This window comes from Ostrea edulis, chromosome 3 (assembly GCF_947568905.1).
Source record: "Ostrea edulis chromosome 3, xbOstEdul1.1, whole genome shotgun sequence".
Classification (NCBI taxonomy): Eukaryota; Metazoa; Mollusca; class Bivalvia; order Ostreida; family Ostreidae; genus Ostrea; species Ostrea edulis.
The window spans coordinates 10,947,964-11,008,911 of NC_079166.1; the positions used below are offsets into that span (position 1 = coordinate 10,947,964).

Consider the following 60,948-nt stretch of genomic DNA (forward strand, 5'->3'; position numbering starts at 1 on the left):
AATCTATCACTTGTGATCGTCATTAAGACTGCATGCTATAAGTAAAACTTAGCATAAAATGTCAGAGACAAATAATCATGGGAAGTCTATTCATTAATATAAAAAAAAAAAAATAGATATGAAAAATTGGTATTCGAACCACAGATATACAATCTGGGCTTGTCCAAAACTTCAGTGAGACTGCCGCTATACCACCTCGGCTATCCATTCTATGAGGAATTTCCGAATTTCAAGCTATCTAGTCACCCGTCATGGACATAGAAATTTTCTTGATAGTACTACAAAAGTTATATACAAGAATTAAGTTTTTTTCATAGAGTTGGTCAAGTCTCCATACTTTTATTTACAAAACATATTACACCTGAACATGTACTAACATATTTTACTTAGTTCCCAATGGAGACTTGGAAAAGTCGAATTTAATGTTATTTTGTGCGTTTTTCGTGTATAGGTTTTTTAAATGTTCCTTTGAAATGGGCACATCGAAAAAGCATTTTTGGAAACTATGGATTGATTGTTTTAACTAGAATGCAATTTTTTCTTTTTCTGGATAGTTTCAATTTTAACTTTGATGTTTGTCCCTCTGTAAAGTCACCCATCTTCATTACAGTGTTCGTTAATTGTGATCTTAGTCGTAAGATATTTTGTGAATAAGGATCCATATAATTTGTCGGTTTTAATCCGACAGACAAGCGTTAATACCGAGCACTGTTAATGTGACAACAAAGAACAGCTGGATAAAGTTACTAGTAGAATTTGCTCTATGCCATTCCCCAACTAGAAGATCCAATTCGACACAATTCTTATTTTAGAAGTTAACTGCAGTAGTAATGATAAACCTCCTGTACATTTTGTACTTGACCTGGGATGTTTATATCAGTCACCCCTGCATTCCTCTGTACATGGGTATGTATGTGATACAATGTAAATAAAGATGTTATCTAAATAGGAGTTGCTGACCTCGATTCGTAAACGGGAGGTTGTGAGGTCGAGCCCCTCAAGTGCCATGACCGCGTCAAACACTTAAGTACATTTAGTCATTGATCTTAAGACTAATGATCGGCATTCACGAATCTTTCGGGTACTACATTAAAATCGGAGGTCCCTTGTCGCGACAGTTCTTGGCACGTTAGAGATCCTCCACCGTGACGGCCCTGAACATCTAGGTCTAAATTTGTGGTACTTCACCTACAGCTTTTATAGATCACAGTTTTATCTGTTTTAAAAAGAAGTTATTATTTCTGTTGATAATCTGTACACCCATTTACTGTTTATGATTGTAATTAGAATTATTGATATGTTTGGCAGTGATCTAATCTGGCAATAAATTGGAGATTACTTTTAAAGAACGTTGTACATGATTCAACATAAAACCCTGAGAGAGAACTACAGGAGGATGTTACTGAATCCCACCCGATCACGTGGACTCTGTGCAGACGAACTCTGGTGGAAGTTTGGCATTACATGCAGGTGGATGGTTAATATGAATTAAAATCCTGAGCTATATGTACGCGTGGCTGCTCTCGCTCTAGAAACGGCAGCACCGTCAGGTGAACATACATGTATTAATCATTAGTTTATATCGGAGAATATTTTCTTCTGATCTGAGAAAATTGCGCAGGACGTGTTGTACCATCCTAAATGATTTGATTAATTCAACGAGGGACGTAACATCATTACATATGCATGTAAACAGCCCATCGTCAATTCATCAACCGGGTGAATCGCTTCTCTTTACATTGGGTCGTCTTATTTTCATTTGTACAAAAAGTCGCAAAAATGCGAGCTCTACCTATCCAGATAGAAAGTCAAGAGGTACATATATTTCATCTACCGGCCACCAGGAGGCGCTCGATTATATGATGTGAAAGTTTGTGTGTGATTAATATGTTATTATATGTACATGCATATACAAAATAATACAAACATATCTTTTATAATTTTTAATACTAAGTATGAATGATTCTTAACGAAGAATTCTGGTTATTTTTGACTATGGAAACAAGGTTTAAAGTATTGTTTCATTCATTATACTTATCATATGTTCATCCTTTATACTTATCATATGTTCATCCCAGATTACATTTTGCCTAAGGTGTTCGGCATCAAATCCTTATATATTTTCTATATTTTCATAGATATTTGTTTCAAATTTTCAAGAAATTATGTATGTTATCCTTTCTGAGGTAAAATCTAAAATACGTGGTTGTATGAGATAACTCCTTCAGCAAACATTCAGTCCTAAGTCGCACTTTGCATTACACCAAGACATATTTAAACAGAAGGGTCATATTGATTTAACAAGCAACCTCAGGTTGTGCAGATTCAAAATGATGGCCCGGCGGAATCACAATTCGGGAAAAAGGTTTTGTATTTAAATACAAAAGGGAAAATCTTTTTCTTCAGAGCAACGGTGCCATGATTAGTCATATTAATATACAAGTACCCACAGGTAGTGTAGATTCCAATTTGTTCAAATCATGACTCCGGAATGTAAAATATTTTTGAAATACCACTCCTCCTTAATTATGTGCTATTACTACATCATACCTCTCAATTAACAGAACTACGGCGACATATTTCCAAAAATGTCCTCTGACCTCGGCTGGAGACTTGTGTGTATGGGTTATAGTTTTATGTCAATGAAATAAACAAATACCAAAAAAAAAACCGTTTTATACATGGAACATTACGGATCATTATGATACAAGATATGGTTTGGGGTGGGGTGGGGAGAGACAAAGGAAATCCTGCCCATGCCAACATCACTTCCGGTTAACGAGCATCACTTCCGGTTATAAAAGAAGTGTTTTGAAACATACAAACAAAATCTACAAAAAAGGTGTCACTGTCACTGAAGTGAAAAACATATTTTGAAATAAAGTACTGGAAAATTGATACAAAAGGGTAAATAAGTAAAGGTTTCTTTGCCTTGAAATTGCGCAGGACTGAGACATATATATGACGATTTCACAATTTAACGTTCAGGAGAAAAGTGACCGAACGATTCGAGAGAGCGTCCACTGCTTAAACATCATGTAAAATTATTTTTTTGTTTGTTTGTTGTTGTTTGTTTTGGTCTGTTTATGTAAACAATCATTTGTCTGGATAACAATCCCGCATAGCTAAGTGAATTTTTAATTAATTAATTGTATTCAATAATTTGAAAAAGTAAAAAATTGTGTATAAAAGTTAACAAAATATAACTGATGCATATACTTATAATTTTCAAACAATACTTTCATGGTTAAATTAACGAAATAAGTGATTCAGAGTTAAAGATCATGCGTGGAACGATTTTAAAATCTAAATATGTTGTTGCTTTTCTTATATATAATACCACAGGAATCTGAAGTTTTAGTTTTATCAATTAAATCAAAATAAAAATCCGGAAAAAAATATCAAACCCGAAAAAAAAAATACCCACTGTCTTCTATTACAAAACAATTCCGATCATTAACCATAGTAGTTGCCTAGTTGACTTCCGAAACTGAAGTGCGCATGCCTAGCTTGCTTCCGGACCTTCAATGCACGTGTCTGGTTACTAAAATTTAACCCTTCTTTATTAAGCATAGGTTGCTGTGTAGTAGACCAGACATGCGCAGTAGCACCTCTTCCGTTTATAATTGATGACCGAACTAGTTCAATAGATGACGGTTGATAAATTGTTTTCAGGATTGGATATTTTTTTCCGGATTTTGATTTTGATTTAATTGATGAAAGGTGAATATAACGAACAGTGATCAATCTCATAACTCTGATAAAACTTCAGACTTCTGTGATCATACGTAGTGACTTCAGCTATCTATAAACTTTGATGGGAAAAAAACCTTTTGCTTTCACACTTACTTTGAAAATATCAAGGAGCAGAGTGTTTCCATTGAAAAAAAGAGATAACCCAAGGTATTACCCGTGATTCAATATACTATCAATCTTCAAATATCACGAATTAGGAAATTACCTACTCATACCTTTGCAGCGATATTGTTTCTAAATTTCAACTTTTCTATGAGAAATCTTAAGTAACAAGTGTATGCATTATATACATATTTAATTCAGACCCCCATAGATGTCAATCGTAAAGAAATGAGCTACTTATATATACATACACCATGTGAAGGAACGTACCCGTAAATTTCAAGTTTTTCATGAAAACCTTAAGGAAATGCGAGTTTGAATATCATACACACTCGACTTTGTCAGAACTGTTTTATTATATGATTGAATAATTCAAAAGATCGACACTGGCCACTAGAGCCTACGAAACGATACCTGGTCGGCCATCTTTGTATACGGTTAGAGTGCAGCACACAGTAAAACAGTATCAGAGACGCCAAAATGTTTGCATTAGACTAAAAAAAAAGAAACATGACACCTTGTCAGAATGGATAAAAAGTATAAGATATAATTATATTACAATCTCATATTAAAACAGGTGCGTACCATCCACCATTCTGTGTTTAGTAAATCAGAAGTGATGAAAGAGCAGACAAATCTTTGTTTGTAATGCTCATCATTACAACAGTATTATAAACTTAGTTTTAATTCCACATTTGGTAATCAAACTTATACTCCAAGTACCCTTTCCAAAGACGAAATTCTTCACAATCATGTTTCAGTTTTGAACACATTTGTTATCACAGCCAATGGCAAAAACCATTCCTATTCTGGATTCCAAAACTGCATAGTAGTCCTTACGAACAGAGATAATTCATATGTTGATTCAATATATCCCAGTGAACTCGAAATAAAAGACACCACAGGATCGTCCACATCTGCTTAGTCCTGACATATACGTTGACGTTACAAAGGTTTCAAAAATTTCGTTTAAAGTTAACATTTCGAAAATTTTACGGTTGTTATAACGATCTAATTTACCAATTCAACTTGTCATTGAGCTAAATGCTAACGTGTTTCATACCAATTGTTAGACAGGTCTTTACACATTGATTTTGACTACGGATTACTCCGTTTACTTCATGTGACCGGTGGACAGTGGATGTTTACTCCCCCTAGGCACCTGTTTCCACCTCTTGTATGTCCAGGGGTCCGTGTTTGACCTATTCTTAATTTTCAGACATGATTTTTCTCCACTTTTCGGACTGGAAAAAGCAGTTCTCTATATAACGCTTCCGCTTCCAAAAATTTCTAGGTTGTTCAATACATATTTCATCGTTTACGAATCTTATTTTCCGGAATATCCTGTTTTAACTTTGGATTTTACATAGCGGTCAGTATTTCCTCATTGTATTCTTCTTGTTGATTGGTTGAATCATTACGATATCATCCAATAAGCAATTTTGGCGTCTCTGATACTGTTTTAATATTGATTCCTTGAAGGTTCACTGCAATCACTTTCTTTCTTTCCAATCTTACACCCTATAAATCTATTTTTATTTCTTTATATCTGCTCTTTCTTTCTCTTTCTCTCTTAAAAAAATAGAGCTACGATGAAATAGGAAATATTAAGCAAATAATCAATTTGTGCTGACTGTGAATATACTTAGATATGTATTTATTATATGTATACTTGTACTTTTGAAATAAGATATCAATTGTGTGCCTCTTCATAATAATAAATAAATTATTTTAAAAAAACTTACCGGTACTATCACTGGAATTTGTATAAACACAGGCGCTTGTATTATAAATTTCCCAAGCTGTACTATTTGATAACGTTATTATATAGCATAGTTTTCAAAGTTTATGAAACAAACACCTGTGAGTTTAAACCTCAAAATTGGTTTACAGAATTCATTTTCTGAAAAAAATCAAAACAATTTTTTCAGCCGGGGGTATTCTGTCCCCTAAACTCCCTGATCTAGGGGGAGCTGCCCCTAGATACCCCGCTGGGGGAGGACCCCCAGACCCTTTTCTGCTTTTTCTACCTCTGTAGAATCATGTCTTCTTTGTAGGAGTTATGAGATTAATAAACGTGCGTTACCCTCACCTCCAGTAAATGTTCTACCAATCCCCCATCTTCATTCCTCACCAAAATATCAACTGCTGTAAAGAAGAAACATCAGACGTATTGCGCCATAACATATGTAAAACGTGTGGACTCTAAAAAATTCCAATTTTTTTTAAAAAGAAATCACTGAACATTTCCCAAAACGTACGACTTTTTAACACTGTACACGATCATTCCTCACGATAAATTAAAGACCAGACTTTTCGACAGCATTGACAGCTGTTTCTTCAGTAGATTTTGGAACATATCCATGTTATCTGTTCAGTCGTCTATGAATTGCTTTGTTAAACACCACTCTGATTCTACGCACAAATACTATGAAGTTAATATATAGAAGCTGCTGGAATTCCTCATTGACAATATTTCCGTAGTTTATGTTGATAAAGTCTTCCAAAAGTCTGTTAGAATTTCCATGGGCACAAATTGTGCTCCATTATTGACTGAGCTGTTTTGTATTTTTATGAGACAGAATTTATTCTCACGGCGGGTGTGACAGGTCGGCAGGGAATGCTTACTCTTCCTAGGCACCTGGTCCCACCTTTGGTGTGTCCAGGGATCCGTGTCTGTCCAACTCTCTAATTTGCATTGCTTATAAGAGTTACGAGATTGATCACTGTTCGTTATCTTCACATTTGATTCAAAACTTTCTACATGAAAAGAAAAAATCTCTTTCTGTGGCCTTCAACTCGGCATTTACATATCTATTTTGTATTGGTTATAGGAGTTATGAGATTGTTTGTTATCTTCACCTTTCATATATCGACGACGATTTCATTTATAGGCATCCCAGTGAACTCGAAATAAAAGATACCACAGTATTCCATATCTGCTTCATGTTTTGATATAGTAATGAACTTAAATTCCAACAGTAAACTAAGAGCACAGCTTTATGACAAACGAGATGACTTCAGCATCTTCAGCGTCAACTTCCCATATTTGTATAACAATATTTTTTTATTACCTGCATATATTTTTTATGTCTCTCAACTTATTCGATATGTGTGAGCATATTCTGCATATGATCAATTTTAATGAGACAGACTACTTACAAATAAGTTGATTTACATGGGTTTCAACAGGTTCATTTAAAGTCAGCATTTCGCAAAGAGGGTGTTGCACCAAAGCGGGAACTTTCCCTAATCGGAGCTCTGTGCCAGCACTCGTGACGTAGAACTGGCCTTCATCCTTCATCCATATCTATATTTCTATTGCGTATTTGCTATTTAGATATATGTAGGATTCCCCAGTACTAAGGACAAGCCTAATACATTTTATGTGCCAATACATTATACATGTAGTCAAAACATAATTTTTGAAATGGTGAAAATTAAATTGTTTGTCTTTTCTTCTTACTATCAAATACAATGTATACGGTTACATGTTACGAGTGTATCAAATATTTAATATTCTATACTACTACAGTCTAAAAGTTCTTATACTCGTACAGTATGTAGTATTTTTTTTTTTTTTTTACAACCAACAGTTGGCAACTGTAAATGACTCTGACCACAAAACAAAACATGGGAAGTTTAATTGATTAAGTTCAACATAGTTCGAAGTACATGTACCAGTAAAATTTGATTCACCATAGCAATTTGCTACTGGAATACATATCATCTTCCCCACGCAACTGTTTAACGATTATTTACCTTGTTTGGCCTTAAAGTTTTTCTTCCAAAGGTTTGCAAAGTTCACAACGGTTTTTCGTAAAAGGCGCCTTGCCTTTGTCAAAAACTTTCACTCAGAAAAACATCCAAGTTCTCTTTAGCAACATTGACTATTAAAACACAGGTATCGCATGCTGTATTCAGCGTGTTTGTTGCGAGTCCTATTCACAAACTAAACAGTGTCCAGGTTGGAAGGTTATTTTTAAGGGAAAAAAATCTAGATGGAAAACGTGATATGAAAATAAAAACATTGCGTTCGTGAGGGATTCGAACCCGGTCGTTTTAAAAAAGAAAATATCTGTACATATAAAAGTGGACGACCTTGCCTACTGAACCACGCAGTAGACCTTACATTGCTAAGGAAAGTTAACGTACAGGTGAAATTGAAAATAATATCAGTGAAGTCGTTTCGGTTTTTTGAAATTTACAACAACAAAATATGTCCTGGTGAAACAAATTTCAAAGCGACATTTTTTTTAGAGGAAAACTCGAAGAACATGTTCATGCTAAATTTATTTTGTTTCACGGAGGCAGTTTTTCTGAAATTCGGCGATACCCATCCATATAAACGCTAAATATCATATAAATCGCTTATTGTTTAAACTCGAAATAATTTGGCCAATTTTTGTCAATACACGTCTTTTAAACTTATTTTCAAAATTGTTTGAATGAAGACACACGTTCCAATTGGTTTTATCGTATATTTGAATAACTTCATTTTATCTATCTTTCATGCAACACCTTTAGGGAAATTAACATGAGACGTGCAACACCTTCTTTTGATAATTTTCTGACGTTGATATGTGATTTTGTGTATGTATGTATCGCATTTTAAAAAGTTTGATTACCCATCCATTCATATGTTAATTTATTAGTTTTAAATTCTTTTGATTAATTGAAATAAATACACATTTCATACTTTTATCAAATAACAATGCGAGTATGTTAGCTCCTGAGCATTGAGCACAACTACGAAGTATGCTACAACTAAGTATTCACTGGTTCAATACTGATTCCATTGGTGCAAACATATTACACGTCTATTACGGAACCCTATCCAGTTGACAAAATTGTGTCAATTCAAATTTTGAAAGCGTTTTGCAGGGACTATATTTTGTGGAGGGAGGAGCGTTCTAAATCTGCGTGATATTACAGTTTCTGGTTCATCTAATATATCTTCTATTTTTATACTCCTATACCTGTATTTCAATTTTATGATTTATGATATAAGTAGTTGAGACTTGGAACTAGAGCAAATGTTGTAATTTATTAATTTGGTTGATATATTTTTTCGAAATAGAACAACGATTCTTTAAAAAAGTTTAAATTATTTTACTCGAAATTTTGTATAAAAATTCAATATTTTCGCCAATAAATTAAACATTTGGTCTCCAACTCCCACTTTTTTTCAGTTCCATTTTAAATTTTAAGACAAGACCTTGAAAATTATGTGAAATTTTAGAAACTGACATTACTCCTATATATATATCAAATAAAGTCAGGTCGTTTGAAATTCTATTGACATATCTCTATGAATATTGTGTTGTACTCCAAAAATCATATTACTCTATTCACTCTATTTTTTACCTTTTGTTATGCATACCGTTCGTGTACTGACATCTTTGTGTGATAAACATTGGTATATAAAAATACCCTGTTTGTCTAATCGAAATGTAAACGCTAAAGTATAATACATTCAAGTGAAAGGAAAGTGGAAAGAAAAATAAAAGGGCACATTTTAATTACACCCCCCCCCCAAATGTAGATATTCTGCACACCTTAGACGTAATTACTTTCACAAAATAAGTACAAGAAAATAGGCAATCCTACCAACAATGTTAACAGCAGGTATGATTTCGATATGTCACGTGGTAGCAATGTTATCAAACCATTGGCGATTTCCACTTCCTCATGCAAATTGTTTACGCTGTACATGGTGATATTTGATCACGTGCTTTTTCTCTCAGATGTATTTATACCCCTAACGAAAAACCACGAAGCAGTCTGAAATTCGACTCTTCTTGCTTTGACACCGTATTTGACTATTGATTGCTCGGTAACAATGCGCGCTCATCAAATATTCGTTGTTGCCATTGCTATTTGTATGCAGATCCATCTTTCATTTGGTGCTGGGCCCGTATTTAATACTGATTGTAATGATGCAACTGACCCATGTCCCGATGGAGCAACCTGCTCTACAACTCCTCCAACTGGTTGTACCTGTGACGATGAGTTATTTCCAGTAGATTCTGGCGTAACGCTGGAAGGCATCGAACTCGTGATTTGCCATGGTGATTTATCGCTTTTAAATTTTATCTTGAAGGAACACAATGCAAAAAAATCAATCTTAAATAATGACATTCGGATCTTCACCGTCCTTTTCCCCCCTTGATCTATGAGCGATATATAAATGAATTCTTTGGGGGGGGGGGGTGGAATTTTATCTGATAAATTTTATCAAAAGAATCAATCAAGAAAAAGTTTATAAGAACAATCGAATTCTACTTGCAATATTGATTTCAAATGAAGACCTATTGTTATAGTGTACGCTGATTCCTTTCGCTGGGTTTTACTTTTGCCATTCTGAATTACAAATCTGTATTATCAAACTTGTAGCGATCAGAACAAAGTCTTTACATGATATGAAAATAAAACCGTTAATCTTTACTACATTCAAGAAATGTGAAAATAATCAGTATTTCATTTAAAACAATGTACACTATATCAATATATGTAAATCACTTGCGTTTTGTTCCTGATTTGTTACCAAACAATGATAATTCTACATCATTTCAAGGGTTTTTTTTTTTACTTGGTTTTATTTATTTATTTATTTTTGTAAAGCACCACATGGTATTGACTTTCAATTTTTTTATTTTGTTTAGCGCCTTGCAACCCGTCAGATGGCGCTGCTGGTGACTGCAATGGTAAAGGGGCTTGTATACCGTATTATGGAACTTTCATGTGTGACTGCGACGAAGGCTATGAAGGAGATTTCTGCGAAAGTAAGTATAATTGTTGAAACCCTAACATATCTAATCATGCATGATGACTGCCCGGTCAATGGGACATCATCCAGTGAATGCAATATATAAATTACATGCTACTGAACTTATCCGCTGTTGAAATATATATAAATATGCTATCAAATTTCTAGTATACATGTAGGTGAAAGGCAGAATGATAACTAACTTACATTAGTATGGTGAAATTAATATGATAATTTAACTTTGCACTCTTTCTTTGAAAATGACACCCCAATATTATGAATGCAGTACATATATATATATATATCTGTTTAGCCGAAGGTAATCCTTTTCTCGAATGCGATATATTCAATGCAAAAGGGGTTAGATATTCAATACTTTATTAAAATTCCTCTCTATAAATGTAGAGCCTGGTTATCTGACACCTGAAAACCTTTTACAATAAGCAGAATTTTTAGCGAGGATTTAATTTTGGCATTATTAGCGAGAATTATGAGGTTGCTAAAATTTTGATATTGCTATCAATTTGTTCCATATAGGAGGTAATAGCTACCTTTCCTAGAATTATAAGTCGCTAAAATTAGCTCTCGCTAAATGTATATACCCATTTTTATAGAAAAATCACATAATTTGTTTCTCGCTAAAAATTCCCAACAAATTTAATGTAACTACTGATACAAACAGTGATAGTGTAACCTAGTGCTACTGAAATGAGTTTTATATAAATCGCAAGAATTTGCAATCGCAGAAAAAAACTTTAACATTGATAGCATGTTGATAAATATTTTGGTTGATCAATACTTAATGTCATTTCTTTGCTTTCAATCTATAAAATTAAATTTTTTCAGCAATGCTATGACCACCACCAAAGTCAGTTCAAGCGATTCATATTCTCTGATATCTCCTGAATTCAATTTAGACACTCAAACTAATGAAATGCAAGAACTACGGAATTTTCATCGATAGCTTTACAAGATAAAGCATATATATTAGAATAATGCTTTTATTTAAATGATTTTTCTAAAATTGTCATCTTCAAATACAATAAAATACACAGGAAAGACTATTTCAAATTTAAAATCATTATGATATATTAGAAAATATTCTATCATGTCAGATGGCTGTTTATCTATATAACAAATCTACCCTTCTAACTTCGTACTTAGATACAGAAATCCTGTCTCCGTTGAGACTGTCTCCGTCGACAAAATACGTTTCAAAGTGCATGCCCTTTGCATACGCCTCTCTTTTTATTAATTCATACTTGTTTCTGACTTTAAGTGACTACTGAATGAGTACATTGCGACGGAATTCTGCACACTGAAAGGAAATTGTTTTTAGCATGCGTTGTCTGTATAGTATACACAAACTACGTTTAAAAAGACGAATACAGGCAGGAATTGTGAGAACATTCAACATTCAAAGGAAATCCCAATGCACACTTCAAAACTGATATAATACTGTTTATATAATTATTACAGAAAATGAGTTTGTATATATCTCGTCGATTTGATTGCAGCTGAGACGACAACCACCACATCCACAACAACCACCACCACCACCACCACAACTCCCACCACTACCACAACCGTCACCACCACCACCACCAAGAAAAAGACTGGCATACTTGCGTTATTAGCTGCTGGACTCGGTGGTCTTGTTCTGCTGGGTGCCGTTGGGGCTGCAGCTGCGTCATCCTCCGGTTAACCGGTTACGCACCTCCCTGAGCACCTTCTCACACAAATGACACAGATCGCACCTTTTATTTGCTAGTCAATGTGAGGAATGGAGAAAAGAATAAATAATCTGCATCATTTTGTGTTTTACACTTCTTCTAAATTTAGCTGCACAGAGTCCATAATTTGGGCATTGAGTGTGGAATTAAGTTGTCAATATGCATACAGCATTAGTACGGATATGACATACGCGGTATTTTATGTTAAAGATAAGTTGATGTCTACAAAATCTAACAGACGTTTGTTAAGTTCCATGGTGTTATGACGAATGATCTATGATGAGCCTAACGAATGTCATTGTGAGGGTGGTTTTTTTTTTGTCCTACGCGGATTCGCTATAACAAACTAAATAGTATGACTTCTTGCTGCTATTTACATAGCACATAAACCATGCAGATTGTATATCTAATTCCGTGCTCTGTCATGTATACATGTACATATACCAATGTTCAACTTGAGATTCAAGGAACGTTTATAAACAGCATGTCTAAAAAAAAATATATGATAAAACTGTGCAGGTAAGAATATAGCAAGGGTTCATCCGAATTCCTCGTCAATTTACTTCAGGAGGCCTACTGCAGAATATATGATAAGTGACATTATCAGTGGCGTATTTAAGAGGGGGGGGGGGCGCAGCCCTTTTTTAAAATTTTCAAATTAAAGGTAAATCATGGTATCTTGTTAAGAAATATGTACTAATTTAAACGATAAAAGAAGCAATAGTTTCTTCCACTCCTGGAGAAATAAATGACAAAATCTTTTGATTTCTTGAATTACTAATTATTGGGAGAACTTAATTTTTTTCAAAAACCCTTGATGTCACTTATTACAAATGATAGAAAATAGTACAAATCATCTTCACAAATCAAGGGCTATTGATTCGTTACCTCGCACAACGAATCAATAACCCTTGACTTGTGAAGATGAGTGCAAATGACTAAACAGGAGACGTATTTCAAGCCCTATAAAATTTGTAAAATCCAGGAGCTTTCGGGGGCGTAGCCACCTGAGCCCAATCAGGGCTTAGCCCTGGACCCACTGGGGGGCCTCAAGGCGGCCCCCAGACCCCATGTCTCATAAAGTGGCGCCCCCGTAACCGCAATTCCTGGATACGCCCCTGATTATTAATCATGACTTCATGGAGAGGAATCTAGGCCTAGGCTATTTCAATATTGCTTCTGGATGGAGAGGTTTATTCACATATATTAGGCCTAATGCAAATTGTTTCAAATTGTGCAGTACGAATTTATAGCCAGAGGTACATACCTAATGGATTCTCAGAGTGACGCAGACTCGTATATCAATGAGAAATTAAAACATTCCTCGTCTCCATTTTCACACCGATACGCCAAGATTGGGTTTCAGAATCAATTTTTTTTTTAGTTTCGTAGCACGTCACCCACATTGACTGAAGGGCAGAGTCGTTTTCAAATTGGCAGCTTTATCAGTCAATAGGGTAGGGTATAGCACATGGAATCCTGATGTATCCGGTGTCATCTCACTCTTAAGCTGTTCGAGAATGGAGTCCCTCCGAGATGAATACACGTATTTCACTCTGATTTGTGTATTCCTTATACAGTATATCCAGGGGTCCATTTTTACCCAACTCCGAGTCTTGTTTTCCCGACACGAGGAGAGCGATAACTTTTCGTTATCTTCACCTTTCATGAAAGTGTTTTATTGTTATATACTTTCTGCGAGTCATCGCTCGTATATTTGTATGTATGTATCGTATTTCATTTTAGTGCACATATATGTTACAATTGTTTGCCCATACATTTAAGTCATGTGAAAGTTTTGTCCAATGTCAAGAACTTTTACAGACGCAACCAACAGCTCATTAATTCTGCCAAAAAGATCGAAATTATTCAAATACTTAGAACTGGGTTTGACCACCCGTGTTATATCAATAATTGAAATTTACACAAAACTCTGTGTTTGAATATTACATATTTCCACTTTACGATGCTGGGACGTATTATAACGATTTTGTATTTGTCTAAATGAAGTCATCGTACCAGAGACGATATCAATTTCTACATGTACACTGATCATAAAATAAGTATACACAATGGAAAAAGAATTGAATTCACTGTTAACTTTCAATTTATCTCAGTAAAATAATCAGTTAAGGGTACAAATTCAATATAATTATGTAAATCAATGGACATTCAATATTTTTGCATAGTCTACTAAATTGTGATATGGATCAGGTGCCCAGGAGGAGTAAATATCCCCTGTCGACCGGTCACACCCGCTGTGAGCATTATACCTTGATCAGGTAAACGGAGTTATCCGTAGTCAAAACTTTGTACTTTTTTAAAATAGCCAACGGGTGTTTACCTGGTAATCAAATGGACTCTTTCAGTATATTGTTACACGCGAGTAATCACTTCTGTGCAATTTTAGGGGTTCACAAAATTTGGTGAAAATCAGCAGCGTGTAATGACATCCTTTATACGGAATTTCGTTGTCAAGGGTCAGCAGCATGTAATGATATCCTTTATACGGAATTTCGTTGTCAAGGGTCAGCAGCGTGTAATGACATCCTTTATACGGAATTTCGTTGTCATGGGTCAGCAGCATGTAATGATATCCTTTATACGCATATGAGTGAAATATTATCGAGAGGGACGTTAAACAATATTTAATCAATCAATCAATATGTAGGGAAATCTTCTCCAGAAACCAATAGGCCAATTTTAATCAAACTTGGTACAAATCATCTTTGGGTGAAGGGGATTAAAGTTTGTTTAAATAAAGGGTCGTTCTTTTTTCAAAGGGGAAATAATTACGAAAAGGCAAACATACGGGGGGGGGGGGGATTTAAACATCTTCTTCTCAAAAATCACTGGTCCAAAAACGATGAAATTTAGCCGAAAGCTTTCTGGCACACATGCACATATATATCGGAAAAATCTTTGGAAATATCTCTTGAACTATATACGCTAGGGCTTTCATATTTTGTCTATACATTTTTAAAGCAATACCTTTCCTGTGATGTTATAGTGTGTGATCTTGTGACCTTGACCTGGAAGTTTGACCTTTTAATCTAACACATTTACCTATTCAATATTTCCTGAACTATTTCAGGTAGATCTTTCATAATTTATATTTATACTTCATATGACAAAACCTTTCATTTCATGGATTTTGAATTTGTGACCTTGAACTCTATGTTTGACCCACTTTTAAGAAAACATAACCTACTGGAACTATTCTTGGTAGGGATTTCATATTTTGTAAATACATTTTATTATGGCGAAACCTTATTATTCATTGTGAAGTTGGAACTTGTGATATTGACCTTGAAATTTGGCCTAAATTTAAAAAAAAAAATGACGTATTCAATACCTACTGAATATTTAAGGTTGGGCTTTCATATTTTGTGTATCGATTCTTTATGGCAAGACCTTGTTATTCCGAGGAGTTTGAATTTGTGACCTTGACTTTGGAGTTGGGCCTCCTGTTTACAAAAATTGACCTATTCAATATCTCCTGAACTATTTAAGGTACATCTTTCAAATTTTGTACATAGATTTCTTATGGCAAGATCTGTCATTTCACATTATGAACTTTGACCTTATGACCTTATAGCTTAACCTACTAGTTAAAAATGTAACCTATTAAATATCTTCGGAACTATTCAAAGTACGGCTTTCACATTTCTTATATAGATTCTTCAGGACATGACCTTTTGATACAATCATGTTTGATCTTGTGACCTCGACCTACTTCTTAATTCTTAATGTTTCATTTCATACCATGATAAAGATGTATGACTTTGTGACCTTTGTCTTAACCAAAACATCAAGGCCATGTTAGTCATATTAGTGTTGAGGCATATCAGTGTTATATGAATTAATTTTCAGTTATGTTATGATCTGTGGAGGCTAGTTTTGGGCACAATATGTTGTCAATAAAGATCAATAAAAATTCTTCTGAAATTCACAACTGCAGAACAACGGCGGAGTGAAGGTCACCCAAGTGAGTAATGTGGTCCATGGACCTCTTGTTTTATGGGGCTTTTTATCTAGAGATTACCCTTGCATGCACGTGTTAAGTAAGATATGAAAGGTGAAGATAATGGACAGTGATCAGTCTCCTAACTCGAATAAGCAATACAAAATAGATAGTTGGGCAAACACGGACCCCTGAACACACCAGAGGTGGGATCAGGTGTCTAGGAGGAATAAGCATCCCCTGTCGACCGGTCACACCCGCCATGAGCCCTGTATCCTGATCAGGTAAAAGGAGTTATTCGTAGTCAAAATCAGTTAATTGCCAAGAACGGCTTAACAATCGGTATGAAACACATCAGACAACGTTTGACCCAATGATATGTTGTATTGACGAACTAGATCGTTACAACGACTATAGAATTTGCGAAATGCTGACTTCAATCGAGACTGTTGAAACCCCTGTACCATCAACTTGTTTGTCAGTAACCTGCCTCGATTTATAAACTAACCACACACAGAACAAACTTAAATGTTGAGATATGTAAACACCATATGCAAGTGATAACGGAATATTGCTACATAAATATGGGAAGTTGACGATGGGGAAGCTGAAATCATACCGTTTGTCATACAGTTGAGTTGTCAATTTGCCGTTAATGTCTACTTTCAATAAAATATCTAAGTATGAAGCAGAAGTGGACGTATCTGTGGTGTCTTTTAGTTCGAACTCACATGGAAAAATGGAATTGGAAAGGGAATAAATTTTATTTTTGTAAATCTATGTACGTGTTTTACTTCATTGTTTGTACGGCGAGGATTTAGAACAAAGTGTATAGGGAGATGTGAGCAAATGCGGAACTATGGTTGGAACGCACCCAGCGAGTGATACTTTAAAATATCATATTTAAGATAAATTCTATTATGTTCATCATTAATCATGCATAACTAGAAGAAATGGTCAAAATGTCAATTTAAAGGACTTCATTCTTGCCTTACAAAATCATTAGAATCCAAGAGCTTCCGGGGACTTCACCCCTGACCGCCAGTGCCACAAGGACTTTCTTTACATAAAGTAGATTTTCCAGAGCGGAGTCTACTCTATAACATCAAAGGCTTCATCCCATTCCCTATCAGGGCTTAGTCATGCACACACTGAAGGCATAACGGCGGACTCTTTAGACCCATTACTTCTGAGGATTGGTCCACGCCCAGTCCCGTCCCCCGCCCCTCTTAAACTGAACCTGATTGCGCGCCAGGATAGAACACCAGATTCCGTTGATTAACTTATGAACATACATATTGCTTATATTGTAACACTTCATATTGATAATGTCCTTCAAAAGAGTCATTGACAAATACAAATATGAGAATATTTATTGGAATCCTGTTAGCAGCCGTTTACATTCATATGTTATACTGCTTTGTTCATTCAAGAGGGCCCTGGAAAATATATTATATCATATTTTGACGACCTTGGTTAACTCTAAATTAATTTTTAAATGAAATCTTAGATATATATATATATATATACATTTTGTATATATATATATATATTTATATTTATATATATATATATATATATATATATATATATATATATATATATATATTTGTACCATATTCCGTTTTCATATTGATGACTCAAATTTCACCTGTGCGATTAGATCTAGTCTGTAAGGAGGGGGGGGAGGGGGGGGGGTATTCGAGTCATAGAATTATAAGATCATTGATGACTGTATCACTAAGAATTATTAAAATTTCAGCACAATACATTTATGTAGAAAATTCCGATCTACAGAGCAAATGTTTAACCCACCCTAAATACTTTTTACTGCAACAAAGTCGGTATCTGTGAAGTCGTACTGAAGACAGAGGTGTTTCTGGCTCACGACGCTGCGTGGAAAATGAAACGATCGTTGTCTCTGTTATATTTATGACAATGAACCACTGTTTTTTGGTTTTTTGGTTTTTTTTTTCTGAAAAGCTGCATTTCTCGGGAAGCCTACCCCCGCCCCCTATGTGCACAAGAGAAAAAAGCTTACACCCTGACTCTCATAATCTTATGTACACCGGAGGTCAACAAGAACGTAAACGAGTCTTGCGCCACCTATGTTTGAAATAGGGGAGAGAACTGACAAATATTGGCAATTCTCCTTCAATGTAGAAATCAAAAATACACTTCCCAAAAAAAAGGACATTATCCAAATCTCAGGTGTGAACCTCTTTAAGAGATCTCATAAAATAATTCCACCCTTATTTGACATCATAAGGTTTTCCAATTTCAATTATTTGTTTTGATTTATGCATGACAGAAAGATAATATTTTATAGAGTCTTTTCCGAAAGTTATTGTAAAAATTTTGTCAAATACAAAGTATTTCAAAAGTCGAAGATATCATTTTTTTTTTTTTAGCATTATAATCATTTAAGTAATGACTTTAATTCTGCGAAGCAGATTATAAAAAAGCGTTAACTGACTCAAACCAGGTTATACTCGTATAATTTGCCCCAGAATTAAAGTCATTCCTTATAATTTAATGCAAGGGACAAAGATATGTACTAACCTTCCTTTATCAAAATGTACATAAACTCAGAAAAATACAAGTCAACTGAGCCGCGCAATGATTCACTTAGCAACAACGACGAAACGCTTAGCTGTGAAGGTCGCCATCATAATCTTAGTTTATTAAGATGTTGTATCGAAGGTGAAGTTTGTCATGATAGAAAATATGTGTTGATTATGCATACAATGCGTATTTAGCTGCCCTATAGAAATCGACTTTGAAGTCGCTCATCTCCGACAAATTGAGAAAATACGGGAAATTGCATTGTTTAGGCCTACCCAAAGTAACAGTCGGATCACGCGCTCGTCCTTTTCCGTAATTTGTGGTTACGGAAATAGCCGAGTAGTTAAGATTGCCAAAATAAGTCTTCAAATATCAGAAAATGCAATAATTTGCGGCTTTTAACTCTGTGTAAATTTCTAGTACATGAAAATTTACCCTTGCATGCAACGTTGTCGCTAATAGTAAATCCGACACAAGAAAATATGTAAGCAAGTGACAAATCGCCATCCACATGTCAATGTGTCTGACGTCATGTGATAAAATGTGACGCATGATTTTTTGTTTGCTTTGTTGGAAGGCGGATCAAGCAATGAAACAATCCCCCCTCCTTTACCCAGTGAGAAATGTATCTCAAAATAAACAGGGCAATGCTTACCTGGTAAATCATTAATTCGATACGATATTTTTGTTTTAATCTATTCGACCATCATACAGAGAAAGATGTTTTACAACAGTGATTTGCGTACAAGTAGATGCTAACTGACAACGAAAAAACAATGTGTATAAAACCGAAGTATCTTATTGTGCACGTTGACGTTCTATTCCAAAGAAGGCTGAAAATAGTGCTGCGATGTAAATTCAGAGAGAGAAAAAAAATAGTTCCGGCATATAGTAGTAAAGGGGGTGTGTCCCCATACCAAACCAGGTTATACAAAATTAACCTGCGTTCCTCAATTGGAATTTGACCGATCAGAGACAAGGATACAATAAGAGTTAGATTATATGAGTATAACCTGGTTTGCGTCAATTTACGCTTCGCGGATTATAAAGCGTAAACTGACCCAAACCAGATTATACTCGTATATTATTCGCCATAATTAAAGTCATTCCTTATAATTTGATGCAAAAGACAAAGGTACTAACCTTCGTTTATCAAAAATACATAAATTCTGAAAAATACAAGTCGACTGAGCCGCGCAATGATTCACTTAGCAACCACGACGAAACGTCTAGGCAGCCATCTTACATGTAGTTCTACGGAGCTTATTGATCAAAATATTGTAAACGTAGTTATTGAAGGTGAAGTTTGTCTTGACAGAAAATATATGTAGGCCATGCATGCATTGCGTATTTCGCTATCCTTTAAAGATCGACTTTGAAGTCGCTTAACTTCGATAGATTGAGAAAATAAGGGAAATTGCATTGTTTAAGCCTATATCCAAAATAGTCTTTAAATTAGAAATGCAATAATTTGCGGCTTTTAATTCTATGAAATTTTCTATTACATGAAAACATACCCTTGCATGCAATGTTCTTGCTTATAGTAAATCCGACACAAGAAAATATACAAGCGAAAAATAGCGATCTACATGTCGATGTTACTGACGTCATTTGATAAAAATGTGACGCATAATTTTTTTTTTTTAGTTTGCTTTGTTGAAAGGCGGACCAAGCCATGAAGCAATCTTTCCCCCTTTCCCCGGAGAGATCATAGGCGTAGCTTGGGTTCGAATATTACCGAGGCAGGGGGTCTGGGTGGGGGGCTTGCTTTCATCATATATTTGAATAACTTCATTTTATCGATCTTTCATGCAACACCTTTAGGGAAATTAACATGAGACGTGCAACACCTTCTTAAATTGATAATACTGCTGAAGGAAAATTGTAATTTTCTGACGTTGATATGTGATTTTGTGTATGTATGTCTCGCATCTTAAAAATGTGATTACCCATACATTTCATATGATAATTTATTAGTTTTAAATTCTTTTGATTAATTGAAATAAATACACTTTCATACTTTTATCAAATAACAATACTGATTCCATTGGTGCAAACATATTACACGTCTATTACGGAACCCTATCCAGTTGACAAAATTGTGTCAATTCAAATTTTGAAAGCGTTTTGCAGGGACTATATTTTGTGGAGGGAGGAGAGTTCTAAATCTGCGTGATATTACAGTTTCTGGTTCATCTAATATATCTTCTATTTTTATACTCCTATACCTGTATTTTAATTTTATGATTTATGATATAAGTAGTTGAGACTTAGAACTAGAGCAAATGTTGTAATTTATTAATTTGGTTGATATATTTTTTCGAAATAGAACAACGATTCTTAAAAAAGTTTAAATTAGTTTACTCCAAATTTTGTATAAAAATTCAATATTTTCGCCAATAAATTAAACATTTGGTCTCCAACCCCCACTTTTTTTTAGTTCCATTTTAAATTTTAAGACAAGACCTTGAAAATTATGTGAAATTTTAGAAACTGACATTACTCCTATATATATATCAAATAAAGTCAGGTCGTTTGAAATTCTATTGACATATCTCTATGAATATTGTGTTGTACTCCAAAAATCATATTACTCTATTCACTCTATTTTTTTACCTTTTGTTATGCATACCGTTCGTGTACTGACATCTTTGTGTGATAAACATTGGTATATAAAAATACCCTGTTTGTCTAATCGAAATGTAAACGCTAAATTATAATACATTCAAGTGAAAGGAAAGTGGAAAGAAAAAGAAAAGGGCACATTTTAATTACACCCCCCCCCCCCCAAATGTAGATATTCTGCACACCTTAGACGTAATTACTTTCACAAAATAAGTACAAGAAAATAGGCAATCCTACCAACAATGTTAACAGCAGGTATGATTTCGATATGTCTCGTGGTAGCAATGTTATCAAACCATTGACGATTTCCACTTCCTCATGCAAATTGTTTACGCTGTACATGGTGATATTTGATCACGTGCTTTTTCTCTCAGATGTATTTATACCCCTAACGAAAAACCACGAAGCAGTCTGAAATTCGACTCTTCTTGCTTTGACACCGTATTTGACTATTGATTGCTCGGTAACAATGCGCGCTCATCAAATATTCGTTGTTGCCATTGCTATTTGTATGCAGATCCATCTTTCATTTGGTGCTGGGCCCGTATTTAATACTGATTGTAATGATGCAACTGACCCATGTCCCGATGGAGCAACCTGCTCTACAACTGCTCCAACTGGTTGTACCTGTGACGATGAGTTATTTCCAGTAGATTCTGGCGTAACGCTGGAAGGCATCGAACTCGTGATTTGCCATGGTGATTTATCGCTTTTAAATTTTATCTTGTAGGAACACAATGCAGAAAAATCAATCTTAAATGCCCCTAACGAAAAACCACGAAGCAGTCTGAAATTCGACTCTTCTTGCTTTGACACCGTATTTGACTATTGATTGCTCGGTAACAATGCGTGCTCATCAAATATTCGTTGTTGCCATTGCTATTTGTATGCAGATCCATCTTTCATTTGGTGCTGGGCCCGTATTTAAGACTGGTTGTACTGCAACTGACAAATGTCCCGATGGAGCAACATGCACTCTTAACACTGGCTGTACCTGTGACGATGATTTATTTCCAGTAGATTCTGGCGTAACGCTGGAAGGCATCGAACTCGTGATTTGCCATGGTGATTTATCGCTTTTAAATTTTATCTTGAAGGAACACAATGCAAAAAAATCAATCTTAAATAATGACATTCGGATCTTCACCGTCCTTTTTCCCCCTTGATCTATGAGCGATATATAAATGAATTCTTTGGGGGGGGGGGGGGGGTGGAATTTTATCTGCTAAAGTTTATCAAAAGTATCAATCAAGAAAAAGTTTATAAGAACAATCGAATTCTACTTGCAATATTGATTTCAAATGAAGACCTATTGTTATAGTGTACACTGATTCCTTTCGCTGGGTTTTACTTTTGCCATTCTGAATTACAAATCTGTATTATCAAACTTGTAGCGATCAGAACAAAGTCTTTACATGATATGGAAATAAAACCGTTAATTTTTACTACATTCAAGAAATGTGAAAATAATCAGTATTTCATTTAAAACAATGTACACTATATCAATATATGTAAATCACTTGCGTTTTGTTCATGATTTGTTACCAAACAATGATAATTCTACATCATTTCAAGGGTTTTTTTTTACTTGGTTTTATTTATTTATTTATTTTTGTAAAGCACCACATGGTATTGACTTTCAATTTTTTTATTTTGTTTAGCGCCTTGCAGCCCGTCAGATGGCGAGGATGATGACTGTAATGGTAAAAGGGAATGTAAACCTTAATATGGAACTTTCGTGTGTTACTGCGACGAAGGCTATGAAGGAGATTTCTGCGAAAGTAAGTATAATTGTTGAAAACCTAACATATCTAATCATGCATGATGACTGCCCGGTCAATGGGAATCATCCACTGAATGCAATATATAAATTGCATACTACTGAACTTTAACCGCTGTTGAAATATATATAAATATGCTATCAAATTTCTAGTATACATGTAGGTGAAAGGCAGAATGATAACTAACTTACATTAGTATGGTGAAATTAATATGATAATTTAACTTTGCACTCTTTCTTTGAAAATGACACCCCAATATTATAAATGCAGTACATATATATATATATATATATATATATATATATATATATATATATATACATATACATATATATATATATGTTTAGCCGAAGGTAATCCTTTTCTCGAATGCGATATATTCAATGCAAAAGTGGTTAGATATTCAATACTTTATTAAAATTCCTCTCTATAAATGTAGAGCCTGGTTATCTGAGACCTGAGTACCCTTTACAATAAGCAGAATTTTTAACGAGGATTTAATTTTGGCATTATTAGCGAGAATTATGAGGTTGCTAAAATTTGATATTGCTATCAATTTGTTCCATATAGGAGGTAATAGCTACCTTTCTTAGAATTATAAAGTCGCTAAAATTAGCTCTCGCTAAATGTATATACCCATTTTTATAGAAAAATCACATAATTTGTTTCTCGCTAAAAATTCCAACAAATTTAATGTAACTACTGATACAAACAGTGATAGTGTTATCTAGTGCTACTGAAATGAGTTTTATATAAATCGCAAGATTTTGCAATCGCAGAAAAAAACTTTAACATTGATAGCATGTTGATAAATATTTTGGTTGATCAATACTTAATGTCAATTCTTTGCTTTCAACCTAAAAAATTAAATTTTTTCAGCAATGCTATGACCACCACCAAAGTCAGTTCAAGCGATTCATATTCTCTGATATCTCCTGAATTCAATTTAGACACTCAAACTAATGAAATGCACTTTTAAAATATGACAGCAAAAACTACGGAATTTTCATCGATAGCTTTACAAGATAAAGCATATATATTAGAATAATGCTTTTATTTAAATGATTTTTCTAAAATTGTCATCTTCAAATACAATAAAATACACAGGAAAGACTATTTCAAATTTAAAATCATTATGATATATTAGAAAATATTCTATCATGTCAGATGGTTGTTTATCTACACGAGCGAAAATCTCTTATATAACAAATTTACCCTTCTAATTTCGTACTTAGATACAGAAATCCTGTCTCCGTTGAGACTGTCTCCGTCGACAGAATACGTTTCAAAGTGCATGCCCTTTGCATACGCCTCTCTTTTTATTAATTCATACTTGTTTCTGACTTTAAGCGACTACTGAATGAGTACATTGCGACGGAATTCTGCACACTGAAAGGAAATTATTTTTAGCATGCGTTGTCTGTATAGTATACACAAACTACGTTTAAAAAGACGAATACAGGCAGGAATTGTGAGAACATTCAACATTCAAAGGAAATCCCAATGCACACTTCAAAACTGATATAATACTGTTTATATAATTATTACAGAAAATGAGTTTGTATATATCTCGTTGATTTGATTGCAGCTGAGTCGACAACCACCACATCCACAACAACCACCACCACCACAACTCCCACCACTACCACAACCGTCACCACCACCACCACCAAGAAAAAGACTGGCATACTTGCGTTATTAGCTGCTGGACTCGGTGGTCTTGTTCTGCTGGGTGCCGTTGGGGCTGCAGCTGCGTCATCCTCCCAGGGCTAACCGGTTACGCACCTGCCAGAGCACCTTCTCACACAAATGACACAGATCGCAACTTTTATTTGCTAGTCAATGTGAGGAATGGAGAAAAGAATAAATAATCTGCATCATTTTGTGTTTTACACTTCTTCTAAATTTAGCTGCACAGAGTCCATAATTTGGGCATTGAGTGTGGAATTAAGTTGTCAATATGCATACAGCATTAGTACGGATATGACATACGCGGTATTTTATGTTAAAGATAAGTTGATGTCTACAAAATCTAACAGACGTTTGTTAAGTTCCATGGTGTTATGACGAATGATCTATGATGAGCCTAACTAATGTCATTGTGAGGGTGGTTTTTTTTTGTCCTTCGCGGATTCGCTATAACAAACTAAATAGTATGACTTCTTGCTGCTATTTACATAGCACATAAACCATGCAGATTGTATATCTAATTCCGTGCTCTGTCATGTATACATGTAAATATACCAATGTTCAACTTGAGATTCAAGGAACGTTTATAAACAGCATGTCTAAAAAAAAAAATATATGATAAAACTGTGCAGGTAAGAATATAGCAAGGGTTCATCCGAATTCCTCGTCAATTTACTTCAGGGGGCCTACTGCAGAATATATGATAAGTGACATTATCAGTGGCGTATTTAAGGGGGGCGCAGCCCTTTTTTAAAATTTTCAAATTAAAGGTAAATCATGGTATCTTGTTAAGAAATATGTACTAATTTAAACGATAAAAGAAGCAATAGTTTCTTCCACTCCTGGAGAAATAAATGACAAAATCTTTTGATTTCTTGAATTACTAATTATTGGGAGAACTTAATTTTTTTCAAAAAACTCTTAATGTCACTTATTACAAATGATAGAAAATAGTACAAATCATCTTCACAAATCAAGGGCTATTGATTCGTTACCACGCCCAACGAATCGATAACCCTTGACTTGTGAAGATGAGTGCAAATGACTAAACAGGAGACGTATTTCAAGCGTTATAAGTTTTGTAAAATCCAGGAGCTTCCGGGGGCTTAGCCCCCTGGGCACCATCAGGGCTTAGCCCTGGACCCACTGGGGGGGAGGGGCTCAAGGCGGCCCCCAGACCCCATGTCTTATAAAGTGGCTCCCCCGTTACCGCAATTCCTGGATCCGCCCCTGATTATTAATCGTGACTTCATGGAGAGGAATCTAGGCCTAGGCTATTTCAATATTGCTTCTGGAGAGGGTTATTCACATATATTAGGCCTAATGCAAATTGTTTCAAATTGTGCAGTACGAATTTATAGCCAGAGGTACATACCTAATGGATTCTCAGAGTGACGCAGACTCGTATATCAATGTGAAATAAAAACATTCCGCGTCTCCATTTTCACACCGATGCGCCAAGATTGGGTTTCAGAATCATATTTTTTTTAGTTTCGTAGCACGTCACCCACATTGACTGAAGGGCAGAGTCGTTTTCAAATTGGCAGCTTTATCAGTCAATAGGGTGGGGTATAGCACATGGAATCCTGATGTATCCGGTGTCATCTCACTCTTAAGCTGTTCGAGAATGGAGTCCCTCCGAGATGAATACACGTATTTCACTCTGATTTGTGTATTCCTTATACCTGGTAATCAAATGGACTCTTTCAGTATATTGTTACACGCGAATAATCACTTCTGTGCAATTTTAGGGGTTCACAAAATTTGGTGAAAATCAGCAGCGTGTAATGACATCCTTTATACGGAATTTCGTTGTCAAGGGTCAGCAGCATGTAATTATATCCTTTATACGGAATTTCGTTGTCAAGGGTCAGCAGCGTGTAATGACATCCTTTATACGGAATTTCGTTGTCAAGGGTCAGCAGCATGTAATGATATCCTTTATACGCATATGAGTGAAATATTATCGAGAGGGACGTTAAACAATATTTAATCAATCAATCAATATGTAGGGAAATCTTCTCCAGAAACCAATAGGCCAATTTTAATCAAACTTTGCACAAATCATCTTTGGGTGAAGGGGATTAAAGTTTGTTTAAATAAAGTGTCGTTCTTTTTTCAAAGGGGAAATAATCACGAAAAGGCAAACATAGGGGGGGGGGATTTAAACATCTTCTTCTCAAAAATCACTGGTCCAAAAACGATGAAATTTATCTGAAAGCTTTCTGGCACACATGCACATGTATATCGGAAAAATCTTTGGAAATATCTCTTGAACTATATACGCTAGGGCTTTCATATTTTGTCTATACATTTTTAAAGCAATACCTTTCCTGTGATGTTATAGTGTGTGATCTTGTGACCTTGACCTGGAAGTTTGACCTTTTAATCTAACGCATTTACCTATTTAATATTTTCTGAACTATTTCAGGTAGATTTTTCATAATTTATATTTATACTTCATATGACAAAACCTTTCATTTCATGGATTTTGAATTTGTGACCTTGAACTCTATGTTTGACCCACTTTTAAGAAAACATAACCTACTGGAACTATTCTTGGTAGGGATTTCATATTTTGTAAATACATTTTATTATGGCGAAACCTTATTATTCATTGTGAAGTTGGAACTTGTGATATTGACCTTGAAATTTGGCCTAGCTTTAAAAAAAAAATGACGTATTCAATACCTACTGAATATTTAAGGTTGGGCTTTCATATTTTGTGTATCGATTCTTTATGGCAAGACCTTGTTATTCCGAGGAGTTTGAATTTGTGACCTTGACTTTGGAGTTGGACCTCCTGTTTACAAAAATTGACCTATTCAATATCTCCTGAACTATTTAAGGTACATCTTTCAAATTTTGTACATAGATTTCTTATGGCAAGATCTGTCATTTCACATTATGAACTTTGACCTTATGACCTTATAGCTTAACCTACTAGTTAAAAATGTAACCTATTAAATATCTTCGGAACTATTCAAAGTACGGCTTTCACATTTCTTATATAGATTCTTTAGGACATGACCTTTTGATACAATCATGTTTGATCTTGTGACCTTGACCTACTTCTTAATTCTTAATGTTTCATTTCATACCATGATAAAGATGTATGACTTTGTGACCTTTGTCTTAACCAAAACATCAAGGCCATCTTAGTTATATTAGTGTTGAGGCATATCAGTGTTATATGAATTAATTTTCAGTTATGTTATGATCTTTGGGGGCTAGTTTTGGGCACAATATGTTGTCAATAAAGATTAATAAAAATTCTTCTGAAATTCACAACTGCAGAACAGCGGCAGAGTGAAGGTCACTCAAGTGAGTAATGTGGTCCATGGACCTCTTGTTTTATGGGGCTTTTTATCTAGAGATTACCCTTGCATGCACGTGTTAAGTAAGATATGAAAGGTGAAGATAATGGACAGTGATCAGTCTCCTAACTCGAATAAGCAATACAAAATAGATAGTTGGGCAAACACGGACCCCTGAACACACCAGAGGTGGGATCAGGTGTCTAGGAGGAATAAGCATCCCCTGTCGACCGGTCACACCCGCCATGAGCCCTGTATCCTGATCAGGTAAAAGGAGTTATTCGTAGTCAAAATCAGTTAATTGCCAAGAACGGCTTAACAATCGGTATGAAACACATCAGACAACGTTTGACCCAATGATATGTTGTATTGACGAACTAGATCGTTACAACGACTATAGAATTTGCGAAATGCTGACTTCAATCGAGACTGTTGAAACCCCTGTACCATCAACTTGTTTGTCAGTAACCTGCCTCGATTTATAAACTAACCACACACAGAACAAACTTAAATGTTGAGATATGTGAACACCATATGCAAGTGATAACGGAATATTGCTACATAAATATGGGAAGTTGACGATGGAGAAGCTGAAATCATACCGTTTGTCATACAGTTGAGTTGTCAATTTGCCGTTAATGTCTACTTTCCATAAAATATCTAAGTATGAAGCAGATGTGGACGTATCTGTGGTGTGTTTTATTTCGAACTCACATGGAAAAATAGAATTGGAAAAGGAATAAATTTTATTTTTGTAAATCCATGTACGTGTTTTACTTCATTGTTTGTGCGGCGAGGATTTAGAACAAATTGTATAGGGAGATGTGAGCAAATGCGGAACTATGGTTGGAACGCACCCAGCGCGTGATACTTTAAAATATCATATTTAAGATAAATTCTATTATGTTCATCATTAATCATGCATAACTAGAAGAAATGGTCAAAATGTCAATTTAAAGGACTTCATTCTTGCCTTACAAAATCATTAGAATCCAAGAGCTTCCGGGGACTTCACCCCTGACCGCCAGTGCCACAAGGACTTTCTTTACATAAAGTAGATTTTCCAGAGCGGAGTCTACTCTATAACATCAAAGGCTTCATCCCATGCCCTATCAGGGCTTAGTCATGCACACACTAATGGCATAACGGCGGACTCTTTAGACCCATTACCTCTGAGGATTGGTCCACGCCCAGTCCCGTCCCCCGCCCCTCTTAAACTGAACCTGATTGTGTGCCAGGATAGAACACCAGATTCCGTTGATTAACTTATGAACATACATATTGCTTATATTGTGACACTTCATATTGATACTGTCCTTCAAAAGAGTCATTGACAAATACAAATATGAGAATATTTATTGGAAGCCTGTTAGCGCCCGTGTTCATTCATATGTTATACTGCTTTGCTTATGCATGTACCGTGTTCATTCAAGAGGGCCCTGGAAAATATATTATATCATATTTTGACGACCTTGGTTAACTCTAAATTAATTTTTAAATGAAATCTTATATATATATATATATATATATGTGTGTGTGTGTGTGTGTGTGTGTGTGTGTGTGTGTGTGTGTGTGTGTGTGTGTGTGTGTGTGCCATATTCCGTTTTCATATTGATGACTCAAATTTCACCTGTGCGATTAGATCTAGTCTATAAGGAAGGGGGGGGGGTATTCGAGTCATAGAATTATAAGATCATTGATGACTGTATCACTAAGAATTATTAAATTTTCAGCACAATACATTTATGTAGAAAATTCCGATCTACAGAGCAAATGTTTAACCCACACTAAATACTTTTTACTGCAACAAAGTCGTTTATATCTGTGAAGTCGTACTGAAGACAGAGGTGTTTCTGGCGCACGACGCTGCGTGGAAAATGAAACGATCGTTGTCGCTGTTATATTTATGACAATGAACCACTGTTGTTTTTTCTGAAAAGCTGCATTTCTCGGGAAGCCTACCCCCGCCCCCTATGTGCACAAGAGAAAAAAGTTTACACCCTGACTCTCATAATCTTATGTACACCAGAGGTCAACAAGAACGTAGACGAGTCTTGCGCCACCTATGTTTGAAATAGGGGAGAGAACTGACAAATATTGGCAATTCTCCTTCAATGTAGAAATCAAAAATACACTTCCCAAAAAATGGACATTATCCAAATCTCAGGTGTGAACCTCTTTAAGAGATCTCATAAAGTAATTCCACCCTTATTTGACATCATAATGTTTTCCAATTTCAATTATTTGTTTTGATTTATGCATGACAGGAAAATAATTTTTTATAGAGTCTTTTCCGAAAGTTATTGTAAAAATTTTGTCAAATACAAAGTATTTCAAAAGTCGAAGTTATCATTATTAGTAGTATAAGCCCTCCCGATAGGGGGTTCAACTGAGTGCACTTTTTATGCAAATGAGGTCAAGCAAGGGCGTCTTTTGATTGGTCAAGCGGTGTCGGGGTCAACGGAGTGGTTCAATATCTAGGACGGGGTCAACTGGCGGACCCCAGCAGGGGTTGTAGGCCGGGTGTCGGGTTAATAGGCTGGCCTATTGCCGCTGGTCTAATTTTAGCTCTATTATGCGGTACTTTCGCTTTGAGTTCCTGGAAAAGGAACCTGGAGCTATTTTTCTGAAAATCGGTATAAAATCCAGTGAAATCCTGTGTATTAAATCTAAAGAATAACACAAGGTTTTTAAGTTGACATGTTTATTAAAGAACAATGGTACAAGCATAGAACAATGCAAAACAGTTCAATAAGCATAAAAACAGTTCAATAACCATAAAAACAGTTCAATAAGCATAACAGTTCAAGCACAGTCCATTACTTTCTGCTGAGTTTCTTCTTCTTTTTTCGCGGTTCTTCAGTAGGTGCGGGGGGATTCCACATCTCTAACGGTTTGTATTCTCTCTTCACAGGGGATTTTGAGCCAGGTACGGGCCCAATCATCGCATCTATCTCCAGTTGTTCTTCTGGACACTCACTAATCCAGTGTCCTATTTTTCCGCATTTGTAGCAAGGATCCTTTTGTTTGGTTTTCTTGCTGGTCTGTTGAGAATCTGCTGACCACGATTTCTTACTGGTCTGCGGATAATCTGTTTTCTGTGGGCAATCCGGCGACCAATGTCCTGTTTCTCCACACGTGTAGCACGGGTTAGCAGTGTAATCTGGAGTGTATTCCTTCCTAGGTTTTTTAGAAGTCAGCTCTTCCAGCTTCTTCAGTAGGACTGTGGTATGATTTCCAATCTCATTACTCAGCACATTAATACGGTTAACGATCCCGTCTAGTGTTGTGGTAATGATGGCGAAATCGGCCCTGCTCATGGGGGAATCTTCTCCACCGAAGGGGGGTTTATCGTATAAACCCATCTCCAGTCCCGTAGCGTCCTGTGAATCGGGAAAATAGAAGCCTAATCCCGGGTCTGTCGGATTCTGGTTAGGGAGGTAATCCGAGGTCTGGGCCATCTTCACTTGTCGAGCAACGTAGTCTGAAGGCGTGAGATTGAAGCTCGTGGTCTGGTTCGAGGTCTGGGCCATCTTCTTCTCTTCTCTTCTTCTTTGAGCAACGTAGTCTGGAGACGTGAGCAAGAAGTTCGAGGTCTTCCCCAGTTCAGTCTTCTGATCGTCACTCTTAGCTTTCTTCAGTTCAATGTAGTCTTTCTGTGGTCCCATCTCCTTCTGTACCAGCTGATCTATTTTCTTCTGAGCTTTGTCCACAAATTCTAGTTGTTTCTGAGCCATGTCTTCTGGAAGGTGATTGAAGATCGAATGAGGACTGACAGTGGGGCTCCGCTTTTATAGCCAGCAAAATGTCTAGACTATTCTGTCTCGTGGGGGGCACGTGGGGAGCACGTGGTTGCACCATCTTTTTCTGGAAAAACCGGTTTCAGCTAGAACATCGCGCGACCAGCGCGTGCTAGTGCCCTAATTGAACTTGAAAAGCCGGTTTCTCGCGACCAGCGCGTGCTAGTGCACATTGGTACACATTGACTTTAGTGGAATGGAACTTATATTGGTGTTTAAAGTAGCCCTAAAAAGGGCTGTTCATGAAGTTTTTATTTTTAAAAATGGCCGGCTTCATACGCAGGTTCTTCTATATACACGTGTAAGTCATGATCTTCGGATATAATGTGTTGTACTAATTGTCGAGCTCTTCTCCCGGGGAAACGTATCTCTTCGATGGTTTCCCACATCCAGTGTGCATCCCAAAACAATACCCATACACTTCTTCGGTAACGTGGTTTCTCCAGTCGAATAAATCCCGATACTTTTTGAGTGCCGTTCAATAACGTGTAAAACTGGTAAATCATGTACTGTATGAGGGGGGAATTTTTCAGGTACATGTCACTTAAACGCAGACAAATATCCTCCACTGTTTCATGTGACCGCAATACATAGTCAAAACACCAATTTTTAGATCGGCCCCAGCGTAATCGATGCCGACATCTCTGTACTAAATTATCCCAGATCTCCATCTCGTCTACATAATCTTCTACTATGGTTAAATTCTCCACTTGTTGTATTCCCTGGCGGCGGCGTCTCGCTCTTAAAATTCTCCGTGTATCCATGACTGAAGGTCAGACAAGAATGACTGTAGAAAAACCAGCTGACGTACAGGTGCTTGATCACGTGGTGCAGGTGCTTGATCACGTGATGCATAACCTTTACCTATAAATACAGGTGTTTTCTGAACGTTCGTTATGCACTATGGGCGGCAGTGCTACTACGAGAATAAATGGATATAGCTATGTACTACAATGTATGAACGTGGCCTTACATAACCCTCTCATTCAAAATGCTCGTCAATTTGTACAACAGATGTCACCGGAGGTCAGAAATGTACATAGTTTTCAACGGATTGCTGATTCATTAGCGGAGAATACCAATACGGGACGTTTACTCATGATTTATTTGTATGCTGAGGAATTGAAACAGAACCTTCCAGACCAGATGAGTGACATTGATCGGATCTTACGCGATTGTCTACAAAAAGGATTCGTGGAACTGATTCGTATGAAAGGAATGGCTGCCCTGTTATAAAACAAGAACGTTTTGGATTTTTTTCATTTACAAACCATGACTGAAAGTGACAACATCGCAGAAAAAGCGCATAAGCATGCATTAGAATGGGTCGAGAAAATGCAAGACGATACGGTGTTTCAATTCGCTAAAAATTTTCTGATAGGGGGAGTGTTTCCATTGACTCTGGACGAATATACAGATCTACGGAACCGGATATACATCAATCTCTATAACGATGCGGGATTGATGTTAATTTATGTCCTGGGGGAGGAATTCAAGAAACGCATGCCTGAAAAAACCGCCGAGATTGAAAGTATCACCAAGGACTGGCTTCGAGAAGTATACATAAAGTGTGAAGAACTTAATTCATTTCATTTATTCCCGGAGGATGGCTAGCAGTGACCACATCACAGAGAAAGCGATAGTTTATGTATTGGATTATCTCACAGACATTCATTCTTGGCAGATTGAATTTGTGTTACACTATCTGCGAGAAGAATTATTTCCCATCAGCTTAAAGGACTATCCATGTCTCTGTCAGTATTTGATCGAGAACCGGATCACCCCGCAAGCCTTAGTACTGATTCATTTAATGGGCCAGGAATTGAAACGAATTCGACCCACAGACAGAGCAGAAATCGAGAAAATCAGACTACGATGTCTTCGAGAGATGTACGTCAAGTTAAACGTGTGACTTTTAATCTGGATCATAATGAAGTGTATCGGTTACCCGAAGAAGACCGGACAAGTATCTGGATGACTGTAGCCGCTGATCGATGTCGATTTCAACGCAGGATTCGAGAAATGGAAAAAATGTTGGACCCTATTTTAAAAAGACATGTGAATTGGTGTTGTGTGTGGGAGTTATGTATTTGAAATATGTGACATGAATAAAATTGTTTACACGAAAGCTGTGTTTGGTTGAGTCTCTCAGAGAAGGGTTTATTTGTTGAGGAATCCAGAAAATCCTAAAGGTAGAGTGAAAATCGAATCAAATAAGGTGTTTTCTATCGAATAGATCTTATGAGATGTTTTTAGGGATGTACATGGTCGAGAAATAAATTTTTAAAGAGGCGGTGAAGAAACATTGAACCTCGACTCGACCTCTTTAACCTCTGTTTCTTTGAAAACTATGCGACGTAGCAAAATAAAAATAAGTTTAAGGAATTCCGCGCCCCAGAATCGATCAGATTAAATCTACCATGCACAGATATCGAATGTCTAGAAAAAGACAATGAGAAAAAACTCTCTACTCGAAAGCACAAATCAACCATTTTGACGGCCGCCATCTTGCCTTCGTCTCCGAAGCGAGGGATGTTTTCGAGGAGGTCCGCGCTTTCCTGATATACACCGGCGCACTCGCCAGTTCGCTTCACTGGTGATCCAGCACAGTTTTTGAATATTTTATAGAAGAAAGAAGAATGGCTGCAAGAAGAGACCCGCTCTACAATTTCCAGACCTTGCCTGGGTTTCGGTACCGGCTCTTAGTGGTGGCTGAGGAACGGGTAGGGGAGAATTGGGTCGTGCGTTCTGAGAACGACCTGAGCACCTTCTCCCCTTTCGACCAGAGTGGGGTCCGTGAGATCATCTGCCGGGTGCGGGCAGAGTATGAAGGGAGGGGACGCCGCCGCACCGCTCGAATCTCCACGGCTACGAGACCGCGCCGACGGGCCCCACAGCCACCCTCACCACCACCACCTTACTCCCCGGCGACGCCTACAACACCACCACCAGCGATCCCATCGGCACCGGTGGAATACAGCCCGGTGCCGATGAGCGACTCACCAGCGTCACCGGTGGAGTACTCACCGAGGTCACCGTCCCCCGCGCCACCTCCCAGCCCAGCCCAGAGTCCGTCGCTGTTGGTGACAGACACGTCACCACCACCATCACCACCGAGACCAGCAGCCCCTGCAAGACCCCCACCACCTACCATCCGGTTTGCAGGGAGGACTCCACCACCGAGACCAACCCACGCACCGGTGGCAACTCATCCCCCGACGAACCACCCTATGACTGTCCCTGGCTGGGCAGATAGGGCGGTTCCTATTTGGTTTAAGTGCCCTGTCTGCTGGCAAGACAGGGTACACTCCGGTATCACGTGTAGGGGATGTGGGCAGCGCCCAGCTTGCTGCTCGTGCGTGGAAGAGTTACAGGAGCGGCGACACACCCGGGGACGGTGCCCGTTATGCCGGTTTACCGGAACCAGGGATTGAAAGTCGGTCCTTAGGACCAAACGGCCCTTTTCAGAGCCACCAACTTTTTTGAAAAGACACTTTTTATTGCAAAAATCAAGAAACACACAAGGTTTTTTTTTAAAAAGTTTTATTAACACAAGTAATAGTTAGAATAAAGCTATAATAAAGTTACATTTTCTTGACAATGTAAACATGTTTATGATACTGATAAGCAAAGTCACAAATCCATTGTCTATAATGAGTCCAATTGCCTCCGGCTAATCCACATCCAATACGATAAGGAAACGCTAAAGTCTGGTAAGACAAAGTGCCTAATTTCTGTAAACATTGTTGAAACCAAAGTTCACGTTGTTCGGGGGTATCGGCATACAGGGGTAAGCGTTGAGTGCCTCTCCCGTAATCCCATTGCGCTAACAAACAGATCACATCAGGATGAGTAGAATGAGGCATAATACACACAGTACCCGGTATTCCTCGATCCGCTTCTATAGCTAAATTTCTCCGTCCTAAAGGTTGTCGGGTCGCATACAGATTAGCCCAAGGAAATCGGTCGGCAATACGTTGACTTAACCCATGAGGTTTCACCGTTAAACAGTTACATTGTTGTACAATAGCATCCACCCAAGGTAGAGATAATACATCTCCTCGTAGATCCGTCACCGACATGCTGGTTGACAGGTCTCACAGGTACACGTTAACCGGGGTTCTTGACTGTAAGGACAATGTTGAAACAGGTGGGGTTTAAACTTTCTCTGAGTCCAGCGCTCTCTAAACTCCTGACAGATCTCACAGGTACAGTCCTTATGCGCTATTTCTTCTTCAGGGGTGATGGTACAATGCTGCGGACACTTACACGGTAGCCAGGGTTCTCTAGTGTGACCACAACATTTATAGACAAAGGGACAATAATTCAGCTCTGCCATATACTCTATCCACTTATGTTTGGCCAGGATGTTTTCTTTTTTATAATGAAAACAGCCACAAGTTCTCCAAGGTCCTCGGCAATACCCACACACTAGTACATCTTTCTCATCTTGCACGTACCGTTCAAACGACATGATTGAGAAAAATGGTAACAAGTGACCTATTTATATAGTGTTTATTTTTATGAGTCATCAACATGACGTCAGCCATCTGAGGTAGGGGATGTTTTCAAGGACGTCCGCGCTCTCGCCTTTTTAAAACGAGCGCAACGTCAAAAATCGGGCATTCCGATTTTTTAAAGGAACCAGAGAATATGAGTCGCAGAGTAGGACCAGACCCTACAGTGAATGATTATTGTATCAAATGAGAGGAGGATTGGGAGCAAGAGATTGCCCCGCCGGCCTCACGGGAGGCTCTTCCCCCACCGCCCATGAGCCAGGATCTGCCCCCGCCAGAGGAAAACTGGGACGCAGAGTTGGAAGTGGTGCAGCGGCCTCCGGGGAGATTGTTTTTTAAACACGGGTGGTTGCCTGTTTTTGTGTTTGACCACGAGCAACCCCCGGAGGAGCAGAAAAAGAAGAGAAGAAAGAAGAAGAAGAACAGACAGTGAGGGGGACCGAGAAGAAAAGAAGAGAAGGAGAAGAGAGAAGAGAGAAGAAGAAGAGAAAAGACCAAGAACAGAGAGGAAGAAAACAGCCCTTTTCAGGGCTACCCATTCTTTTTGAAAAGACATGGTTGATTACAATGACAAGAAAAACAAACCCACAAGATTTTTTCCAACGTTTTATTAAACTCCAACTATGAACAATAACAATACAATAACATAGTTTACAATACATTCAGTCTTTGACATTGACAAGTTTGTCCTTGATGGGTTCTCGGTTTTCGGAAGGTCTCTTTAAACCAATCAGCCACAAAACGATCGCGTTGTAAGGCCGTGCCTTTCCAGGGAAGTAACCATTCTTGTACGGTGCTTCTATGGCGATGGCGTTGATGTAAAAAATACACACAGTATTGTCCACAGACATCCGTATTCAAATCTTGATAACAATGGGTGTTATGAATCCAAGTCTCTCCGTGACGTTGAACAAAGTCTTGGATGTCTTTATGGCTGGGAGGTAATCCGTAAGAATCAAAATATTCGACGGTAGGGCTACTCAAATACAAACAGACCCAATGCGCTCCAGGGCGATCGTGAGGGTCTGTATTCACCACGATGGCTTTGTGATGAGGTAACAGCTCAGGTATGACATCTCGAGGATACACACCTGCAAACGCCGGTCCTAAATCTCGTTGTAAAACATCTCTCAATTGCTGAGTATCCATCTCTCTCTTAGTAATCGATACTGACTTCTCGTTGTTTGTTGATTTCTAGCAGATTGTCGAACACGGCATACACCACACAGTTTAAGGTCCTGGCCACGTTGGCGGCAAATTGCACTTCCACTCTCAAGTTCCCCGTCTGTATGAGATGAAATTTATCCGTCTGGGCTTCTTGATCTTTCGTGAAATCCACACACCAGAGGGTGTAACCGTTTTTATACTCTTCCAGGGTAATGTCCGGATCCCAGTCCTGGCCTAATTTTCCCAAGCCTTTGTACAGACTCAAATACGATCTCAGGTACTGATCGTCGGTGAAATTAGGTTCCAAAGGTCGGGTTTCCATCATTTCTCCATTGATACTGATTTCTAATTTCTTGACTCTCTCATTTTGGAAATGAAAGGGGTTTCTGGTATTATCCCCATTAAAAGCCGCATTGTCCACAAAACCCAACACGATCAGTTTAGGCATCTGTCCTTGAAACAGATGATCGGTGATTTTAGATTGGGTGCCACTAGGAATGGTAAAGGTTTTCACTTCCACTCGTCTCAATGGATATTTCGCCGTTTGAGTACTCAGTTGCTGATTGATGAGATTAATGATACTCGGCACAGGTTTGACTTTCCTCACCCACAAGATCATACTTTGAATGACCACTTTCCCACTACTCCCGGCATCGGTCATCATGTAGAACTGGGGTCGAGCGCGATTGAATCGGAGACGGACATCCAAGCCATTAGGGAGACATTTCTCTTGCTCAAACAAATCCAGATGTAATCGATCCATCAACACGATCTCCTTACTGTCTGTAATCTTCTCGTGACGTTTTCTCAACCCTACATTCTTGGAATCATCCGGATACTCGGGAGTCGGGATGACGGCCGCGATGTTGACTTTGTTATTCACTACTGCAAATTCCACAGGAGTTTGAGCCAGAGCTTCTAATTTGACCTCATCCATATGTCCTGCCGTATCTTTTTCCCACAAGCTACAGGCACTCATCTGGGTTTCCAGAGTCTTGGGTGCATAAGACAACAATTTCTCCAGATACGCTTTGTAGGGATAAGTATCCGTCCCCGGGGTAATGACTTTTCCATTGAGACTGACATCGATTTCACTGAACAAGGAATGGAGAATGTTATTCACGGGGGTGGAGGTCGAATGGCCTCCTGTGAGATTCGTTCCATTGGCTTTCGTGAATTTACAGACCATCTGGAGATAAGTTTGGGATAAATCCAGATATTCATCTCCTTGTCCTTTGATTTCAAATTCAATCGGAGCCGTATCCGAGTTGAGGGTACTGGAAATGGGGTAATATTCCATCCATTTCGAATCTTCTAAAGTGACGTTGGTCGGGGGCACTTTAAACAGTTCTAAACTGCTGGTGCCACAAGCGCAAGATTCTCGGTGCATCATATTGGAACGATGTGTTACTCAGCGTGAACTGGGATCAAATGTGTTCTGGTCTCCTTCTCACCCCCTTTTTATAGGGTTCTCAGTCGAAAATATCCAGAGAGCGTTTTGGCTTACCCCTTTTCACTAGCTTCCTACCTCCCTTCCTAGATCGCTTCCTAGGTTGCTTCCTAGGTCTCTTATGAGGCCCTCCCCGAGCTAAGATACGTTGTTTTCTTTTAACAAATCCTTTTCCTTCCTGTATTCCAACCTGTTTTCCCGCCTGTTTTCTTTTGAGGGTCGTGGTTCCAGGCTTCCTGAGTATTCCTGTGCGCGCTTTTCTTCCTCGTTTGGATGGGGTTTTTCGAGACCTTCGCCTACGAGCATACCCGGCTGTCTCTTTCAGGGCTTGGGCACCGTGTGTCTTGAGAGCATCTTTGAGGGATCGTTTATTATCTAACACATCCATCCCTGTTTTAGCAGCAGCCTTTAAGGCACTTTTAGCCCCCGATTTGAGTAAATCGGTGAAAAATCCTTTTCCCTTCTGCTTTTCAGATTCTGGATCATATTCTTCTGTTGGATGGATTCTACGTCGTCTCCTCTGATAAGAGCGATAAGGGCGGTCGTAATCATAATATCTCTCTTGATAGACAGGACGCTGTTGTTGTTGTTGCTGTTGTGCGGGGGCTCCACCTAATAATCCGCTGATCAGGGGACCCGCCACTTTGCTAGCTATTCCCAACAGGGCTCCAAGCCCGTGACCCTGCTGCCGTATTAAACCTTTATGGTAGTGCATCTTGATGTAAATGAACTTCGTTAGGGGTTACACCCGCTTTTTATACTTTTTACGCCGTCTCTTTCTCTTCTTTCCTTGCCCCGCTTGACCCACAATGGCATTGGCAATCCATGGAATGAGAAACCAGATTCCGTGTCCTTTCTGGCGTCTGACTCCTCGATGGTACTTCATCTTTCAATACACTTTGCGGAAATGAAGTTTGACTAAGGAGCGCCCATTTAAAAAGCCCATAGGACGCCCTAAAGAATTCATGATGTGTACCTCAATGGTATCGAAATATTTCTTACTCAGTTTCAAATATTCGGCTCGAATCGGTTCCCAACGGGCTTGTTGTCGATCGTCGTATTGACCCGTACAGGGGACGACTCTCAATAATTTCAATTTGTTGGTGCCCACCACTTGAGGATCCACAATGTCACAATACACATACATGGCTTTCAGATTGTCGTAGACATCCATGGTCGTGTTCCCCAAGTAATTCACGTTGATCCATTTCGTCATGGTTTCATCGCCCAGGATCATTTTGTCACTATCCAGACCTAGCTTGTACGCTAAGGGCGTAGGGAAACGAATGCACATGGGGGTGGCTCTCAGTGTTCTCCCATTTAACTGATACTCGACACGATCGTACTCGGGGTGATACACTAAGATCTGGTTGTTCCCCTCTTCGTTAGGATTCCCTAACTCGGTCCATACTTTCCACAGGGTTCTCCTTAAGGCTGCGTTGATTTCATTGATTAACGCCAAAGGTTGTGTATAAGCTCTGGGTCGGAAGTGAATGCGAATGATATCGAAGGGAAATAAACTATCACCTCCCTCAAAGAGATGGGACCATGGCGTCAGATGCCAGGGGACCACCACCTTACACCTGGCCATCGTGACTTTGCCCATATTCTCTGTCTTAAATCTTTCCCATTTATAAGTGTTGGGATCTTGGACATGTTTCGTATACGGATCTGGAATGAGAACGTCCACATAAGCCTCGCTATCCGATACGTTTTGTAAGTTGGCCGAGTACATCATTTCGGTCAATCCGACTTCCCATGCTCCATCTGTTAAGTCCATGGTGTGTGGCAATAACGTTTTAAATTGAGCAGTCGTATTCGTCGGAAACGATTCCATCGACCCATCACTCAACAGTCATGTAAAACCCTTCTCCTCCAGCCATGATGTCTTAAATGAGACCCTGTCTCTGTTTTCTTCTCTATTTATACTCATAACACAATGAACATTTTCATATTTTATTGAACATACAACATAATGTTAATACACAATTTTACATGTCATTCTTCTTGATCGCGACCACCACCGCACGTCAACGCATCCGAGTCTGGTAACGTCAGGGTTCGTCTCGGGACTAAGCGTCGTCGCATCACCAGATAGTGTCGGGTTCCCCAGCAATCGGCTACATCATAACCTTCATTGATCATGTCTTTAAAATGTCGGAGACAGTCCTCGGAATGGTCAAACCAAGGACTCTCATTTAAGGTCCAATCGGATTCGTCTTGTCGTCCCATCAATCCCCAGAAGGCTTTGATTTTCCAGCGAAACTCTTGATACTTGGTCTTCATGATAAAGGCTGACCATCCGTGAGGTATCAGTATACGTTTGTACATGTACACCGGTTGATCTAACACTTTGTGTTGTTTACAATGCATCAAACACATCTGCTTATCCGCAAACCATGCCGTTTTCTTTCCCTCTTGTTTCCAGGCGTACTGTGTGTTAGCCATGGTGAACTGGTGAATCTGAAGAAGATCGATCCTGTTTTATATTCGGGCTCGCTAACGTCATTTGTGGACTAGGCATGACGTAGCCCACGAGAGAACTTAAGGTCACCATCCAAAAATCACGATTGGGATCGCCTAAGGCTAACATGACGACCGAGGTGATAATGATGGTTAAGCAGAGGAATAATTGTGCAAAATACACAATTTCTGCTCGAGGGACTTTTTCACCCAAGAAAGTCCACTGGGTGGTCATGGCAGAATGAGATCCGCTTGCGGAATCCATGAATCAAAACTGGGGGGATATCCTTTCCAACGCACTTTGACTTCTGAAATGACTTTTTTTCCCACACGCCGCTTTTTATACCCTAAGATTTCCTCCACTTCATAGACATCATCGTCTTTAATCACTTGTTGTAATTCCTTCTCGTAAAAGGTTCCTTCTAATTCTTCCCCGTGATCATCTTGAATGCGATAGACGTTTCGTCCTGGCACTTTTCTAGAGATGGTAAACAGTTCTTTGGTCCAATTCGGTAAATATCCTTTTTCAAACGTACGTTTAGCTTTACTAATGCGTACACGATCCCCCACTTGCAAGCGACTCGTGGTATCGGCACTCTGTTTTCCATACAAGGTTTTCCATACGGTCAAGACATTCTTGGCATTGACTTGAGCAGGAGCTCGTCGGATACTGCGATGATAGGTATGATTGTAACCATACACCAGATCGGCCAAGACATCGACATACCGTCGTGTTTTATGACGTGTAAAATACCGCCACATGCGTGCTTTCAGCGTGCGTTGAAAACGTTCCACAATACTGGCTTTGGTTTCGGCATTACGGGTCGTAAAGGAATGAATGGATTTGAAGGCTTGACGAAATTCTTTATTGGTAAATTCTTTTCCTTGATCGGACTGAATGCGCACGGGGCGACGTCCCTCTCGAAAAATCCGTCGTAAGCCTCGTATCATTTCTTTCCCCGTTTTCTGTTTTAAAGGCACGACCCAGGCATATTTAGACAGCACGTCAATGGCACATAATAAAAACGTATACCCATTATTGTCTTGTTTCAAGCTGGAGACATCGGCTAAATCTAATTGCCATTGTTCATCCATATCCGTCACTCGTGTTTGTCGTCGCTTGAATTTCCTCCGTATCGGTTTATGCAAGGTATAGGTATCTTGAGCTTTCACCCATTCTCGAATTTGAGACAGAGTAATCTTGTGTCCTAATTGACGCACTTGACGATACAACGCCTGGACTCCCCCATAACCTGTCTTGGGATCGTAATACAGTCGCTGTAAGATCTGTTCTGCTTTCATGGTAGATTTAACCATTTTCCAATTTCACGTGATGTCTTTTTACTGGCCTCCCAGATATTTTAGGGGTCATCATTCGTCTGGGAGTTTCATAGAAAGATTGGTCAAAACCAGAGATTTCTTGAAATCCACTCTCCTCTTCCTCTAGAGGTCTAGGTGTACTGATTTTCCCTGGTTTGTCCATGGCTTTTATAACATCCCGATTGTTCACATATCCTTTGGGAGCATGAGTCTCTTTTAACGCTTGAGCAAATTCCTCTAATCCCGTGGGGGGATCACGATGTCTTAAGGGTCTTTGTCGCTGGGTTTCGCTCATTAAATCCACAATATTGGAATCGGGAACCCTGCGTCCTCTATAACTGATTTCTCCTTCTTTATTCCAAGTCACCACTTTGGATTTCTTGAGATGATCGAGTAATAAACCTGCTTTCTTTCGACCCGGTTTATTGACGCTTTTGATAATCTGTTCCTCCAAGTCATCGGGTGCTGAGGCGGCTGAGGGTGGTGAGGCGGCACTGGCTGCAGTGGTTGGGGAGGGCAGAGTCGCTGTGGTGGGATGTCGAGCTTGTTGTAAATATTGACGATAGCGATGAAGTTGATGCCCGTACAACCCCACTTTTTCTTTCTCGGTTAAATCATCTCGATGTTCAATCTCGTCCAAATCACTGCGTAAACCAATAGTCGAGGTAAATTCGGGAGGTTTAGGTAATTTGCCTTTTAATTCGTTGAGCATCGCTTCCGGTACCAACACCATTTTTCGACTCATGATTTCTTACAAATCTTGCCACACACAAACGAACCCAATCCTTTTTGGTGGATGAGTATACCTCGTCATTTTTTCACGGGTTGAGTCCGGACTAAGCGTCTTAAGATGTGTTTCTTTCGACCCAGTTGTCGCTTCTGAGTAGGGGTGAGAGGAATCACCCCTTTTAATATATTGTACACAATCTCACAAATCTTTAAAATGCAGTCATTGGAACAATGTTTCAACACCTCTGTCTTTAATTTGGTGGAATAGTGAGGAGCCGCTAACGTCTGCAAGAGCGGTAAATGAGGTCGTAATCGACATTCACACTTCTTCGTATGAGCCATGGTAATGAAGGGTGGGGCACCTTCCCCCTCCTTTTTATACCTAGTCCAGGACAATGGCACTCGGATGTTTAGGATCAAAACGCTTGTGATGGACGGTCTCTTCGTGACGATTGCGGTTCTCTCTCGCATTGAAGACCAGAGGGCAAAATTTACATTTATATTTCTTTTGCACCTGAACCGGTGTTGAGGTGGTTAAGGGTTGAAATTTCATGCTTCCAAAGGTATGAGCAAAACTCGGTAGAGCAGTATCACTGGTTCTGGAACTTCCTATAGGCCCATGCATGGGTCGTTCCATTTTCTTTTGAGCTAATCCGGCTTTCAGATTGGCTAACGTTTTAGTGACCTTGGGGGGAGTGGCCTTGGGAAACGGCATCTTCACAATGAGAGGGGTTTTCTTTGGAGCCCAATTGGGAAACGGATTCTTCATCCTGAGAGGTGTCTTCTTAGGGGACTTCTTAGGGGCCTTCTTAGGGGACTTCTTAGGTGTCTTCTTAGGTAAGCGAATAATGAGTTTAGGAATTCTCTGAGGCGATTTTTTAGCTTTCTTAGCCCGTGGTTTCTTGGTTTTCTTGGGTTGTCCCCCACGGGGCTTACGGCCTGTTTCCCATTTGAATAAATGACGGATAATGGTCCCTCCTAAGAATCCGGCGCCTCCTCGTTTCAAAATGGCTTTTTTACGCTCTTCTTCATTGGTCTTCTTATCGGCAATGACACCCAAGTCTTGACGATGGGATTGAATGAACCGCTGAGTGATTTTATTGCCTGGTAAGACGCCTCGCAATAAATTTCGAGCTCCCATCGCAAACCAGTTGAGTAAGGCTCTACGTCCTAATTCAATGAGATGGCTCCGTTGAACGGGATCCCGTTCCCGTTGTAAACGGCGTAACGTTTTGACTAATTTACTCTTCGCGGAAGGTCTACCCATGGTGAAGACTGTCTTTCGAATGATACACCTGTCCATGATGTGACATTATTTATACTCTCGGGGGCATGTGCACAGCCAAGTTGGTAAAGAGTTGACTTCTTAATCTTAAATCGTCCGACGTCTGAGGACTCAAGTCCACTAGTAAATACCCGTGAGGTACACGGGTGGCGTCCTCATAGGCTGGAAGTAAATGCGGCATTTGTAATTGCCGACTTAACACCCCAATCTGAGATTTATCTCGAGGATTTTTAAACAGCACAAGATAGTGAGCATTCAGACTGATGGTACGATGTTGTACTGCTCGATCAAACAGATTTTGTGTGATATAAATGACACTGGTATTTCGATGATGCGCTTTGCGCGTAAACCAGTCGACAATCGATTCGATGGCTTTACCTCCGATCATATCATCAAAAATGAGTAGATGACGCGTACTGAGATCCGCCACTATCTGCTCATCGTCTTGAGGTATATTGCGGATAAAAGTGACCTTGTCCTGTAAGGATTCGTACGCGGACTGCCATTCTCGATAACACCATACTATCTTTTCGGGAGGCGGTGCAATCCACTGCGTATTTTGTACCAGTTGCTTCACAAATTCCGTTTTACCCGATTTAGAGGGTCCAGCCACCACCATGGTAAATTCATGTTTCAACTGAAAAGGCTCAAGTGTCTCGTAGGTATACATCTTGATAAATGACACAAGTTCATGGGATCATACATATTTATTAACAAGTAAAAATACGAACCGTTTCTACAAAAGCATCTCTACAAATAGGACATGTTCTAAGTCCTGAAGCACACATAGCACAAGTACATAAATGACCACAAGGTAAAAAAGCAATTCTCAAGTCTCGTTCTAAACAAATGTGACATTTCTGGGTACACATTGGATTCCCTGCCGCGTCTAAGGGTAAGTCTCCCCAATCGCGATCACTGTCTTTAGCGCGGGCATAGGCATTGAAGGCTTGTCGTACCCATTTGACACTTTTATTGCACAACACGTAAGCACAATGAGGGCTCCAATAGGCATGTTCTATCCAAGGATCGTCCCCGGGTTCCCAATGTTTGAGAGATAATGTGCAATGAAAACAACGCACATGATCATCCATTCCTTTGTAAAAGAATCCGGCTTCTGCAATGTTAGGTAATAAGTTCAACAGAATATCGGGGGCTGTATGAAATGACGCTAGACGAGCCGATAATTCACCATAGGAAGGCACTGAAGGATTCTGTAGTGATCCGTATTTACTCATTTTGCAGACTGATGTTTTTCTCAAGACGCGTTTCCTTTTTAATACCCGTAAGGCAGCGTGTCATAGTCATGAATACGTTGACGTTTATCATACACCATGCGGTATTTCTTCACCAGAGGAATGGTTCGCACATCATGTTGGCGGGTTCGTTGAATAAAGTGCGGATAGCGGACATGGACTTCTTCTTCTTCTCCTTTTAACATTTTTTCCAACGTATCGAGAGACACGACTCTAGAGGCACGATAATTGAGTGTCAATCCTTTGACTTTGCAGACAGATTTTCCCCCCTGGGTCTCGTATGCATAATTTTTGGGCCCGCCCGACATGTACTTGATGATACGATCTCCACCCAATTCATCGGTCCAGCCGCCTAAACTGTTGATAATGGTCGGATTGAACTGGGTCTCGTCGTGCTGATAGATGATACTATCCGTGTCAAAGTATAAGACACGCTCTCCCAAAGGCTGTAACGTCTCGTACAAATGTAAACGAGCATGAGCTGTTGTAAAACACGCCAGCACCACGTTTCCAAAGGGGCAGTCTTCTAAAAATTCTTCTTTCTCCTGATAATTGATCAGCATCATATCACATTCGGGGCGTTCACGATTTTCTAAGAGTTCGATGCCTTTGACTTCTAAAGTGGCATCTTGTAATTTCTGTTGTAATTCTTCTTCTTCCGTGAGATACAGGTATTTGGGTAATTGTAATCGTTGAGCAAATTTTCCCCACAAGCAATTTAAAAAGAGTTTGGCAATGGTTCTTCGGACCGGATTTTTCTGGATGTCTGCCGGGTTCATGGCAATGCCTTCTCGTTGCTGAATTTCCTCAATGTAATGTTGCTGCTGTTGGGCTGTTTGACAATCCTCGGGGAATCCGGAAGCTTCTTGTTTAATTTTCAAAAAGGTGTTGATATACGCTCGAAATAAGTGGTCACTGGTTTTCTCAAAATGCCAACTTCGTAAATGCGGTCGAGACGATAGCCTAGATCTAATGCTTTGTGAAGTTCGGTGGTCACCCAGGTGCCAGTGAGACTGCGTTCAGAATCGGTGTGCTGGCACCGCTCGTCGGGTCCTAAGTTGCGCTGTTCCGCACAGGTGCGGCATAAGGGAAAGAGTAATTTGCCCCCGGTCTTGTAAGGTAATACGGGGTGATACAGCTCTCGGGGTGGGAGGACACGACAACGAATGAGCCCGAAATAGTCTCTGACATCGGTGAAATGGCTGGTGATGACTTGGGGATGTTGGACGGGAAATGGCTTGTATTTCAACACGTACGGGTACAGGGAACAGACATCCACGTATCGCATGTCACCCTCCTCACAATACAATCGTGTAGCATTGGTCCGGCCTCCGTACAAAGCGTCACGGGGATTCAAAGGATCTTGTATATCGACTCCTTGTAAAAATTCCTGTAAGTCGGGATTGGTCTGGGTCTGACGATCAAACTCGTGTTCCCATATGCTCACGACTGTATAGCCTTGGTCTTCTAAAGCACTGGCTCGTTTTAAGGTGTCCAGGTAGAGGTCTTGATACGTATGCTGAACACGATGAGGATGCATGTCAGTCAACAGATTCGGGAAACAGTTGGGACAGCCGTGCCAGTAACAGCCATAGAATTCGTACACGATACGAGATTCCTCATCATACCCATCTACTGTATAGGGTCCAAGCGTGACTTCGCCCCCATTTCTAGCATGTCGTATGCAGTGATGTTGATGTTCTAGCCAGGCGAGCCATCGACAAGCTTTAGCTGAATATCGGCGTGCTGGGCGGTAGCCCATATTAGGAATGATGGCGATGGTATTTTCAACCATGAATCCTCGTCGGTAGGCTAAATTAGCCGTGCTGGCAAACGTGATGGATTCTTGAAAGGGGTCTACTTCCACCAGATCAAACAGGGTGGACTTGAAATGGGCACAACACCGGCGTAAAATATCCACATCCGAGATGCAGTAAGCTAAGAATTCTTTCTGGAAATCAAAGACTTTGCCCTCTTGTTGATGGTACCAAGTATAGAAGGCTTCACGATTGGCGGTGGACATATCGTCAGGATTGTAGAAATGAGCGGCCGGGTAAGGACCCACATACTGCTGGTTCTCTGTCGTGTTGAAAAAGTGTGGGAAATATCCTTTTTTCAATTCCGTTAATCCGAAAGCAAAGGGCATCTTGGCAAGAGCAAAGGGTAGAAAGTTGTAAGAATCGATGAATCTCAACCCCAAGACTTGCATGGATAAGATTTTACTGCCGTTCAGGATGACGGTGGGTTTGATACACGCCGTGTGAACCAGGTAATTCAAAATAAACTGCCCATCGTATCCTTTGAAATTGTGGGCAATGATGGTGGCTTCATCGTGTTTGAGTTCCACATGGCCTTGCTCATCGGTCTCGCTCTGTAAGAGCCATTCCATAAACTGTTTTAACGTGTCGGGTCCTTGAAATAGGAAGCGGCGTTGTGATCCGAATCCTTCACAATGAGAACAGGGCTTGTCGATATCCACACTGTCGCAATGTTGACACACACGTTCTGCCACGCATAAATTGGGGATGTGAATACCGTTTTCCTGACTGCATTCGAAATCGTAATAAATGTATATTTTCAACTCCTCTTCTTCTTTTTCTTTCTTAGGTTTGGGTTTCGTCTGTACAAAGCAGTGATGAGGCATGGTGACGACTTTGTGACAGATGCGGCATTCGGTTTGACCCCCACACGCGTGGCGTTTTAATAATTTCTTGGACATCCATTTCTGACACTGGTTACAGCGCCCCATTAAACTGCAGACCGTGGTCGTTGTATTACTGCTGTAGGGTTTTAAATGGTTCTGGTAACAAGCTGCATTTCTGAAAAATCCCTCACAATGAGGGCAATTCGTCTGAGTCCCGTCCGGGATACAGGGGGTATCGGCTAAACAAAATGAGCATCGATGAGGACAGACGGTCCGATGTTCTTCAATGTGACTGTAGCCAACATCGCAATAATCGCAATAGTATTTGTTTTCCGTCACTCCAGGCATAGACACAATGGCATCGTAATGCTTGTTATCTAGCAGGATATTCAAACAACTCCCGTGTCCCGGTCCTTTGTAAATAGGTTCCAGTCGTAAACGAGCTGTATTCGTTTTGAATTGAAATATTTTCAATCGATACTGCGGGGCGAGCGCGTGTTGTAATTGCTCCCATTCACGCGGCCCACACGGCTGGTTCATAACACACCCAGCTTGTTCCATCAAGGCTTTCGCTTCTCGTTTCTGATCGAGAGAATCTTTATCCCCTTTTCTCATGCGTAACCATTTCGTTTCCCATGCCGGGTCGTTTGATTTCTAGCTGTGTAGACGTGCTACCACAATAGCCCGGGACAAGCAGAGAGAATCCTCAGGATTTTGAATGCGAACGATCGCTCTCTTAGAGGTTTTGAATTTCTCCTTATCCACGTGTAGATGTTTTTTCTTAGTGCACCCGCTGCCTTGTGGATATTTGACATGGAAAAAATCCATCTGCACTGCCCCGTCGGTGATTAGGAATTCCTTTTTAGATTGCTGCACGGCTTCTATTTTGTTCAGAATTTTGTCCTCGTTGAGCTGATTGGACTGCGTAAATTCGTACCAAATAGCTGAATCCAGAGACGGGTGTCGAATATTTAAACGTAGATAATCATTGGGATTGCACTGCATTTCCTGTTTCACATTTTTTAACATATCCCGGAAGAGGCGACGAATGAAGGCTGTATTTTCTTTCTCTGGAATAGGCTTGAAGGCAACATTGTAGACATTTTCCTTGACTTTAAATTTCCGTGATTGACGTCCTCGTTCCAGTTGAATTTTGTAATAATCCGAAATGAGTTTCTTTTTCCCTCCTTCCCGCTGTAAATACTGTAATCGCCGTTGATTCTCTCTGCGGAGTTGTAATTCACGCTGCCGTTGTCTGTTCAGCTGATCATTCAAAAATCTCAAGCGCTGTTCAATATAACTCCGTGGAAGTCCACTAGGTAACTTGTCTGACATGATGTCGAAAGTGACACCCAATGCACCGCGCGCCGCTTTATATATTACCTATAGACAGCGCTGGGTAAAACTAGGTACCGTGCCAGCTCTGGGGATTGTACCATTGTTCTTTAATAAACATGTCAACTTAAAACCTTGTGTTATTCTTTAGATTTAATACACAGGAATACATAGGATTTCACAGGATTTCACTGGATTTTATACCGATTTTCAGAAAAATAGCTCCAGGTTCCTTTTCCAGGAACTCAAAGCGAAAGTACCGCATAATAGAGCTAAAATTAGACCAGCGGCAATAGGCTAGCCTATTAACCCGACACCCGGCCTACAACCCCTGCTGGGGTCCGCAAGTTGACCCCGTCCTAGATATTGAACCACTCCGTTGACCCCGACACCGCTTGACCAATCAAAAGACGCCCTTGCTTGACCTCATTTGCATAAAAAGTGCACTCAGTTGAACCCCCTATCGGGAGGGCTTATACTACTATTATTTTTTTTAGTATTATAATCATTTAAATAATGACTTTAATTCTGCGAAGCAGATTATAAAAAAGCGTTAACTGACTCAAACCAGGTTATACTCGTATAATGTGCCCCATAATTAAAGTCATTCCTTATAATTTAATGCAAGGGACAAAGATAAGCACTAACCTTCCTTTATCAAAATGTACATAAACTCAGAAAAATACAAGTCAACTGAGCCGCGCAATGATTCACTTAGCAACAACGACGAAGTGCCTAGCTGTGAAGGTCGCCATCATAATCTTAGTTTATTAAGATGTTGTATCAAAGGTGAAGTTTGTCATGATAGAAAATATGTGTAGATTATGCATGCAATGCGTATTTAGCTGCCCTATAGAGATCGACTTTGAAGTCGCTCATCTCCGACAAATTGAGAAAATACGGGAAATTGCATTGTTTAGGCCTACTCAAAGTAACAGTCGGATCACGCGTTCGTCCTTTTCCGTAATTTGTGGTTACGGAAATAGCCGAGTAGTTAAGATTGCCAAAGTAAGTCTTCAAATATCAAAAAATGCAATAATTTGCGGCTTTTAACTCTGTGTAAATTTCTAGTACATGAAAATTTACCCTTGCATGCAACGTTGTCGCTAATAGTAAATCCGACACAAGAAAATATGTAAGCAAGTGACAAATCGCCATCCACATGTCAATGTGTCTGACGTCATGTGATAAAATGTGACGCATGATTTTTTGTTTGCTTTGTTGGAAGGTGGATCAAGCAATGAAACAATCCCCCTCCTTTCCCCAGTGAGAAATGTATCTCAAAATAAACAGGGCAATGCTTACTTGGTAAATCATTAATTCGATACGATATTTTTGTTTTAATCTATTATTCGACCATCATACAGAGAAAGATGTTTTACAACAGTGATTTGCGTACAAGTAGATGCTAACTGACAACGAAAAAACAATGTGTATAAAACCGAAGTATCTTATTGTGCACGTTGACTTTCTATTCCAAAGAAGGCTGAAAATAGTGCTGCGATGTAAATTCAGAGAGAGAGAAAAAATAGTTCCGGCATATGGTAGTAAAGGGGGTGTGTCCCCATACCAAACCAGGTTATACAAAATTAACCTGCGTTCCTCAATTGGAATTTGACCGATCAGAGACAAGGATACAATAAGACTTAAATTATATGATCATAACCTGGTTTGCGTCAATTTACGCTTCGCGGATTATAAAGCGTAAACTGACCCAAACCAGGTTATACTCGTATATTATGTCCCATAATTAAAGTCATTCCTTATAATTTGATGCAAAAGACAAAAGTAATAACCTTCGTTTATCAAAAATACATAAATTCTGAAAAATACAAGTTGACTGAGCCGCGCAATGATTCACTTAGCAACCACAACGAAACGTCTAGGCAGCCATCTTACATGTAGTTCTACGGAGCTTATTGATCAAAATATTGTAAACGTAGTTATTGAAGGTGAAGTTTGTCTTGACAGAAAATATCTGTAGGCCATGCATGCATTGCGTATTTCGCTATCCTTTAAAGATCGACTTTGAAGTCGCTTAACTTCGATAGATTGAGAAAATAAGGGAAATTGCATTGTTTAAGCCTATATCCAAAATAGTCTTTAAATTAGAAATGCAATAATTTGCGGCTTTTAATTCTATGAAATTTTCTATTACATTAAAACATACCCTTGCATGCAATGTTCTTGCTTATAGTAAATCCGACACAAGAAAATATACAAGCGAAAAATCGCGATCTACATGTCGATGTTACTGACGTCATTTGATAAAAATGTGACGCATATTTTTTTTTTTTTAGTTTGCTTTGTTGAAAGGCGAACCAAGCAATGAAGCAATCCTTCCCCCTTTCCCCGCAGAGATATTTATTTCAAAATAAGCAGGGCAATGTTTACTTGGTGGATAATTAATTCGAATATAATATCTTTGTTTTAAGCTCTTGAGCTTTTCACAAACTAAACAGTGTCCAGGTTGGAAGGTTATTTTTAAGAAAAAATCTAGATGGAAAACGTGATATGAAAATAAAAACATTATGTTCGTGAGGGATTCGAACCCGGTCGTTTTAAAAAAGAAAATATCTGTACATATAAAAGTCGACGACCTTGCCTACTGAACCACACAGTACACCTTACATTGCTAAGGAAATTTAACGTACATGTGAGGTAAAAAATAATAACAGTGAAGTCGTTTCGGTTTTTTGAAATTGACAACAACAAAATATGCCCTGGTGAAACAAAATTTCAAAGCGACATTTTTTTTTAGACGAAAACTCGAAGAACATGTTCATGCTAAATTTATTTTGTTTCACGGAGGCAGTTTTTCTGAAATTCGGCGATACCCCTCCATATAAACGCTAAAAATCATATAAATCGTTTATTGCTTGATTTAAACCCGAGATATTTTGGCTATTTTTTGTCAATACACGTCTTTTAAACTTATTTTCAAAATTATTTGAATGAAGACATACGTTCCATTTGGTTTCATCATATATTTGAATAACTTCATTTTATCGATCTTTCATGCAACACCTTTATGGAAATTAACATGAGACGTGCAACACCTTTTGATAATACTGCTGAATGAAAATTGTAATTTTCTGACGTTGATATGTGATTTTGTGTATGTATGTCTCGCATCTTAAAAGTGTGATTACCCATACATTTCATATGATAATATATTAGTTTTAAAAATTTTAATTAATTGAAATAAATACACGTTTCATACTTTTATCAAATAACAATGCGAGTATGTTAGCACCTGAGCCATCGAGTACAACTACGCAGTATGCTACAACTAAGTATTCACTGGTTCAATAGTGATTCCATTGGTGCAAACATATTACACGTCTATTACGGAACCATATCCAGTTGACAAAATTGTGTCAATTCAAATATTGAAAGCGTTTTGCAGGGACTATATTTTGTGGCAGGAGGAGCGTTCTAAATCTGCGTGATATTACAGTTTCTGGTTCATCTAATATATCTTCTATTTTTATACTCCTATACATGTATTTCAATTTTATGATATAAGTAGTTGAGACTTGGAACTAGAGCAAATGTTGTAATTTATTAATTTGGTTGATATATTTTTTCGAAATAGAACAACGATTCTTAAAAAAGTTTTAATTATTTTACTCGAAATTTTGTATAAAAATTCAATATTTTCGCCAATAAATTAAATATTTGGTCTCCAACCCCCACTTTTTTTAGTTCAATTCTTAATTTTAAGACAAGACCTTGAAAATTATGTGAAATTTTAGAAACTGACATTACTCCTATATATATATCAAATAAAGTCAGGTCGTTTGAAATTCTATTGACATATCTCTATGAATATTGTGTTGTACTCCAAAAATCATATTACTCTATTCACTCTATTTTTTACCTTTTGTTATGCATACCGTTCGTGTACTGACATCTTTGTGTGATAAACATTGGTATATAAAAATACCCTGTTTGTCTAATCGAAATGTAAACGCTAAATTATAATACATTCAAGTGAAAGGAAAGTGGAAAGAAAAAGAAAAGGGCACATTTTAATTACATCCCCCCCCCCAAATGTAGATATTCTGCACACCTAAGACGTAATTACTTTCACAAAATAAGTACAAGAAAATAGGCAATACTACAAACAATGTTAACAGCAGGTACGATTTCGATATGTCACGTGGTAGCAATGTTATCAAACCATTGGCGATTTCCACTTCCTCATGCAAATTGTTTACGCTGTACATGGTGATATTTGATCACGTGCTTTTTCTCTCAGATGTATTTATACCCCTAACGAAAAACCACGAAGCAGTCTGAAATTCGACTCTTCTTGCTTTGACACCGTATTTGATTATTGATTGCGGTAACAATGCGTGCTCATCAAATATTCGTTGTTGCCATTGCTATTTGTATGCAGATCCATCTTTCATTTGGTGCTGGGCCCGCATTTAAGACTGGTTGTACTGCAACTGACAAATGTCCCGATGGAGCAACATGCACTCCTGCCAGTGGCTGTACCTGTGACGATGATTTATTTCCAGTAGATTCTGGCGTAACGCTGGAAGGCATCGAACTCGTGATTTGCCAAGGTGATTTATCGCTTTTAAATTTTATCTTGTAGGAACACAATGCAGAAAAATCAATCTTAAATAATGGCATTCGGATCTTCACCGTCCTTTTCCCCTTTTGATCTATGAGCGATATATAAATGAATTCTTTGGGGGGGGATGGAATTTTATCTGCTAAATTTTATCAAAAGTATCAATCAAGAAAAAGTTTATAAGAACAATCGAATTCTACTTGCAATATTGATTTCAAATGAAGACCTATTGTTATAGTGTACACTGATTCCTTTCGCTGGGTTTTACTTTTGCCATTCTGAATTACAAATCTGTATTAACAAACTTGTAGCGATCAGAACAAAGTCTTTACATGATATGGAAATAAAACCGTTTATTTTTACTACATTCAAGAAATGTGAAAATAATCAGTATTTCATTTAAAACAATGTACACTATATCAATATATGTAAATCACTTGCGATTTGTTCCCGATTTGTTACCAAATAATGAGAATTCTACATCATTTCAAGGGTTGTTTTTTTTACTTGGTTTTATTTATTTATTTATTTTTGTAAAACACCACATGGTTTTGACTTTCAATTTTTTTATTTTGTTTAGCGCCTTGCAACCCGTCAGATGGCGATGATGATGACTGCAATGGTAAAGGGGCTTGTATACCGTATTATGGAACTTTCATGTGTGACTGCGACGAAGGCTATGAAGGAGATTTCTGCGAAAGTAAGTATAATTGTTGAAACCCTAACATATCTAATCATGCATGATGACTACCCGGTCAATGGGACATCATCCACTGAATGCAATATATAAATTACATGCTACTGAACTTATCCGCTGTTGAAATATATATAAATATGCTATCAAATTTCTAGTATACATGTAGGTGAAAGGCAGAATGATAACTAACTTACATTAGTATGGTGAAATTAATATGATAATTTAACTTTGCACTCTTTCTTTGAAAATGACACCCCAATATTATGAATGCAGTACATGTATATATATATATATATATATATATATATATATATATATATATATCTGTTTAGCCGAAGGTAATCCTTTTCTCGAATGCGATATATTCAATGCAAAAGGGGTTAGATATTCAATACTTTATTAAAATTCCTCTCTATAAATGTAGAGCCTGGTTATCTGACACCTGAGTACCTTTTACAATAAGCAGAATTTTTAGCGAGGATTTAATTTTGGCATTATTAGCGAGAATTATGAGGTTGCTAAAATTTTCATATTGCTATCAATTTGTTCCATATAGGAGGTAATAGCTACCTTTCCTAGAATTATAAAGTCGCTAAAATTAGTTCTCGCTAAATATATATACCCATTTTTATAGAAAAATCACATAATTTGTGTCTCGCTAAAAATTCCAACAAATTTAATGTAACTACTGATACAAACATTAATATTGTTACCTAGTGCTATTGAATTGAGTTTTATATAAATCGCAAGAATTTGCACTCGCAGAAAAAAACTTTAACATTTATAGCATGTTGATAAATATTTTGGTTGATCAATACTTAATGTCAATTCTATGCTTTCAATCTATAAAATTAAATTTTTTCAGCAATGCTATGACCACCACCAAAGTCAGTTCAAGCGATTCATATTCTCTGATATCTCCTGAATTCAATTTAGACACTCAAACCAATGAAATGCACTTTTAAAATGTAACCGCAAGAACTATGGAATTTTCATCGACAGAACTACAAAATAAAGCATATATATTAGAATAATGCTTTTATTTAAATAATTTTTTTAAATTGCCATCTTCAAATACAATAAAACACACAGGAAAGACTGTTTCAAATTTAAAATCATTATGATATATTAGAAAATATTCTATCATGCCAGATGGCTGTTTATCTACACGAGCTAAAATCTCTTTAGCCGAAGGTAATCCTTTTCTCGAATGCGATATATTCAATGCAAAAGGGGTTAGATATTCAATACTTTATTAAAATTCCTCTCTATAAATGTAGAGCCTGGTTATCTGACACCTGAGTACCTTTTACAATAAGCAGAATTTTTAGCGAGGATTTAATTTTGGCATTATTAGCGAGAATTATGAGGTTGCTAAAATTTTCATATTGCTATCAATTTGTTCCATATAGGAGGTAATAGCTACCTTTCCTAGAATTATAAAGTCGCTAAAACTAGCTCTCGCTAAATGTATATACCCATTTTTATAGAAAAATCACATAATTTGTTTCTCGCTAAAAATTCCAACAAATTTAATGCAACTACTGATACAAACAGTGATAGTGTTATCTAGTGCTACTGAAATGAGTTTTATATAAATCGCAAGAATTTGCACTCGCAGAAAAAAACTTTAACATTTATAGCATGTTGATAAATATTTTCGTTGATCAATACTTAATGTCATTTCTTTGCTTTCAATCTATAAAATTAAATTTTTTCAGCAATGCTATGACCACCACCAAAGTCAGTTCAAGCGATTCATATTCTCTGATATCTCCTGAATTCAATTTAGACACTCAAACTAATGACAAACTAATGAAATGCACTTTTAAAATATGACCGCACGAACTACGGGATTTTCATCGATAGCTTTACAAGATAAAGCATATATATTAGAATAATGCTTTTATTTAAATGATTTTTCTAAAATTGTCATCTTCAAATACAATAAAATACACAGGAAAGACTATTTCAAATTTAAAATCATTATGATATATTAGAAAATATTCTATCATGTCAGATGGCTGTTTATCTACACGAGCTAAAATCTCTTATATAACAAATTTACCCTTCTAACTTCGTACTTAGATACAGAAATCCTGTCTCCGTTGAGACTGTCTCCGTCGACAGAATACGTTTCAAAGTGCATGCCGTTTGCATACGCCTCTCTTTTTATTAATTCATACTTGTTTCTGACTTTAAACGACTACTGAATGAGTACATTGCGACGGAATTCTGCACACTGAAAGGAAATTATTTTTAGCATGCGTTGTCTGTATAGTATACACAAACTACGTTTAAAAAGACGAATACAGGCAGGAATTGTGAGAACATTCAACATACAAAGGAAATCCCAATGCACACTTCAAAACTGATATAATACTGTTTATATAATTATTACAGAAAATGAGTTTGTATATATCTCGTCGATTTGATTGCAGCTGAGTCGACAACCACCACATCCACAACCACCACCACCACCACAACTCCCACCAATACCACAACCGTCACCACCACCACCACCACCAAGAAAAAGACTGGCGTATTTCCGTTAATAGCTGCTGGAGCCGGTGGTCTTCTTCTGCTGAGTGTCCTTGCGGCTGCAGCTGCGTCATCCTCCGGTTAACCGGTTACGCATGTCCCAGAGCACCTTCTCACACAAATGACACAGATCGCACCTTTTATTTGCTAGTCAATGTGAGGAATGGAGAAAAGAATAAATAATCTGCATCATTTTGTGTTTTACACTTCTTCTAAATTTAGCTGCACAAAGTCCATAATTTGGGCATTGAGTGTGGAATTAAGTTGTCAATATGCATACAGCATTAGTACGGATTTGACATACGCGGTATTTTATGTTAAAGATAAGTTGATGTCTACAAAATCTAACAGACGTTTGTTAAGTTCTATGGTGTTATGACGAATGATCTATGATGAGCCTAACGAATGTCATTGTGAGGGTGTGTTTTTTTGTCCTACGCGGATTCGCTATAACAAACTAAATAGTATGACTTCTTGCTGCTATTTACATAGCACATAAACCATGCAGATTGTATATCTAATTCCGTGCTCTGTCATGTATACATGTACATATACCAATGTTCAACTTGAGATTCAAGGAACGTTTATAAACAGCATGTCTAAAAAAAAATATATGATAAAACTGTGCAGGTAAGAATATAGCAAGGGTTCATCCGAATTCCTCGTCAATTTACTTCAGGAGGCCTACTGCAGAATATATGATAAGTGACATTATCAGTGGCGTATTTAAGAGGGGGGGGGGTGCAGCCCTTTTTTAAAATTTTCAAATTAAAGGTAAATCATGGTATCTTGTTAAGAAATATGTACTAATTTAAACGATAAAAGAAGCAATAGTTTCTTCCACTACTGGAGAAATAAATGACAAAATCTTTTGATTTCTTGAATTACTAATTATTGGGAGAACTTATTTTTTTTCAAAAACCCTTGATGTCACTTATTACAAATGATAGAAAATAGTACAAATCATCTTCACAAATCAAGGGCTATTGATTCGTTACCTCGCACAACGAATCAATAACCCTTGACTTGTGAAGATGAGTGCAAATGACTAAACAGGAGACGTATTTCAAGCCCTATAAAATTTGTAAAATCCAGGAGCTTCCGGGGGCTTAGCCCCCAGGGCCCAATCAGGGCTTAGCCCTGGACCCACTGGGGGGCCTCAAGGCGGCCCCCAGACCCATGTCTCATAAAGTGGCGCCCCCGTAACCGCAATTCCTGGATACGCCCCTGATTATTAATCATGACTTCATGGAGAGGAATCTAGGCCTAGGCTATTTCAATATTGCTTCTGGAGAGGGTTATTCACATATATTAGGCCTAATGCAAATTGTTTCAAATTGTGCAGTACGAATTTATAGCCAGAGGTACATACCTAATGGATTCTCAGAGTGACGCAGACTCGTATATCAATGAGAAATTGAAACATTCCTCGTCTCCATTTTCACACCGATGCGCCAAGATTGGGTTTCAGAATCAATTTTTTTTTTAGTTTCGTAGCACGTCACCCACATTGACTGAAGGGCAGAGTCGTTTTCAAATTGGCAGCTTTATCAGTCAATAGGGTGGGGTATAGCACATGGAATCCTGATGTATCCGGTGTCATCTCACTCTTAAGCTGTTCGAGAATGGAGTCCCTCCGAGATGAATACACGTATTTCACTCTGATTTGTGTATTCCTTATACAGTATATCCAGGGGTCCATTTTTACCCAACTCCGAGTCTTGTATTCCCGACACGAGGAGAGCGATAACTTTTCGTTATCTTCACCTTTCATGAAAGTGTTTTATTGTTATATACTTTCTGCGAGTCATCGCTCGTATATTTGTATGTATGTATCGTATTTCATTTTAGTGCACATATATGTTACAATTGTTTGCCCATACATTTAAGTCATGTGAAAGTTTTGTCCAATGTCAAGAACTTTTACAGACGCAACCAACAGCTCATTAATTCTGCCAGAAAAGATCGAAATTATTCAAATACTTAGAACTGGGTTTGACCACCCGTGTTATATCAATAATTGAAATTTACACAAAACTCTGTGTTTGAATATTACATGTTTCCACTTTACGATGCTGGGACGTATTATAACGATTTTGTATTTGTCTAAATGAAGTCATCGTACCAGAGACGATATCAATGTCTACATGTACACTGATCATAAAAAAAGTATACACAATGGAAAAAGAATTGAATTCACTGTTAACTTTCAATTTATCTCAGTAAAATAATCAGTTAAGGGTACAAATTCAATATAATTATGTAAATCAATGGACATTCAATATTTTTGCATAGTCTACTAAATTGTGATATGGATCAGGTGCCCAGGAGGAGTAAATATCCCCTGTCGACCGGTCACACCCGCTGTGAGCATTATACCTTGATCAGGTAAACGGAGTTATCCGTAGTCAAAACTTTGTACTTTTTTAAAATAGCCAACGGGTGTTTACCTGGTAATCAAATGGACGCTTGCAGTATATTGTTACACGCGAGTAATCACTTCTGTGAAATTTTAGGGGTTCACAAAATTTGGTGAAAATCAGCAGCGTGTAATGACATCCTTTATACGGTATTTCGTTGTCAAGGGTCAGCAGCGTATAATGACATCCTTTATACGGTATTTCGTTGTCAAGGGTCAGCAGCGTGTAATGATATCCTTTATACGGAATTTCGTTGTCAAGGGTCAGCAGCGTGTAATGATATCCTTTATACGGTATTTCGTTGTCAAGGGTCAGCAGCGTGTAATGACATCCTTTATACGGTATTTCGTTGCCAGGGGTCAGCAGCATGTAATGATATCCTTTATACGGAATTTCGTTGTCAAGGGTCAGCAGCGTGTAATGACATCCTTTATA

General features: G+C 38.2%; 3 protein-coding genes across 4 annotated transcripts; 2 read left to right on the forward strand and 1 right to left on the reverse strand.

The window, feature by feature from the left end:
• The first annotated feature begins 9,612 nt into the window (after window positions 1-9,612).
• LOC130053221 (neurogenic locus notch homolog protein 1-like) lies at window positions 9,613-12,440 on the forward strand. Its single transcript, XM_056160005.1, has 3 exons — window positions 9,613-9,929; window positions 10,524-10,643; window positions 12,145-12,440. The coding sequence occupies exons 1-3, from the start codon at window positions 9,701-9,703 to the stop codon at window positions 12,330-12,332; spliced, it is 537 nt and encodes a 178-aa protein (XP_056015980.1). The 5' UTR covers window positions 9,613-9,700; the 3' UTR covers window positions 12,333-12,440.
• Window positions 12,441-22,313: 9,873 nt separating this feature from the next.
• On the forward strand, window positions 22,314-58,286 carry LOC125675272 (adhesion G protein-coupled receptor E3-like). Of its 2 annotated transcripts, none has more exons than XM_048912795.2 (3): window positions 22,314-22,579; window positions 55,436-55,555; window positions 57,994-58,286. In XM_048912795.2, the coding sequence occupies exons 1-3, from the start codon at window positions 22,360-22,362 to the stop codon at window positions 58,176-58,178; spliced, it is 525 nt and encodes a 174-aa protein (XP_048768752.2). In that variant the 5' UTR covers window positions 22,314-22,359; the 3' UTR covers window positions 58,179-58,286. The 2 variants fall into 2 exon arrangements, with proteins under 2 accessions (XP_048768752.2, XP_056015981.1); XM_056160006.1 differs by lacking the exon at window positions 22,314-22,579 and adding an exon at window positions 54,536-54,844.
• LOC130053222 (baculoviral IAP repeat-containing protein 7-like) lies at window positions 45,449-46,977 on the reverse strand. Its single transcript, XM_056160007.1, has one exon. It carries the CDS (start codon window positions 46,268-46,270, stop codon window positions 45,743-45,745), a length of 528 nt encoding a protein of 175 aa, XP_056015982.1. The 5' UTR covers window positions 46,271-46,977; the 3' UTR covers window positions 45,449-45,742.
• Window positions 58,287-60,948: the final 2,662 nt, after the last annotated feature.

Excerpts from the sequence above, each read along its gene's own strand:
- LOC130053221 (XM_056160005.1), top strand. The coding sequence starts at position 9,701 with ATGCGCGCTCATCAAATATTCGTTGTTGCCATTGCTATTTGTATGCAG. Across the intron at positions 9,930-10,523 it reads CGAACTCGTGATTTGCCATG|CGCCTTGCAACCCGTCAGAT; the intron begins GTGATTTATCGC and ends TATTTTGTTTAG. Across the intron at positions 10,644-12,144 it reads TGAAGGAGATTTCTGCGAAA|CTGAGACGACAACCACCACA; the intron begins GTAAGTATAATT and ends ATTTGATTGCAG.
- LOC125675272 (XM_048912795.2), top strand. The coding sequence starts at position 22,360 with ATGCGTGCTCATCAAATATTCGTTGTTGCCATTGCTATTTGTATGCAG. Across the intron at positions 22,580-55,435 it reads CGAACTCGTGATTTGCCATG|CGCCTTGCAACCCGTCAGAT; the intron begins GTGATTTATCGC and ends TATTTTGTTTAG. Across the intron at positions 55,556-57,993 it reads TGAAGGAGATTTCTGCGAAA|CTGAGTCGACAACCACCACA; the intron begins GTAAGTATAATT and ends ATTTGATTGCAG.
- LOC130053222 (XM_056160007.1), bottom strand. The coding sequence starts at position 46,270 with ATGAGTAAATACGGATCACTACAGAATCCTTCAGTGCCTTCCTATGGT.